Raw genomic sequence first — 67,450 nt, forward strand, 5'->3', positions numbered from 1 at the left:
ATTATTTTCAAGCTATACATTAAATTTCCTTGCTAGGTATCAACCTCAACACGATGCAAGGGATTCAGCAGTTCTTGGCCTTTGAACAGATCAACCCATCCTCCATTGTCACCTCCAACTGCATAATGAACGGAAATCCTGTAAATGTTTTTTTAATAATGTTACATTTTTTTGTACATCTTTTAAACGATTTTATTACCTTATTTTTATTATATTTTAAAATAATTACTAATAAATAAATACTAAAAATGTTGTATTACAGTGCTCTCCAAACGGTGGACAACCTTGCTGCCTTAGCCCAGTCTTCTCCTGCCAGAGCAATCCTCTGGCCAACGGTGCAGAACAGTGCCTCGTCGTACCAGGACACGTCCAGCACATCCCACAGATCAGGCAGATTATGCACACTTTTGGAGTAGTTACCCCTAATCCTGTAGCATAAGCTATTAGATGTCATATTTTTTTTTTAATTATCATATATTTTACTTTAAAGCACAAAATATCATTATTATTTACATGTATTAAAATAAAAATTAATTTATCTTGATCAAAATTTTATTTGATGTTCCTTACTATTCTTTAATGTCTAAATCTAAACTTTCTTGTCGTGTTGTGGTTCATAAATTATATAAATATCATTAATCAGAATTGACCATTTTTGGGAAAGCTACTGAAGTTTTTTAAGTCTTATTTTAAAGGGGGAATAAGATTTAAACGATTCATGTTTATCTTTTTTTTAAGTTAATGTGTCCTAAGATATTCATTCGTCAAATTATAATTATATTTAGGAGACATCCTTTTCCTATTTGTTATTTTATAATTATAATAATTTGTTTGTGTGTTTAGACACTACTATCATAAGTTCTCTATGTTATATCGATAACAATATAGTGATAATTAAGGATATAGTTAGGTTAAATAATAGTAATAAGTTATATCTTACATGTTGTAAACACCTATTTATTAGAAACCTCGCTATCACCCACGTCATGAGCACATAAGAACTGATGTGACCCAATTAATAAACACATAGTTGAGACACAACCCCATCGTTCAAGTTCTAAGTTAAAGTTATGAGGCCAGGACAATTATATACTCATGAGTTCAGTTCTCGCATATAACTCGAAAAAGCATAGTTTAGAGTAAAAAATTCATATAAAGGAAGGCAATGACCATTAACATGAAGTTGCTTTATGATTATTTAATTTAATTATTAACAATTAATATAGTGTGTCTACTATTAACATAACAGCAATATCACAGTATAACTGTATAAATAATTTTATTTAGAATCGTAACGTACATTTTGACTTTTATCATTATATTAACTAACACAAGATGACAAAGTGTTCAACTCATGCAGTAAAAATATTTAAACTGAATTTCAGATTTTGTCAGTTTATAAAAGCAAAAACTATTTTTAATATTATAAGTGCTCCATGTTATATCGATTTGACCTGAATCTTTCGCGAAAAAATAAAATTTTTTTCCTAATTTATGGTACTTATATTATGTAGCCAGATCTTCAGAGTACCTAAACCAGACACGGCGACCTAATATCACAAGAAAGACTGCAGAAGTTCTAGTTCTGACGGTTACGTTCCACGGCTCCAACGCGATCAATATTATATACCATTCTATAATACAGCATTTTATAGATTTAAATAATTTTTACACTCAAACCCCCTAGTTTCTAATCTTGGATCCTCTTTCATTCTTGACAATCCTCCGAGGCACCTGAAAAGAAGATGGGCACGAGACCAGCTAATGTAAAATGTCATTAGAGTGCTACCAATGTGTAGTTTCTCTACACGCCTGAAACACCTCAATTTAACTTAGATCAGATTTACTAAATGTATTATAATGTACAGTTGTAAATAGCAATGAATAAATATTTAAAAAAAAATATTTTTTACAGATTTATGCTTTCCCGCATATCTTATTATTTATTTCTATATAATAAGAAAGAGTAATTAATCTAGTTTTCATTTAAAAAATAGAAAGGAACTGTCAGCTCCTTTATAAATAATTTTTGGCAAATTGTTGTGAAGTAACAAAAATCATGTTACAAAACTCTATAACACAACATTTTAATTGTCGACTTTTATAAACAAATATCTTTTTGTAATGTTTTTATTTCTATTTAAGAGGAAATTTTGAAATTGAAATATGAAAAAAAAAACAGTAGCTGCAAAAAATATATGATTATTTTCAGTTCTTTTATGATTATTTTTTTGGAAATTATTGTCAAAAAAAATAGTAAGTTTTAATGTTTAATGTTCTGGAAAATTTGTAGTATTTTGTTTTAAGCCTTCTAGACATTTAAATTATTATATCCGACAATTTTTTAAAGACATTATTTGGAAATTATTAACCCTCAGTTTATTAGCGATTACCGAGAATGAACTTATTCCACCGCAATTTTTTAACTAACGATTTTTTTCCCTGTAGTTTCCTATTGAAATGTCAAGATACATGATAAACAAATTAACCGGATTTACGTCGAAAGAGAAAGTGCGAAGTGTATTCACGGCGGACTAAACACTTCTCTAATCCATTGAGTAATATGTAGAATTAGTGTAACAAGGGTGCACGAGTATGGTTTAATGATATTGGGAAACTTGATACGATAATAAAGAAATCCGAAAACTGAAAAAAGAAATTGACAAGAACTCAGACCGTATTGAATCGCCGAATAGTAAAGATCTTTGTAGTAGTTAAACAGTATTGTGATTTCATAATATACCATCAGTAATTTCCAAACCATTTCTTTCATTTTATGATCATTTTTTAATACAAAAAAATGGCCAAACGACCGACACCAGTGAGTATCGTGATGTAAGCACTAATGAAGATGAGTTTCAGATAGATATTACATCTTCATGTAAAACATGCACAAATCAACTTATTATGCGAATTGACCATTGCTTCAGAATTTTCATATTGTAGAAACCTATAAGAAATATATATATAAAAATATTTGTATAAACATATGTTCTTTAATGTTCAGAAAAAAATATATAAACCTAATTTCATTATGCTTTGTTCTAAAGTTGTAATGTATATCACGATTCTAGAGTGTAAGTTTTCGGGAAAAGGTGTTGTCGAGTTGCTGATAAGTGACGTGAAAAAGTGTCGAATTCAAAGGATTATGAATTGGCTTCAAGATATTTTGAATATCTCTGTTAATAAAGATCCCTTTTGTAGACCAATTTTGATGATCTTACGTTTATTATTAAAAATACTTTACTTTTGTCGATGATATTAGTCTAAAATGTTACATTTGCGAGCTTACATCTAAAAATATTAATATATTTCCAAATCAAAAGAAATAAGCTAAAAGACTCTTTGATTTGGTCTATACCATTAAATTTCTGAATCAAATTTTATATAATTGATTTTTAATATTTCCTTGGATAATGGTAATATTCAAAGAAATATTTAAAATAAATCATAAAATACAGGTAATTATATTCTTGAGCTTAAATCGGGTATAGAAGGGGGGAATAAAATATTCAGAATAGAGTTTAAAAAAGATTCGGTTTAATAGTTAATGGCCCAAAAAAAGGTTACTGGAAAACCAATGGCAAAAATACAAGGAGGAAAAATTTTGAAGTCGTTGATCGGTCAGAAGAAATAATTGGGATCAATATAGGATTGATTTAAAGTAATTATAAAGGTGAAGATAAAGGAAGCTTTGACAAAATGGCAATTATATTCTTCAGATGAGAAAATTCAGTTGTGAGAATTGATATTTTTTTTTTCTTAAAACATATTATGTTCTAATTCTGATTACATTGGTTTAATTATTATTAAGTGATTTGACTGCCATTAATGACTCGGGTAGAAAAGCCTACAATAAGTTTTTAAATAATTATATGTGAGGTGTAAATTTATACTTAATATTGCCCTTGAGGATGGTCGAATTGGCCGAAACGTTGGGCTGTTGAAGAAATAATAAAGAGTATTAAGACTTAACTTGAATACTAACTGATTTATTTAAATTATATCTAATATTTGTGAAATCTAAGTAAATTTTTTCATACACAAATGTAGAGGCTCAATGATTAATATAGCATACGTATATGGTATACGTTTTATGTTACAAATTTTCAGTCTTTTATTATTTTAAGCATTTAAGTTCTTCTAACTACGTTAAATAAGACTATAATTATCATAAATATTAGTAATATCAATTTCAGACATATAAAGAACGATAAATAGTTTTGGCAAGCTGTTCAGGTCAGGTATTATTGGGCAGCGGATGTCACTTGGTCACTTAATATAGTTGAGTGTCCTAACTGAACATCAAATGGATTTTTTCTTTGACTAAGCGACATTTGTCGTCATCCGGTCGTGCTATGTTCAGTTAAGGCATGGCCTAAGTGTCCTTAAATACTTTTCTTTAACCCGTCAATTATAGCTGATGTAATTAAATTACATTATATAAGAACATACAGCCGGTGATGGTAAATTTTTAAATAACGCATAGAAATTACTGTTCACAACATTTTCATCATGAATAATGAATAATTAATGGACTGAATTCTGATGAAGGTACTTTTTTTATTTCCAAAAATCTTCTAAAAATATAATTTTATAACCATGTTAATATGTAATTACACAAGATATATATATTTTTTATTTTCAAACGTCTTTATTTTTATATATGGTTACAGAATACATTATAATATAATGCAATACACAAGATATTATATTTTCATTTCAATTTCTAAATTAGAAGTACACAACTAAAAATGGCGAGAATAGTGACACCTTACGAAAACACAATTGAAAACTGAAATCAGTAACTGTTACGATTGACTAAGTCCTAATGGAGTTGCTGCCGCTATTCTAATTTTAACAACCGTTAAAACTACGTTTTCTCCTTATAGACAATGGTGAAACTCCTGGAATAAATGTTTTTTGTAAATTTAATTAATCTCCTGATAGAAGATGTTGGTAACTCACCGTTTATGTATTGAAAAAGCTTCTCACACATAATAACGTTGACTGAAATTTCCGATATAACTGAAAACCCAAAAGCGGCACAATTGTTAGCCATTAATTTTTTTAATGATGGAATATAATTAAAATTCAGATACCATTATTAAATATTGCAATCTATTATGACCTAGTAAGAATAATTCTCCCACACGTGGGCTTACAAGTTGCTACCTGCCTTATCAAAGGACATAGTTTTATGGTCCTACTCCTTAGGGTATATAATAGCAGCTGTAGTCTAGAGGAGCACATTGTACCATCACCAGCTGAGAAGCAACTGTAACATCATGAGGTTCTGTATCTTACTGTTAGCTGGAGTCGCAGCTGTTTCTGCCCAAAGTGTACCTGCAGGTATGGAGTAGTATAAACGTTTTTCTGAATTTCGGTTTCAATGTAAATTATTTATTTAACTTAATTTACATCAGTACAAAATAATAAATACAATAAGTAAATATGTGGAATGTTTCATTTACAATTGACAATCTTGGGAAGGAACAACCTATTTGTGGTACTTCAAGCATTAATTTAAATCAATTTTGTATCGATGAAAATTAAATGGTATTCATTATTGAAATAATCAGTAGTTTAATGAAGCAAACATTTATTTCGATAATTGTAAACTAAATAATTTTTAAACTTATGAGCACTCAAGCACAACAATCAGATAACTGGAGTAATAAACGTAATAAAAACAAAACTTTAGATAATTCTATGCTAGGTGCAGTATTAAATTATTAAATTAGTCAAGGATTATAAACACGTATGAAATTATTATATCAGTGATTATCAATTATATCATAAATCTTCAACCATAACACGGCTGATAAGTCTATTAATTTTATTTTATTTTTATTAGCCGTTAAATAACTTAATAGAATTGATTTTTATCGAATATTTTTATGGAAATTTAATAAAATTGCAATCCTATCAACAGTTTGTGATTTATTTAATAATATGTGCAAAATATGACTTGATACTAAAAAATAATGATGTGAAATTTGTGTTTAATATCTCACCAGGTATCAACCTGAACACACCACAAGGGATCCAACAGTTCTTGGCCTTCGAGCAAATCAGTCCTTCTTCCATCGTCACTTCTAATTGTATCATGAACGGCAATCCAGTGAGTATTTCAGCTGCCATTCAAATGCGAATGATGATATAATAAGTCATTACTAATTCTTCTACTTCTGTTTCAGTGTTCTCCAAGCGGTGGACAACCTTGCTGTCTCAGCCCAGTATTCTCCTGCCAGAGTAATCCACAAGCCAGTGGAGCCAATCAGTGCCTCGTCGTACCAGGACATGTCCAGCACATCCCACAGATCAAGCAAATCATGCATACTTTCGGAGTAGTCACTCCCAATCCAGTATTATAAATAAACGATTCTTCAATATCTCTATATGAATGTAATAAATTACAAATGTATTGATTATTTAGCGGTAAATATAGAACCAATGACTGATGTGTACTATAATCTATTTTGAAGTTTATTTTTCCATATGAAATCTTGAACCATCCTATCTTATTAATTTTTTGGTTTATTATTTTCAATAAGGAACCATTATGAACGATAAAGAGAGAAAAAAATTTTTAAAATTTAAATTTTTACGTTTTGTATTTTACGTTTTGTGGTACATAATAAAATCAAATACATAAATATTTGAAATTGATAGATTTATTTATTGATAGATATTACAATCTGTCACACAGTTGTGGGCAATAGGTAATATTGATAAATGATCTCAAAAAAAAAAAGTAAATAAAAAACTCTTAAAATATATACAAACAAAAGGATAGACAAATGAACATAATCAGACTATCTGTATGAAAAATAAATAATAAAATAATATATACAATATTTACAGAATCGACCTGAGGATCCCCGACCCCACTCTATCCCCCACGTGTGAGGGGTAGAGCAGAGCTCAAGAGATCCCAGCGCATCCCTCTCGCCGCATCACTGGTAACATAAATATTAAGAGGCCAATTTATTTTATGAATATACATATTTAGCACCAAAGTTTGAGACCAATTGGCATTCATCCTAAGTCACTTCATTACGATCCACTGTTTTCTTTAAAATGATTGTCCATTAGATGATTCCAACGACCGTATGAAGGTAGTGGTAAAATCCTGTGTTTAAAAATATTTTTAATTATATAATGAGACATAAAAGTATAATTATAATTTATTTCTGGTATGATTGAATAGACATAAAAAAAGAATTTAGTTATTTTCCTGATATTTTATAAAATAAAGTTACAAAATGTAGATTTTTCCATTGTCTAGGAAAACTTCAATTGTTCAAAGATTTTAATATTAATGGCCAAACCAATGTTAAGTATATCGGTTTGCGACGAATCAACTCATAATTATTTGTTTGTTGTTGTTTAAAGGCGTAAAACCCTTTGGTCATCAACACCTATGATATACTATGGATACAGCTACGAACACCACACGCACGCACACACGGACCCTCCCTCTCCCCCCCCTACACACACACACGTGTGATTCAAACAAATGTAAAAATAAAAGTAATGGATAGTTAAAATAAAAAAACAAAAACTAAAATCGAAGAGGAGTGATAATTTAGAAAGAAGGCGATGTGTTTTTAAAAATTTAAACCCTAATGTAACTTTTGCTTCCTCATCTGTGAGAGCTTCTGATAAATTTGGGGTCAGTCCTATCCTGTTTACTGTTGGCAAATAGTGAGTAAATTCTTCAAAAATAGGTTTAATCGTGATAATGGACTGACAATATTTGCACGTTAGTGGCAGTTTTCTGATCAGGTAAGAGTGCGTGAGGAGAGTAAGGCCAATTCTCAAGCGGGTTAGAGCAACTTCCTCCCTGCGGATGGATGTCGACCATGGTCTTACTGATCATTTGATTCCTTTTAATTTACTCGGATAACTTTCAACCCACTTGACCTTCCATATTTCCAATATTTGTAATTTAACGGGTCTACTGAGTTCTGATGGTGTAAGAACGGTGTCTCGGTCAGGAAGCGTGAGTGGCTCTCTGGCAGCTTTGTCTGCAACCTCGTTACCAACACTACCAACGTGGCTTGGAGCCCATATGAAAATTATGGACTTACCTTGTTGTGTTAGTTTTAGAAGAAAAGATTGTATTCTTATTATGAGTGGATGTCCGAGGTACATGTTTCTCAAACTTTTTAGAGAGCTCAACGAATCTGAGATTATTACAATTGTCTTCTGAGTTATTGAAAGGCAAAAATGGAGGGCTGACGCTATGGCGTGGAAGTCGGCGGTGTATATTGAGCATAACTTATGTAATTTAAATTTGTGGGTTGAGTCGCGAGTAACGAAAGATGAGGCGGTTGAGCTTTCGGATTTAGAACCTTCAGTGTATATTAAAAAATAATCCGGAATATTTTCTAAAAGATGCGACAACCCTTGTTTATACTTGACAGATGTGGTCTTATTTTTTTTGCGTAAGGGACTGATGTAGCATTGTTACAGACTGTTTTACAGTTCGAGGTGGGTTCTGAATTTCAGGCTTTATTATAGGAATTGTTTTAAGTGTAGAGATAGTTAGAGTGATTATTTCTGCCAGAGGAAGAAGACTACTCAAATAGTACGTGATATATACCAATTCAGGAACATTATATATATGGAACTTTTAATTAGCACTTTTGATTTGTAAACATGGTGAGAGCGAGCTCTATGATCCCGGTTACTATTGCCTATAAATACAAGACAATATATAATAAAACTATTGAATAAAACTTATTATATAACAGACAAATGATTTAGTCATGCTTAGCATAGAACCTGAAATGAACACTATACTACATGTCTGTTAAATAATTGTTAGGTAAATTATATCCATGACCAACATTTCAATATTGTTGGTCAGTGCCTATTTTCATCTACAGGTGACACGCATGCCAAATCCATTAAAATTTATTTATACATAAAATTAATATTTTTGTGTAAGGTTGGCTAAACATAGTAAGGAATGAAAATGAGATAAACAAATTTACTTAGGACCTTATAGGTATTAAAGTGTTAAGCGGGTAAAGTTCCTAGCCTGCCAGCAAAGAGTCCTCGACCACTTGGATGAATAGTATATTGATGCCTTACTGATTGAAAGATACTTCACCTAAATTAGAATTTTATGATACTCTAATATATTTTATAGTAAATATAACCTATAATCTCATTATTTGATGTCCCTGAAATAATGCTACGTTGTACATTAACTGGTACCTATTCAAAGTTTTCTGAGCTGTTGTACGAGTTAAGGTCTTTGCAATCTCGAATCTGCAGCGACGTAGTTCGAATTCGGCCTGAGGGAGTGAATTTTATTTCTGTGGTGGTCCCACGAAATTTAACTATTGGTAACAAGGGTGTCATCATGGGACATAAGGGTATCATAAAAACAAAAAAAACCTGAGGAAGCTGTAACTGGTACTGCAAGGCTAGCTCCAGTCGAGACCTGAAGGTCATGCAGTGAAAGTGGTGTCTTTTTCCACATAATTCTATTCATTGTAAAAAGAAATTTAGAAAACATACTGGGCATGATTTTCCCACTGTCTGATTATTGCATGAAGAAGCATTCCGCAGTGTATTACGATTGGCTAGACCTATCTAAGAGATTAGATTAGATTAGATTAGATTTTTATTTTTATTATAGATATTGGTGGATTATATCTGAGTATAAAGTTGAGTTTCTTTCAGAAATTTTATTATTTTGTCTATGGATTCTGCTGAGTCTTTAAGGGCCAATTCTCTTGTACGAGCAATTTTATTATTTTCGAAGGCTTGACGAAATGATGAGCATTCTTCAATTATATGCTTTATCGATAATGGGGACTGACAGGTTTGGCAATAGGTTTGTCCTCTTTTGTGATTAAGTGGAGGTGTGTTAATTTGGAATATTCTTACCCCTGCAACAACCACTTCTTCTCTTCTGTTTCCCCTTATGGCACTTGTCCACTTTTGTGTTTTTTTAAACATTTCTTAGTTTATTGGTGAGTGGTACGTCAGCCCTATCTAAGAGATGAAGACCATCTTCAGGAAGGCTCTTTGGTGGTATACGACTTTGTGAATTTTTAGCAATGTAACTTGTGACAAATGTATCCTTTTTTTAGTAATCTATGTCTGTGGTAAGATATTAATATTCATTTTATATATCTATTCACTTTGAGATGGAATAAAAACTGTTTAATACCTATATCATGGTTGTTAATTTATATTTAGTGACGTTTCTAGATTAATATTAGTAAAATTAAAGAACCAAAAATCAGTTATTAAAGTATATTGAAAAATAAAATATTAAACTATAGTAAAATATAATGTAAATTAAAAATAAATTAGAAAACAAAAATTAGAAACAATTCAGCGGTTTTTCTGTATGGGTATACACATGTCCCGGTTAGGTGATGGAAAAAAAATCGTCCAAGCAAATTGATCAAACATATTGTTATTACGTCATGATAAGGTAAATTTCAAATATTTAAATCAACGACGATAACTATTTCAAGCAAGATACTAATAAATTCATTCATCTAACGAAGTCTGAATGGTAGTATTCTATATTTACTAGTGGGCTACTGTAAACAAATTCACTCTGAATTTTTAACTTTTTTCCATTTCTTAAGCGAAAGTTTCTAAGCTTTCGTTATTACATCTAAAAATGCTTTTCTAATTTTTACATAAGGCCTTTTTTAGGTTTGGTAATAAAATATAAAATAATTCAAACCGAGGCCTATACATATTTACAAGGACAGTCGTTAACTGCCGACCTCAGATATGCAAATGTCTTTAAAAAACTTCCAATGTTAGAGCACATACAAATTGCGAATATAATCGTATTTCGCTATTTTACGCTCCTCTATGCTATAATTTTTAATGCATTCAGGTGCATGAAGAAACCCAACGTACACACGGTTCGATAAGAGAAACAGATAATTATTCAGAAAGCATAGTATTGGTAGCATAGGTTATTCGAACTTTTCTGACAATCAAAATCTTTTGACCTTGGTTGCTAAGACTTAATCAATTTAAGTGGCATTTTAATGGTTTTGAAAAAAAAGTTTTTAGAGTGTTTTAAAATATAATTAAATAATTTATGCTCTTTTTGCTCTATGCTGCGCTTGTTGCTGGTGCAGACAACCTGTGGTGCCTCTGATGCAGGCAACTAGTGACTGAACAAAACTTGAATTGAAAGATCAAATATAAATTCCCTGTCAAAAGGATCCCAACACTTTGAAATATTTGAATTTTACAACTGGACATAAACAAGTTTTATTAAAATAAACTATAATATTGCTTCCAATAAACAAAAAAGTTAGAAAACTAACTTTTTGAAAGTTTCGACTTTTACAATTCAACTTATAAATTACAATTTAAATTTTTAATTTAGATTTAATAAGGTATATTGCCCTCTCTGCCTTCAATAACTGCTTTCACTCGTCTTGGCATATTTGTAAAAAGAATTTGAAGAAAATCCTGGGGTATATTGTTCCACTCCATACAGTTGTCTTTAGCATTTCAAGGGTAGTAAGAGGTGAATCTCGTGACTAAACCTTTCTTTTGAGATAATCCCATACGTGCTAGATTGGGTTAAGGTCAGGACTTCTTGCGGGCCAATCAATGGTCTGGATAATTGTGATGTTCAGGTACTCAGAAATACATCTTGCCTTCTGAGGACGGGCATTATCATACATGAGCTACGATTCAGAGCCTATAAAGGCATAAAAGGCTCTACATGCTTTTGAAGAATCATTTCTACATAAGATATACCACCCCAGAACATGATAGAACCTTCCCCCCTCTCCTCCCCGCAAATGGCTCAGTTTCTAATCTATAACACTGACTATATCGTTCTCCAGGTCCTCTCCAAACTCGGCCATCTGGTCTGTTAATGGCCACTCTCGTCCCATCAGTGAATAAATCTTTTTTCCATTCCTCTATAGTCCAAGATTGGTGTTTCCTTCCAAGTCTCAATCTCTTTATTGAGTACTGCGTTGAGAAGAGGAACTTTCACTAGCCATCTTGAGCAGAGATTTGACTCTATAAGTCTTCTAATGACCGTTGATTCCGAGATTGATATCCCTCGAACACCAGCGACAAAGTTTTTAATGAAAGAAGCTGTAGAATAACGCTTCCGTAGTACATGAGTTTGAATGAAGCGGCCATCTATGGGATTAGTAATCCTGGGACCCCTGAAGCTGGTCGCCTCGAATGACTACTAGTCTCTCTGTACCTTATTATGGTCCTTGAAATGGAAGAATAATGAATCCCAAAGCGATTATTGATATAACGCAATGATTTGGTTTCTTCAGAGAGAGAGATTTTTCTGACCTAATCATCGAGGCTTCAACGATTCATTGTGAATCAAATTAATTGTTATAACTAGGCTAAAGAGAAAAGAGAGAACAGACTTGAGGCAAACGAAAGATAAACATGGACTGAAAGGAAATTTGAAATGAATAAAGCAAAATTTCCTTTGTTGGTAAACAGTGAATAAAAATAATGTTTCTAATCCTTAATGTTTCTCATTTAATAAATAATATTATTATAAATATAAACAAATTATGGATTAAGGTCAAAACCAATAAAATCACGAGAATTATGGGTCTTGCAATACTTTGGAGGGAGAGTGTATTATTCCTATCTAAACCATCAATGCCATAAGATCCAACGCAAGGTAAAAATAAGTTTAAGTTGGAACCATAGCCAATCTCCTTTTCTATAAAATGTGTTATTAAAATATTATACTGCATGGCGAAAATTCCCTGATGGTCGACAGAACTTAATTAATGTAAATGTGGAGTCTTTCCTTTTCTTATCTTGTTATATAAAAATGTTTAATTATGAGTACCAAAAATATGTATTTTTTATTCTATTAATTATTTGTAAATTCAATATTTATGTTGATGCTTACTAATCTTTGTGTAGGTGTACATTAATAGTTTTTAAAAATTTTGTATTTATGCATCATTTTCTATTGATTTCTTTAGCTCTGTTTTTTGTTTTGTGTTCTTCTATTTGTCGTATGAACAAAAAAAAAAAAAAGTAAATTTGAATATACCTAAATAAGTCCTGTTTCAGTCGAAACCAGCAAAGAGGGCAAAATTCGGTTTTGGTAATAAATAAATCTTGGTTGATAAATATTATATAAAATCAAACGAAATGGAAAATTTCTTGAGATAAACATGAAAATAAATAAAAAATGATTCTAATGTATTTCTACATCTTCCAATTACTAGTAATAGGTCAATTGAAAGTGATAAAAATAATTTTATCTCATAGATTGTCATTTTAATAAATGCTTGTAAACATTATGTCTACGTGTAAGGCGTGTTATGTGGAAGTATATATAAATTATTCTTCAATGAAATAGAGTAAAAATTTAATAGTAATAAAAAATAATGAAATCTTCGTATAAACAATATCGTAACATTAAACAAATTTATATTCAGATGTTTCCTTCCCATTCAGTTAACAAGGAGCAAATGCATCCCTTAGCTAAGACAACATGTACATAAATGCATATTCAGTCCCCATTGCACTGGCCATTAACTAACATAACATTGGGCCGAATATAATCCTCAAGAGTGGGGGAGGGGATAAGCTGCTAATGGCGATGTCTCCCTCTGATTGATGGCTATTATAATATTATTACGTTTGTTTGGGTTGCTTGTGAAAATTGTAGTTGTTTAAAATAAAAAGACTAAACAATGGTTGACAATAAATGTTTTCAATGGGAAAAACAATTTGACAGAAAAAGGAATTTAAAATATATAATGTTAATCAAAAGAGTTTTTCAAGTTAAAAAAAATATGTTTTAAGAAAATTGTGTTTAACGAATTAATTTAAAGTGGGTTTATGTTTTCTGTACTTTTTTAAACTGATTAATGGCAATTGCTATTTCGTAGACTATTCAATTTTGTTAATATATATATTTTAATTTTTGGAGCATTGCCCTGCCTAGTATTAAATAAAACATTTTAATATGCACTTTACTTTTATACTGAGAAATATATGATCAAAAAACAAAATATGACCATTATCACCAGTAGATCCTAGTAGAGCTTGAGATAAATGCTACCGAAATACATCGGATAATATATATATATATATATATATATATTCACAACACACGTACAATCCGTTACACAAATGCTACGTAAATTAAAATAAATTATCAAAAATAAAATAGCCACAGCAGTAGAACAATTAATTAGTAAAAACTATTATATAAATTTAAAAAGATAAAAGTAAATTAAAAACACAATAAATAGGCTAAAAAATAAAACAAAATGAATAAATAATATTAAATGTCCTCAGAGCTGATTCCCATGCAGGTGATAATGTATGACGCTCAAGAAGTCTAAAATAATATATTCCGCCAATATTCCTATACCACTAATGCTAACACCTAGGCATTCTGAAAAAACTCTTGTTTTTTTTTTTTCAAAACACAACTGAAAATCATCAGTTGGTAGCAGAACTTCATTCTTGAAACGTTGGTTTACAATAAATAGTTTTCTTTTACTATTTTTATATCTTTATTGACTGGCACCCGGACTTTCTTCAAAAATCATCTTTAGATTGAGTCTTAACATTTATCTGTATTACTGTTGGGACTTTCTAAGCTAGGCTGCAGTCGTCTGGTCAGATATCGACAGTTCCTAAAGAATGATTAGTTATCGCTTGCTGAAGCTTCCCAGTAGACAACGGCTATCCTTACCCAATGAAGTTCTGGGTCCTTAGAGAACACAATGGCGCGGTGGCCGAGAGCCAGTGTCGTAAATATCTAACATAGGGGAGAGCTGTAGACTGTACAATTACTTATATCTGTATTGTCTCTCTAGAGCCAGTCTCTGTATTAATATCCCGTATAAACAGTAAATGGCAGTCTTTTAGGGAAAAAATAGATAGATCTGTTCTCCAACCATGCCGCAGTCATTCGAGAACTAAGTTTCTCTTGAAAGCCGAAAAAGAAAAACGATCATTTGTAACGATAATAATTATAACTCAGACTCATGTACTAATTATTTTTAAAATATATATAAAATAATAAAATATACAACTCAATATTTAGTATGACTATCTTATATTAAAAATAATGTAATGAGCTATTTGCTTTTATAACACGAAACCTTTTTTTCATTTTATATATTAAATTTTTATGATTAAAAAATTTAAAACTATTTACAATTAGCAGTTTACAACTCCAGAGTTAAAAGTAATATTTCTAAGAAACGCTTCCAAAAATAAAAATAAATAAATTGCTTTATTATTATTATTATCACGACCAAATATATATATTCAATAAGAACCACTAGAATAGACAGCTAAATATATTTTTTCAAATACAAAAGTTAAACTTTCCCGGGTAAACAGAAGGGCTTGAATGTATTTGTATTTGGCTCTTGAAAAATTAAATGCAGGTATTATATATTTCTATATAAATAAAAATACTTGCAAAAAATAAAATAAAAATTAGTTCCTTTTTCACATTAAATCATATTCCTTTATTTGTAAGTGATTTCGTTTCACGATCTGTTTCATTTTTTTAAATTTTACCCAGATATTGGGTAGTAAACATCGTTAGCATTTATCCCTACTTCACCAAGGCCTTAGATTATTGTCAGGGATAAATTTAACTGTCCTACACAATAAGGAATTTTTTTTTTAGTGTGGTTCATTTTTTTTCAGTTATATTGATGTTTTTCAGTTCGCTACAAAAATATATATTAATATAAATCAATGTAAAAAGTGATAAAAAGAAACACTGTGCCTTTGGTTCGGGTTCCAAATTTTAAATTTTTCTAAAAGCCATCAATACTATATTTATACCAAGTAAAACACGTGTATAGTAAAGAATTTAATTGGATACATTTTTTTAAAGCTTTAAAACTTAAACTTGTTTATTAATAAGTATAACAATCTGGTACAATATTGAGCATTTAGTAATAGAAGGGTACGTGCACACAAATACCTATAAAAAGTAATAGAAAAAATATTAATTAAAATTACAGAATCAAAATGTGTACATCAATTAATAAAATTATAAAATAAATAAATGATGCAGTATTGTTTATTTATTTTACCATATCACTAAGTAAAATATTTAAAAGTATTACTAAATAATATTAAATCACGTAAATACTACATGACCCTTTGTTTGAGGAATTGAGCAGAGTTTTTGAGATCCCAGCACATCACTCTGACACCCCACAGAGTAGATGACTTGTGGAAAATGAAAAACATCGTTTCAACCAATAAAAAAAAAAAGAAAAAACCTTGGGTAGAACCTTTCCTAGTCATATAATATGTTGTATAAATGCAATTTTAATTCTAGTAATAATTTTCAAGATCGATAGTACGTAATGTTTAGCACAATATACTAGAAAAGATGACGTGAATAATCTACCATAACTCATCTGTCATTTTGAGCTTTTTCTCCAGGCCGATCATTTTTATGCCTCTTTTTTCCAGGCAAGCTGTATCTAAGGTTGTTTTAAATCTAAACATATGTAGCGTGCAGGGGCCTTTTCCTTCTAGCTTCTCAACTGACGTAAAAAATATATCGACTGGGCTTTCACTTATGTCTCCCCATCATGGAATTTATTTATAAGTAAGAGTAATATTATCTGGATATATTACTTTTGTATTTACATATTTCCGCCATACTGACGTACGCTTGTAGTATTGTTGGTGAGTATTCAAATATTTTTTTCTTTGTGGATCATTAGTACTGGAGATCACTTTAATAAATATATTCATTTAAAATTTTAATTTTTATACACATACGAAAAAAAACAATCTGAGTGACAGGTCGTCTGTAACCAGAATGAACAAATCATCCCAATCTATTGTCACAACTACTAATTCTTTTTTTCTTATTTCTGAAAAGTTTGACAATATGTCAGTTATAACCTTTTATAAGGAATTCAAATATTTTATGTGATGCACAATGTGAGATATAATATGTGTGTAAAGAAAAATGAAACAACAAAACATGATAAGTAAGTATACGATGTGAGAAAATGTTAATTTTTTTTTTTAATTGGACCGTTGAAATTTGACATGCTGGCTGATTATCGATATTTGGTTGACTGTTCTTCTTGATAGATATCAGTTTAGTACATTGGATCTTTTGGAGAGCAGCAATTTCAATTGTGCAACGATCTATTTTATCTCGGAGTTGTTTGATTGATACACATTTAAACAAAAATAAGCTTTCCAAGATCCTTCAATCTTAAATGTGAATTCAGATGAAGGATATTACGTTCCTAGTTTTCTGGTGGTCCGCTTAGTCGATACTGAGGTACTTGAATAAGATTTTCAAACGAGATGACGCCAAAATTTGTTGGAGTGCCTTTGTTTTTATCCTCCCCTCGTGATTTTATTTTTAATCTGGTTTGAATTTATGTTACTAATAATCCATTGCATATTAGCCCCTTTTTGTTAAATATCCTATTTCAGTAACTACATTCAATCATCAACCATGATTATTAAATAATCTTGGGTTTGTAAACATTGAAATATTACTTGAATTTAGACATAAGATGTTAAAGATATTGCAATGAAGTGGATGAGGTGATAAATAAGTTATGGAAATGAAAGGTTTTATCCGTTTATTTTTAATATATTAAATAAATATCTAGGAAAACGTTTTCTTATAATATTAATTAGTTAGTTGCAATGTATTGTCTGAATTATTATAGTAACCAAATATGGTTCATTTTATTACTCTTTTATGTTTCGGGTAACTTAGCTTATAATTTATAACACAGAATACTTCTTCAGCCAAGGAAGGGAGCCAGAGGATTGGTGCCGTTGCCGAGAAGTCCTGGTGGGAAGATGAAGCCGTAGGAGGCGGCCACCAAGGAGAAGAGGACTACCAACTGTTGGATCATATCTGCGGCTGACTGTACTCCTGTCGGTGTTCTACGCCAATATATACTATTTCTGCAGCGTCCTCTTTCAAGGTTTTGTTTATCTGATAAGTGATTTTGCAAATGTGAACAATATCTTAGGAGATTCGAGGGTCTGTTGATGATGAATTCTCAAGGAAAATATCTGATTTTTGAAATTTATATTTATAATATAGTTGATTGACTTAGAACTATACAGATGGTTACCTTAATTGGGTACACTACTAAAAATTCTGTACTAAAGCTGACTGTACTCTAGCAGTCATACTGCGGCAATATATACTATTTCTGCAATGCCATTATTCAAGGCCTCTTGTGAAGAGAGAAAATCTCACAGATGATCTCTTGAATTTTGATACAAAATAAATTATGCATAACAAGGTATTAGATATGTATGATTAGTAGATGTAAAAATTAGATTCCTAATGAGCCCCAAACAGTCATTAACAAAAATTTGTCTTTTCATGTTTTCAATTCGTTGCAGCGCCGTATGAATATTACTTTTTGTAAATTTCTGGGTTATATTCAGGCATCCTAAACCAAAAAACAATTTCCATCAGTGTAAAGACCGATATGTCCCAGTCATACGGGCGTTCACTTGCACAAAAGTGCACAAGAGATTTCTTCAGACTGAGCAATTTTTCTTAAGATTAGAGTTATGTTCTTTTAATATGATATATCCTTATTTTGATTCTTTTTTATGACATTGTCTGTCTAAAATATTATCTTATATTTATTCCTATTTTATAATTATGTTGGTGTTTAATTTTTTTAAAACTAGTTTGCTCTTGTATCAAAATAAACCTTACGCATAAATAAACCTAATTTAAATCCAAATTTTATATTTTAAAAAATACGTTCAAGTACGATCTAAATAAGGATTATCTCTCTAGGAAGTCTGGTGAGTCAATACTTTTAAAATTTTTTGAGGTTAAATCACTTCCATCATTTGAAATAAATTATTATTTATTTTTCATAACAATTGTACAACGTTTCGGGACCACTGTCCCATATTCATGCACCATAAAACCTCATGATTTCATATGTTTCATATGTTGCCCCAACAACTCCCTCCTTATAACACGCCGGCACCACAGGGTCAAAGAAGAATTGATGAAGTTCCTTGAAAGAAAAGACTTCACCTGCTTCGAGGAGGTCTATTGTATTGACACCGACGGATCCGTAAGATATGCCGATATTGTCGCGTTTTCAAAAGTCGGAGACACGGCTCTTGTTTTGGATCCGACGGTGAGATTTGAAAGTAATGACCTCGAACAGGAAGGTGGAGTGGAAAGGGAAAAAAAGAAAATATATGAAAAATGCGTCCCTTTCCTTAAGGAAAAATTCCGCGAGACCTTCGGAGAGAGAGAGTTCACCGTGAGAGGCCTCTGGTTTGGATCTCGCGGAACAATACCAGATAGAACAAGGAGCTTCTTAGAAGGCCTAGGTGTTAGCATTGGGGATATTGCGATCTTGGCGGAAAATATTATTTTGGACTCCCTGGGGATCATACACCATCACCTGCATGGGAATTAGCTCGGAGATTGTTATTTGTTTTATTTATTCATTTTAATATGTTGACCTCTCTATGTGTGTGTTTTAACGTATTTATTCATTAAATCATTTTATTTTATTAATACTATGGTTTTTTTTTTTGTGTTGTTTTTTTAAAAACGTATTTATCCATTCAAGTATTTCCTGTAACCGTTTTTTTTTCTTTAATTATATTTTCCTCGTAATCTATATGTTATTCTTGTTCTTGTAAAATATATCTAGTTGTTTGCTCTTGATAGACTGATCTACTGCTGTGACTATGAATGATGGTCTGATCTCACATTACCGTATTATATTGAATTTTTTTAGCGGGTCACTGAAGAGGATCTAGGAGGGTGAATTCCGGAGACCGAATTTGTTGATAGTATGAATAATTGAGCAGAAATGAGAGGGAAAAATGAGTGAGTGAAACATTTGTAATGGTTGTACGGACCGAAATGGATTGTAAAAGGAAACTGTAGTGGTGAAAAAAAAAAAATTGTTTATTATATTCTATTATTGTATATCTTTTTTTTATGATTATACCATGAATATGTAATGTAAATATGTCCGATTACGGATTGATAAGTACGCTGTGTCAGATAGCAACCTAATGTATTTAGGCAGCATATATGAATAAAGTATTTCTCTCTTGGCAGAAAGCTATACGTTATTTGAAACCCTAAAATAGGAATTTTCATAGCAATAGAAAAATACAAATTAATTGTATGTTATATTCAACTTCCAGAGAAGTAAGTGAATATTATTTTTTTCACCAAACGAATGGACTAATTAATTTTTGTTGATAAGTTATATCCAACACTTTACAAAGGTTTATACGAAATGTTTCATAAATATTAAATTGCTGAATAGAATTATGATAAATTATTATATAGAATTAATTAAAACATTTAATTAATTTTATTTATGTCAACAAAAGTCCTTGTTTTGGAGGTTTATCATCTTTTTTCATGCATGAATGCTTTTTATTCCAACAGATAAGGAAACCTTGAAAATATACACTGCAGTAATGGTATATAACTGAATAAAGAGCTGTTTTGGTGCAGTCAGTTGCAAATATGATCTAACAGTTGCTAGTCCTTTTCTCCTTGGTGGCCGCTTCCTACGGCTTCGTCTTTCCACCTGGACTCCTGGGCAATGGTTCTCTACCTAACCTCTTCGGTGGTGCGGGTGGCAACCCACTTTCTTCCTTCTTAGGCTGAGGACGGGCTCTCTGAACCATTATTTTGTTATAATGGTGGAGGTATTCAAACTATACAGTACGACTCCGATGTTTGACAGAAAATTTTGTTTCTGATTATTAATAATAGAACAAAAGAATAAAACATTGTCATGATTCATTTAATCCTACACATAACTTAACTTCCTTTGATCATGTTAATGCTGTCTTCTATGGCTTACGTTGTATATAGTTAGGGGTGGGGTGTCTTTTGTACGAGACTATATCTCCCATAATCAATTGTTAAAAAAAATAAATAAAATGTAGCGGTTATGTAAGGCCCACCAGGCCGATCTGGTATTAAATAAATAAGTAAAAATATGGCTTAGAATGTGTTCAATGACGTTCTATTCGAAGATCGTAAAACTTGAAATTGGTTTTTAATATCTGCCTGTATAATAAATTAGAAATGTCGTTTTTCCATGAAACTTTAGGACACTCTTGGTAGCCATTTTTTATGGCTCCTCTGATTTTTACGACAAATTAGATGATTATTATACATACTAGAGTATTACAATAAAATGTTATAATGGTGGGAAGATAGTTGACTATTGATAATATATATGAGGAGAAGATGGATGGGGGGGGGCGGTCAGTAAATAACCCAAATAAGTTGAAAAAATGAAAAAAAAGTTGATAGAGCCAACGTTTCGGCCAGAGTTTTTAGCCTTCATCAGCGCTACTTGCAGAAAAACGAAATCTGAGTGCCACTTAGATCTTCTAGAAACTTTGGCCGAAACGTTGGCACTATTAAATAAGTTCTTTCAACTTATTTGTGTTATGTACTGACAGCACTCCAACCATCTTCTCCTCATATTCATAAAAGTTTATGGATTAATACACGTAATATAATTTCATATTGCGTTGTATTGTTATAATGTAGTAAAACAAACTTAAAAATAGTTTGAAACTCGTAGAGCTATGAGCTATTTATATAGTAAAATAATATCCATGGCTTAAATTCAACACCCCCTCTGGCTGAGGTCCTTGGGCATTTGCCACTTCACCCAAAGCAAATAACGTCTCCGTTTTCGTTACTTCCTTAACCATTCGTTATACAATCATTCACGATCAAGTATTACATCAATGTGTGGCTATATATCCACCGTTTTCAATAACGGTTATAATCGATGCTTAAGAAATAGATCTTTACTATTTTACTAATTAAGAGAAAATTTTTATTCTGAATTTTAAACAATAAATGCAAGCGATTTATATACGATTATTTTATTGACTAGTTTTCCTATAAAATCGATCTCAGAAGCAAATTAAGAAGATCATAAAAAAGTTGTTGAAGATGTTGTTATTTCAGGATTTGAAAATGGAATTTTATTGACGGAAATTTCTCTTAAATAAACCAAATATCACTTCTTGTGTTCTTAATCCCATAGATTGTATAATAACAGTGAGTAAGGTGAATAAGTGGAATCGATTTCTTTTAATGCATTTTAAAAGGGAACTGGAAAGTTATATGTAAACAAATATTGATTGTAAAACGGAATTGGGTCTGCTATATCATGACGGGGCTCACTAGTTTTCTTGATGACAGTAGTAATTTAGCAGCCCTCAGTCGAGTCTGAGACTGTTATTGTGTATTGCTGTTGGCGTCCTGTTGTTAATGAATGGGATGGTGGGTTAGTGCTGGAGGCTATCAAAGTAATTTGATGAATTCTGTCACTGTCGGCATCCCAAGTGTTGTATGAATGAAGTCCGTTTTTGCTCTTTGTAATGAAGTATGCTTGACAATATGTCTCTTGTTTTTTCGCTGATATGCTAGCCATCATAAGTGCTCCGTAGAAATGGACTGATCTGAGTATACTTTCTCATCAAATTACTCATCGATTGATATTTCATTAATTAGGAACGAGAAGAGTTTCGCTTTTCTTTTGAATCAAGAGAATTCGTATGATTAAAACAAAATTGCCTGTATTATAAACTTCGAAAAATCTAAGTAGTCCATTAGTGTTAAATTTCGGTTTAAAAAAAAAGTTGTTATCAAGATCAAGAGCAGTGTAAATAAAAAGTATTAGTGCGTTTGTGCGGTCAACCTAGCTCAAAAACAAAAAGTCTTGCAAAATTAGAAACTTATATTTAAGACAGGTATATGCCTGGGATGTGACAGTAATTTTTTTTATTAAATCCTTCAGCCAGAAATGTCAAATGTCAAAAATTTCAATTTTTCACATTTTTTCTATTTTCTCTAAAATGGCTCAAAAGATTTTTACTAAACTTGGTATGTCAATGAACAATTTAATGGCTTTTAATATCACCTAGGTCTGATTTTCATTGAAACAGTCTGAGAGGGCTTAAATGACGAATTTTTCGAAAAATGTTCCTCAAAAGTGCCTTCAATTTGGTTTATTGAAAAATAAACAGTTCTAATTATGAAAAATAATAAATAATGGATAAATACAAAATATTAAGGAATTTTATTAATAACTAAAGGAGAAAGATGTAAAAATAGAACCGATTCGAACGGGAAAAATCTGTTCGATGTTTCCCGATTTCATTACGACTTTCTTATGTTTTGTTAACTTGTGGTATTCATTGAAAGAACAAAATTATTTCCGTTATTCAAATCTTGAGAAACCTTAAAATTCTAATTTTTATATAAACAGAAAAATATTAATTTTTAACCTTCTCTTATATTTCAATCTTTTTTTATTTTAAAAACACTTTAACGTGAGCCTACCCATCGAGGAAATTTATGCGATTTATTTAGTAAGCGAAAATTATGGGATCTGATGATTTTGTTTGTACAGAAAATTATTAATTTTAAATTATAGAAACTTAAGAGTTAAGATATAAATATTATTTGACTATATATAAATGATTGGCCGTATGTGTATTTATAAAGCTGAATTAAAGTAAAATAGTTTCCAACCAATTATTTATTGCCGAAGTTTTGACCCACAATGAAGGTCTTTGTTAGAGCTGTTGTGATGGTTGGAGATGTAAGCGATGGAACAAACGTGCTTTTGGAAAACTATTTTTTTCTTTTTTACTGCTACCCTGACCTTCTTGTTCTTATATTATTTTAATATATTGACATAAATAAAATTATACCATAGCAGGGATAGGATTAAAATAAAGCAATGTGCGCATAAAATGAAAGCTGTATATTTAATCTGATATTGCACAAGAGTACATAAAAGTATAATATATTATAATCTTTATAAAGTAAATGTTTTTATAATATATTAATACATTCTAAACCGTTCTGGCTGGTTTCTTTGTACTTATATCTCTATAGCTATCGTCCACAATCCTAGCTCTGGACTATCAATGGACACTTCCTCAGCCTAGAAAGGGAGCAAAAGGGTTGGTGCCGTTGCCGAGAAGTCCTGGTGGGAAGATGAAGCCGTAGGAGGCGGCCACCAAGGAGAAGAGGACTACCAACTGTTGGATCATATCTGCAGCTGACTGTACTCAATCTTCGTTCTACGCCAATATATACTATTTTTGCAGTGTTATAATTCAAGGTTCTTTCTATCTGTTAGGAATAATTGCAAAAATAATTTATTTTATCATATGTATTTCTTAAGGAATAGAACTTAAGGGTACACCTTAATAGAAATGGCATGTTATGGATCAGAATGAACACATTAATAGGACCAATATCTTCAACATATTATTTAAAAACTTGTATTATTATTTTGTCTCTTTCTAGAGCAATTAGATCTTCTTGAATTACATTTAAAATCTGAGCAGTTTACCCATTAGTTCATTGTTTTATAAACATAAAAATAATACACAATCAACAGGGTTTTTTTTTTTTAAATAATTTATTTATTACATAATCTATTTACAACTGTATACACACATATACAACAAGTAAATTTGCTGTAGGTGGTGACATAGTGACATGATACAAAAAATGTGGAGAATCTATTCACTGATAGAACTCCAATAACATTTCTAGAGGAGATGATCTCGAGGCCATCTTCTTTTCAGACGCCTAGGAGGATTATTAGGTAATGAAGGAGAAACCAGGTTAGAAACAAGTGGATTTGGGTGTTTGAGAAGTTTTTCATGGAAGGAACGGTATCTGGTTCTGGCGAAATCGGCAACATATGGAACACTGAGGTCCTGATGGATCACTTGATTTGTGACAAAGTAAGGAGCATTAAGGATTTTACGAAGGATTTTGGACTTTAAGGATTGGATTCGGGAGGAATTCGATGGTTTAGTAGAGCCCCAAAGTTCATGTAGATCAGTCTTTTGTAATGGATTGGCCATTCAGACCGTTTATCTAGTAAATGTTGTAATAGCCGGAATCGATGAGCAGTTTCTTGTCATTTTAGTCTTGTAAGAGGATTCCATGTCAGACGGTTGTCGAGATGTAGTCCTAAGTAACGGATTTGTTCGACAGGAATAAGTGGGGTATTATTAAAGTATTACTGTAGGGCAAGAGGTCATGGGTTTACGGCGAAGGTTAAAAGTGATTTGGTGGGACTTATTGGAATTAATTTTAATCCTCCAGTTTTGCCACCATTCTTCATGGGTGGTGATGTGGGATTGGAGTGTTTGGGATACAATGTAAGGATTATTGTTCACTGACAATACATGTGTCATCGGCATATGCGGTGAGGATAGTGTTAGGATGGGTTGGAATGTCAGCCAATCACCAGTTAAAATAAATTATAGATGTAATAAAAGAGCTAATTCCTTCCGATAAATAAATAATACATATTACAAACAAATCCTTTTGTATTAAGAAGTAAAACATTATGATTTAAAACTAAGTGTTTTAAAATTTATTTTGACCGTTTTAAACTCGTAACCCCGTATTACAAAACATTAATGAGTAAAATTATGATTAGATAGTTTTAGTGAAGTAAGAAAAAAATTGCTTGAGTAAATACGGCCAGTAAATACCATTTTGCATAATCTCACGTTTACTAAAGATTTAGTTACGAAGATAGAAAATATTTGCTTAATTTCGAATACTCTGAAAAATTCAGGCAGTTAAAGATTCCATAATTGAAGCTTCATAACTGAAATTTCATTTTTATTAAGCTTATTAGAATTTTGTCCATATTATTCATTTTTATCCTCTATTTATTCCTTGATATAAACATCAAATAACTTTTACTTATGCTAATGATATAGGTAAGTAAGGTAAGCCCTGCCATTAGTCCATATTCAATGCACAGGAAAAATAATATAGAATAAGAAAAAATTGCAGAATAAAATTTAATCCTAAAGATTTAAAAAAATATAATTTTGCCTATAAAAAAATTATTAATAATAAAGTATACTAAACAGTTGAGGTTGATTTCTTAGTTCATACACCTCTATAGCTATCTTCCACGGACGCTTTAGCTCTGGCGTACAATTGGTATTCTGGAGGGAGCCAGAGGGTTGAAAAAGGGTTGGTTGCCTCTTCTTATCAATAAGAGTAATAAAAAAAAGTTTTGTGTGATAATAGTATTAAGTTAATCTGTTACTAAAAGTTTTAAAATTTAATGGAAAAGTGACAAAATTAATGATCTGGATAGAATAGCCTGCAAAATGTTTATAAATTACTGGATGTGAGGTGTAAATTTATATTTAATATTGTTCCTGAAGATGGCCGAATTAATTGAAACTTTGGACTTTTAAAGAAATAATAAAGAGATTTTTGGGACTTAGCTTGGATGCAAATAACATTATTTGGTTAAATAACAACAAGTTCAGTTAATGGTAAGAAATCGTAGAAAAAAAGATTTCAATTTTAATATATGACAACAATTATATTCTTTAAGCATAAAAGGGAATTAGGATTGTACAATAGTAAAACATTTTCAGAGTATAATGTAGATATTATGTAAACTGTTGTAAAATTCTTCATAAAATTATTGAATTTATATAGTATTATATTCTTCAAAACGGTATACTTCGAAAATGGATTCAGTTTAAGTTAAGATGTGGGAAAAAAATAATATAATATATAAAAAGAACGTAAGTTTAATCTACGTACCTAACTTAGAAAGAAGATTAATGTAAGAATAAATATTTAAATTGGAATATTTAAGGAAGTAAACTTTTAGGGTGTATCTTATCTCATTGAATTTTTAGTAGTGTACCCAATTAAGGTAACCATCTGTATAGTTCTAAGTCAATCAACTATATTATAAATATAAATTTCAAAAATCAGATATTTTCCTTGAGAATTCATCATCAACAGACCCTCGAATCTCCTAAGATATTGTTCACATTTGCAAAATCACTTATCAGATAAACAAAACCTTGAAAGAGGACGCTGCAGAAATAGTATATATTGGCGTAGAACACCGACAGGAGTACAGTCAGCCGCAGATATGATCCAACAGTTGGTAGTCCTCTTCTCCTTGGTGGCCGCCTCCTACGGCTTCATCTTCCCACCAGGACTTCTCGGCAACGGCACCAACCCTCTGGCTCCCTTCTTAGGTTGAAAATATATCCGTTGTTACATGCTCGACATTTATCTCCAAATAAATGCGCAAAAGTACAAAATAAAAAATTTAAACGGGTTAAAAGATTAACTAATAGAATAGTACACTGATTAGTGACTCGATTTAATATTAATTTTACTGGTGTATCATTTTTACCAAACATAAGCACAATAAATTTATTTAAAACTCCAATTTTCTTTACTTTATTGTAATCCTATCACTCTAATACTTGCATATAATAAATATCACACGATGGCATGCGGTAAGTTATCGCACATTATGACCTTCCTGGAAACTAATGGCTGTGTTTAAGCACTATGGTAAAATATCATACGTTTAAATTTATATTTAGATACTAAATGACCACTCGGAATATTTTATAAAACACAACAATTTAACAATCAGGTGTATTATTATGTTGGAACATGATCAGGAATAGGACTGCTTATGAACTGATGCGATATTGAAGTTATGAGACTGCTACATACATAGGTTATCCAGTTTTCTTCAAGCTCTTGTTGTTTTATCATTTATTCACAATTATTTTTGTGAGAATATAGTTCGTGAGGCGGTCAATAAAGGTAAAAAGTAGTAAAAAACAAGTTATTTATTGGTAACCCACACCCCCCCCCCACTTTGGAGGTCTTTATCAGGGCAAAACGAGAACAAGATTCAAACATTGTAAGTTACGACAAAATAAAAAGAATATAAATAATATTATATAAAAAATGAAGCACCAAATTAAGTTAAGGAAATATAAATATAGATGTTCAGAAAATTAATTAATATTATGTACAGTAATAATGAGTGATGAAATAGTAAATATTGAACTAGAGTAATGAATAGTAAAACAATACTTATTAGAATTAATATATATGGTAAAATTAAAAACATAGATTATTAAAATAAATGAGGCATAATTAAAGTGCGATAAGAGACAACAATGGTTGGTGAACGAATAAGTAAAGAAATAGAAAGAAATACTAAAAGAAAAAATATAATAATGGGTTTCATCCATAGCCTGAAGACGTAAAGTTGAGGAGGGCGAAGGAGGACAGAGTGGGAGACATGATTCCCCACCACAGAAAGCTCCCAACGGACACTGGGCATTCCGACAAAATTAAATGTCTAATTATATAATAGGTAAATGTAAAAGTGAATGTATACAATAATATGTACTATATATAGTATTTTTATTAATAAATTTAGTTTTTCTAATGATTACTCACGTCCTATATTAACAATTATATTACTTGTTACTGTATTATTATTAGTTATTTTTCTGTTCATCTATATTTATATTATATAAACTTAGTTTGGTTCTTCATTCTTTATGTAACTTTATATATATATATATATATATATACTAATTATTTTTTCATATCTTACAGTGCTTGTATCTTGTTCTTTTTTAGCCCCGATAAAGCCCTATAAATTGTGGCTAACTGTTAGTTACCAATAAAGATTGTTTTTTTTTTACTATTTTGTACCTTTATCGACCGCCAGATATTCCTACAATCTACTATAATGTCAACTGTGTATTAATCTTCCAATATTATTATTTCGTACGAAACATGGTAGACACCTCATTTGAATCGGAATCTGTCATAATTGATATCGCTGTTACAAGGATTATCTATATCTAAGGATTAGCGTGAGAGGAAACGAACTGATAGAGAAATAAATGTCAAATATGATTACAGATAGGGTTAGAGAGTAACAGTCTACCAATGAACCACCTCTGGCTAATAAAAGACTTCAATTATATCTTGATGTCATCAATGAGCACAAGTTAGTAATAATTCTTCAGAATCCAAGTAAAGATTAGTAAATATAAAGTTGCCCCTTACCGCCTGCGCATAATATTAAGTTGAGTCCGTGATACACATCAGGTAGGTAATAGCACTTTCTTTCGAATAGCAAAACTTTAATAATCATATAGTAAAAGTATTAATACTAGTAGTAATATGACTCATCTGTAAATAGCCACAATAAACTCAATTTTACCTCGCCCTGAACTGATGGTTTAAATACTCTCCAAGTCACCTGATTACCATAGCTCAATAAATAGGTGAACACAATACATGGAAATGATATTCAATGATTGAGTAAACACAATTATATTTAGCATAGCAATTATACCATAGCAAAAGTGGTATTTAACTTTTAGTTTAGAGATATATGCATGATATTTATGAGGAATTCATATAAATATAAATAATCACGAATTTATATGACTTAACGATCATTTGTCATAAAATGCGGTTTTGGTAACCCCAGCCAATACAGCGATAGAACCGCGGGTAGCCAGAAGCATATTTTTATTTATTTATTTTTTTTGCAACACAGCTTTGACTTAACATCGTACAAAGGTTCCCAATTTTTTTATAAAGTGGTGGGCTCTCGTTATTATTACTTTTGTGGAATTCGAAAAAAAAAAATCAAAACACCAGGAAAAGTAAAAATTATGAACAACAATTTACATTTTATATTTGACAATATACATATATTTATTGAAATTTACAACTGACTTGTAAATGAAGTGAATCAGGTGTGTAGTTAACTACCCATTGGTAGCACTCTAATGACGTTTTTACACTAGCAGATCTCGTGGTCAACCTCCTTTTAGGCACCTCGGAGAATTGTCAGGAATGGAAGAGGATGCAAGGTTAGAAACTAGTGGGTTTGGGAATTTATTATGGAAGGAATGATATCTGGTTCGGGCTACATCAGTTGCATATGAAACTTTAAGGTCTTTGTCTATGATTTTATTTGTGACAAAGTAAAGAACATTGAGGATTTTACGGAGGGATTTGGATAGTAAGAATTAGATACGAGAGGAATCCAAAGGTTTAGGTTTAGTGGAGCCCCAAAGCTCAACGCCGTACGTCCAAATTAACTTTATTACAGCCATTTTGATCTGTCTTTTGTACTGAGTTGGAATTTTAGACCGTTTGTCTTGTAAGTGCTGTAATAGTCGAAATCGAAGTGTAGTTTTCTGTCTTTCCAGTCGTGTGTGAGGATTCCAGGTTATTCGTTTGTCCAGATGTAATCCAAGGTAGCGGATCTGTCCGAAAGGGGTAAGATCAACATTATTAAAGGATACTGTAGGGCAGTCGGTAGGTTTACGACGAAAGGCAAAGATAATTTGATGCGATTTGTTGAGATTTACTTCAAACCTCCAACTACGACACCATTCTTTAAAGGCTGTGATATGGGATCGGAGAGTATAGGATTAAAGGGTTATTAAAGCAGCGAGCACACATATGTCATCAGCATACATTGTGAGGATAGTGTTAGGATTGGTTGGGATGTCATCTGACTGAGAATAGAGCGATGAGTAGGAACCATTGTGGTTTACTTGGAAATAAATATTTGTACATTAGGATTTCTCGAGGTGGGGATAACGAATATAAATTTTGTTCCTACCAAGAAAAACAGTTTAACAAAAGGAGTGATATCTGGTCCGGGCTAGATCGGTTCCATAGGGAACATTAAGGTCTTTGTGTATGATTTTATTTGTGACAAAGTAAGGTGCATTGAGGATTTTACGAAGGATTTTGTATTGTATGTAAGGATTGAATACGAGAGGAATTCGAAGATTTAGTGGAGCCCCAAAGCTCAACTCCATATGTCTAGATTGGTCTTATTACAGTCATGTGGATCAGTCTATTGTAAGTTTAGACCGTTTGTGATCAAAATTGGTATAGCCATTTTGGAGAAAATCGGAAAGATGCCAATAATTCTATAAAGTGGCGTTCCGGTCAGTCGATTCTATTTTAAGAAGCTACTGTAAAGCTCTGGGCATTTACTCACTTTGTACGTGTTATTTCAGTTTCGTGCGATTTTTCGTTTTTGAGATATGATGACCACACATACTTCACATATACAGACCATTTTATAAGACACCATTGTTTGTTTGTTTCTTTGTGTTGAAACGGCGTTCAACTGTCAGGTCATCAACGCCCGTTGATTGGTGGTTTAAAATATGTATATATATGGACGATATTGAAACGTAATGACGTTTCAAAGGAATGCATAAATAAATGCTGGCAAGCAATGTGGAATGAAAGTCCGCTCAATAAATTAAAATCTATAAAGAAAGGTGTGTGAAGAAAGTCCTGGATTCTATCTACCCAAAGTAGACGCCGCGAAGAAGTAGCTATCACCCGACTTAGAAAAAGACATACCCGAATGACACACACCAAACTCATAACAGAGGAGGTCCTTCCAAAATGTACAAAATGTCGTGGTAATCTGACTGTACAACACATCTATGAAGAATCCAATCATTACAAAATAACACTGAACCAGCTAGAAATACCAACAAATGTTCCAATGGCGCTGAGAAACGACGAATCCGTAAAAGAAAGAATAACTGAATTCATCCCTCAGAAACTTCATAAAGATGAGAGCCCATTTTATACATGTATACCCCCCATTTTCGTATAGTGAGTATTAAGAAACCTACCTCATGACCAGAGACAACATTTCGTTTTCTGAACGATGCAAGGAAGCTATTCGAAACCGTAAGATAGCATACCAGACGTTTCAAAGGAATAGCACACTAACAAATTTCATAGAGTATAAGAAACAAAGAACCGTATGCAGACGGACAATAAACAATAGCAAATGTGAGCAAATAAATAAGTGCGAATTGATATGAAGTGAGTACTCTTAGTATCTTACAATAATTTTAACTATTTTACTTTTTAATAAACTATTGTTAATTAGTATTAATAAACTATTTTATTATTAATACAGTTTATTTTTAATAACTATTAAAAGTGTAGAATTGAGTATCATATTAATTCTAAAAATTGAGAGTTTTAGGTGATACCATTGTTATTTCGATTCTGGGAACCTCAAAACTTATATTTCTCTCAAAATTTATAACATAAATTTTTGCAATTGGTGCTTACAGATTAGAAGAACCTTGTATAAGGACACTGCAAAAGTGGTATATATTGGCACAGAACGCTGATAGAGTACAGTCAGCCGCAAATATGATCCAACAGTTGGTAGTCCTCTTCTCCTTGGTGGCCGCCTCCTACGGCTTCATCTTCCCACCAGGACTTCTCGGCAACGGCACCAACCCCCTGGCTCCCTTCCTTGGTTGAGAAAGTACGCTTTAGTTATATTTGTGGACGATAGATGTGAATATAGAACTTCAAATACACCACCTTGAACCATTCACTATGTAGTAATATGCTAGAATACTATTTACTTTAAAACGATTAAAATCTATTATGGCTTCAATGTACACTTTATTTACTCTTATATTGTATCAAATCATTTTCTTTCTAGATCATTATTTGTAAATATATGCACAAAGTCTTATTTAATATCTATTTCATTATTCTGATCCTATCCATATTATGATAAAAGTTGCAATTTTATTCATAGTATTGTCTTAAAATATAATAATTATAATGAAAAACATATGAATTTGACTTCAGTATATTCATAAAAAATAATTAGAAACCAAAAAAAAGATAATGCACAGGGTTCCTAGAAAAACGGCAGGAGTAGTGCACTCGCTCTACTGCTCCCGACACCACCTTTTTTCCCCTTTCTTATAAAGAGCAAACAATGTTCAGAAAAACTTGATTAGTCTTGACTATTATTTTGAGAAAGATGACTTTATTTTCTAAAATCCACTATAACAATAATAAATAATTAGCTTTAAAATATCTAATCAATAATTTTATATGGGCAATTATTATAACAATTAACTACTTAGAGAGTCATTAGTTGTTTTATCTTATTTATTTTTTGAAGTATAATGAGCTGATCATGTTGTAACGAAATCATGTTCAAAAACTAACATTTTAGAAAACAATCGACTTCTGGACGCGATTTATGCCTAATGTACCTTATTCAGTTTGTATTACCTCTTTTTTTAGGTACCATAAAAGAACGATATTTTAAATCAAAACTGCGATATATTTGGAATTATGTACATTTTTTTTATTATTTATTTTATACCCAATCTGGTATAAAATAAATAATAAGGCCTTACATTATACTTTTTTTTTAACAGTTGATTATGGTGGGGGTATAGTCGCGTACAAAAGACACCCCTAACTCTATACAATGCTATAATTAAAAGAAAAAAAAAGATAAAATAAATAGTTAGGAATAATGCTTCTTTATGAAAGAGAAAAGTAAAATTAAAACAAAAAATAGTGTATAAAAATATGTATCAAAATAATTAACTAAGATTCTTCTATTCTTAATAATAATAAGAAATGATCAGGTTCTTATATAAAAAAAAATAATGATATTTGTAGACTTAACAAAACAAACAATAGCCCTCTAATGGTAAAAAGAAACAAGTTAATTTGAAAAAGGGACCAGAGAAGTAAAAATTATAAATAATAATAATAAGTAAAATAGAGGTAGTGTGATAATGAATTAATAATGTTAATAATGATTGTTCTGCAGCAGCCTGGGCTTCAGTCTTTGGGTTGAGATTGGGTTTCCCAGATTTATGTTCATTAATAGGCCTTTAGTTAAAGGAGATGATATTACAAAACTTCTACGGTTCATATCACAGGATATTTGCTATTCCTTTCCAGGAAACAGAGAAAGGGTCTAGGCCTAAAAATAATAATTAGAAGAAGATAGTTGATCGTATGAAGTAGATTGTAGAATGATAGTCAGGGTTCCTGTCAATAAAGGTATCAAAATAATAAAAGAAAACTATTTACTGTTAACCAACGTTTCATCCCACTTTGCAGGGCTTTGTCAGGGCTGTCAGATTGAAATTTGAGATCTTTATTTCAATCTCACAGCCCTTACGAACCCCTGCAATGTGGGACTAAACTGATTAAAAATAAATAGTTCTCTTTTTACTGTTTTGATACCTTAATTTACCGCCACCCGGACAATCCTCCTACAATAAAATTTAATAAAATTAATAATAATAAAAATCAGTTGCAGCAGTTTCCTAAACGTGGCAAATTCATTTAATTTCTTTTTATTTATATATTCTTATTTACAACTGTACATTATAATACAATTTTAAAAATTAAACATCTAAAAATGAGCCAACTGTTGCGTAATGAGTAACATGGAAACATTGGAATTCATTGATTCAGGTGCCTCTTCAAATGTTCTTTTCAAGCATATCTGTAAGATTTTGATCAATATGAGGTATAAATGTAAAAAAAATATTCCCAAAGCTATGTTACTAGCAGTGTAACAAAAGCCGAATGAAATCTCCCCAAAGGCCTTCCAAGTTGAATGATTTCTTGAATACTTTAACAAAAACTTTGAGCATGTTAAAATTTTCCATTGATTGGATGATCAGTAAGATATGGTGCCATTTCTTAATATGAATCTCTATTTCATTTCTGTCTTGCAGAGGAGGTGAGGATGTTGTACAACACAGTTATTTTTTAGAACTCGTAACTACCACCGCTGCTTATTTCCACTCTTATTTTATAGTGAACTGCCGTTTTTCTTTCCAAATAAGCTTTATTCTAGAGTACTAAACGTTGTTCACCAAGATTTAATAAGCTGTACTTGGCTCTTTTTCTTGTTTTAGACATATAATAATGCTTAATCCAGTTCTTATCTTGCGTACCTACCCTCAAGCATACATAATCAATCTTTTTGCACAATCATGCTTCAGCGTTAGTATGGTAATTTTTGCTTAATCGCGTTTCTTTATACCTATGGTCCAGCAAGGTTTTGCAAAAAGATTGATTAGGCGGATGTAACACAATGGTTCTTAATCCACAGGATTAAACGGATCATTATGCCAAAAATCTTATCTTGAGCAGCCTAATTTTAAGGGCAAGACTTTTGTAAATTAATTTGCTTATAAGTGCATTTTCATTTACTTTTTTGTGCATTCTCTTGTAAGCATCTTTTAGCTAACACAAAAACATCAGGAAAAATATTTCCAACAATAAAGTGTCAAAAAAATTTGTGTTGGCGGATACTACCGCGGTCCACGGTATGTGGAAAAAATAGGTCCTCTTCATGGTCTGTGGACACCCAGGTTATAAACCACTGCTCTAACTAAAACTAACTGGGATTGGATATTGATGAAATGCAACTAAATAAGATGCATTTATATGTTTGTTTTCATTGTAATCAATTAGATGTAGTATTAAAGGAAATAATATTAAAACCAAGTTATTTTTTCTTTCCTTATAATATTCTACCCCTAAAGTTATTACCCATAGGGATAGATCCAGAATGAGAACTCAAAGTACTTCCTTAGGAAGAGAGCCAAATGTTATATAATATATGTAAAATCCTGAAATAATCAATTAAATATAGTTCAAATATATAATGTAAATAAAAGATAAACGCAGGTTATAATTAATTTGAATAGTTAAGGAAATTGTACTCCAACATATTAATACATTACCCACAGCTCAGGTGGTTTCTTAGTACTTCTCTTCTAATTTTGTCATTGTTATTGTGCTGAAGAAGGTCAGCTTTACAACAATTGACTCTTCCTACGGTATCTGAGACATAATTATTCAAATGATTATAATTGAGCCGATCTAGTGGCTTGGTGGGCCTAACATGGTTGATATGACAGTTACATTTTTTCTTTTGTTTAACAATTGATTATGGGTGAGTTTAGTCTCGTGAAAAAGACACCCGTAACTACTTAAAATAGTATAAATATTGTATCATTTTGAATAATAACGATGAACTAAAAAAATATATGAATAAATCAAAATAAATAGATGCAAATAAAAATTCTTAAGAAGAGGAAAACACATATTTTTTTGACACGTTGGTTAAAAATAAATTGATTTCTTTTACTATTTTGATATCTTTATTGACAGGCATCTTTCTACAATCTACTTCATACGATCAACTATCTTCATCTAATTATTATTTTTATGAAGGAGGTGAGATCCTTTCTCTGATTTCTGAACAGGAAAGGCAAATATCCTGTGATATGAATCGAAGAAGTTTTGTAATATCGTCTCATTTAACTAAAGGCCTATTAATGTACATAAGCCCAAATATATCGTAGTTTTTATGTAAAATGTCGGTCTTTTATGGAACCTAAAAAAAAGAGGTAATACAAAATGAATAAGGTACAATCAATAGCGCAATCGCGTCCAGAAGTCGCTTGTTTTCTAAAATGTTAGCTTTCAAACATAATTTTGTTCTCAAAATAATGATTAAGACTAATTTAGTTTCTCAGGACAGTGTTTGTTTGCTCTGAATAAGAAAAAAAATGGGGTCTCAAAAGCAGTAGAGGGAGTTAGCCGTTTTTCTAGTTACCCTGTGCATTATCTTTTTTTTTATGTTTTCTAATTGTTTTTTATGAATAATCGGAAGTTAAATGTTTAAGCTTTTCATTATAATGATTGTATTTTAAGGCACTGCTACGAATAAAATTGCAACATCATAATATGGATAGGATCAGAATAACGAAATAGATATTAAATATGAGATTGTGCATATATTTACAGATAATGGTCTAGAAAAAAATGATTTGATGTAATACAAGAGTAAGTAAAGTATAAACTGAAGCCTTAATTGATTTTAATCGTTTTAAAGTAAATAATATTCTAGAATATTAGTACATAGTAAATAGTTCAAGATGGTGTATTTGAAGTTCTATATTCACATCTATCGTCCACATAGATAGCTAAAGCGTACTTTCTCAGCCTAGGAAGGGAGCCAGAGGGTTGGTGCCGTTGCCGAGAAGTCCTGGTGGGAAGATGAAGCCGTAGGAGGCTGCCACCAAGGAGAAGAGGACTACCAACTGTTGGATCATATCTGCGGCTGACTGTACTCTATCAGCCTTCTGTGTCAATATATACTATTTTTACAGCGCTCTTGTTCAAGGTTCTTCTCATCTGATAAGTGAATTTGCAAATATGAACAATATCTTGGAAGATTCGAGGATCTTTTGATTGATGATGAATACTCAAAGAAAATCATCTGATTTATGAAATTAGCTGTCTGCTCTATCTAGTCTCTTTGAAATATATGCTACTTAAGAACATTCCATTCAAGAACACACATGTCTGGTAGCGAAATTTCATAGACAGATATGTGTTAGGTGGTTCGAGAGTCTTTTGATGGCGAACTTAATTTTTTAAAAATATGACGTAATTTGGGAAGTAATATTATAACAACTGCTAGATAGACAATAAAAAATTGTTTGTATGAAAATAGCAATTAATAATATGGAACATAATGTAACAATAAGCAAAAAAGCAATTGAAATTTATATCAAACATTAGCATATACACTTCTAGAAATTTATTGTATTGTATTATGGGAGCTTGTGATGTGGATAAGAGACATTTTAGTTGAAAACATTGATTAGTTACTCCTATTTGACAGTGTAAATTTAAATTATGGAATAAACTTTATGATTTTTTATTGTCTTAATCTTCTGGAAAAATCTTTATTTTCGAGAAGTTGTTAAGTTAACTTTTGATAAAAAAAAACAAACATGAACTCAATAATTATTTCCACTTAAAAGCTATTTCATATCAAAACAAACTTTATTTTCAGTTATTGTCAGTAGATAATTTTGCAATTATGCTTATGATGTGGTAAACGAACCCAATGAAATGTTATTTTTTTTGTTACCATTCTTTTAAAAAATGCTTCACATCAATACGATTTATAGTGCGGATACTGTTTCCGAGTAGCATTTGAATTAAATTTATATTTTTATGAAGTTCACTTCATGATATTTTATAAAAATATATTTATATTCAAATAGATTAATATTAGATTTTTTAAATTGTTATTAAAATAAAATGTTTTGGGGATTAATTGATAACATTCGACTTTTTTTTCTAATTTTACTTTAGGTTCTAGAAAAAAATATATATGAATCCGTATCTGTAGAAAATCTGTTTTTAGAATTCGAGCATTTAACACCGTTACATATTGCTTCATAATATATTATATTCATAATAACATAAAATAATAATTTATTGCAGAATAAGGTAGAATTACATGTAGAAATATATGTGTATACTACATTATCAAAGGTTTTGATAATATGATTTCAATATTCTGCATCTGATAGTCCATTCAAAGTTTTTGGGTAATATGTAGATTTGGGTGTCGAGTCAATCAATCAAGAATATTATTTCTAGAAATTAATGTAAGGCATTGTATTTTTGCAAATGTTTTCACCGATAAGAAAGGCCTTGTCTGAAAAAAGTCACTGCAGAAATAGTATATATTGGCGTAGAACGCTGATAGAGTACAGTCAGCTGCAGATATGATCCAACAGTTGATAGTGCTCTTCTCTTTGGTGGCCGCCTCCTACGGCTTCATCTTCCCACCAGGACTTCTCGGCAACGGCACCAACCCTTTTGCTCCCTTTCTAGGCTGAGGATGTACTCTGAGCAGAAAATGAAAAATCATTAAATTATAATCCAGGAAAATCATTTATAAATTAATTTAGTATATTATTTAAGGGAGAACGGTGGATCTTAATAATTATATGCTGAATATATTATAAATAAATATATCATATAGCTCTCAATTATTCTTACATTCTTATAATCCCATTCATGTTTATTATAATTGTTTTGGTATTTTTATATTACTAATACATTTGATTTAGAATCAAAAATCATTTCAATTCCAATTTTTAAATATTTAAATCCCGAGGAGAAATAACTGATCAATCAACGGTTTTCCAACTTTATACTAATTATATGTTTAATTAAACTCCGTTTTATATAAACCTGTAGCTTAAATCGAATTTCTGACTATTTTGATCTGATAACCATATTCAATATTGTACAAAGTGATGTATAAGGAGTTAAAAATGATTCTTGATTAATTATTAATAGATAACATTATTTAGGAATAAAAATTATAAATACATTTATGTATTAAGCGGGTTTTGGGGCTGCTGATTTCGAAAAAAGTGTTTAAAAAATCGATCAGGTTTGCAGATAAAATATTAATTTTATAAATATGGACATACAAATTAAAAATTTACTTTTATGCATGGGGAAGTGAAAGTAGCGGATAAATTTCCTAAAATTTACTTCAAATCATGCTTCAACTATTCCCCCACTTTACAACATTGGACCATTATCAGATGAGCTGTTTTAAAAATATTAGTGCTACAAGGAATGCTGATTTTAGCGCGTGCCTTAGTAAATGTTGTAGATGGAATTAGTTAAAATTATTATTGGACCCGATTTACACTAATCTTCAACTTTCCTTTCATTTTTGACCAAATCAGATCAGCCATATTCAAAATATAGAGCTTTCTAGGAAAATACATTTGCGTATGTGTAAGCGAAAGTAGAGGATAGGATCTTATAAAATTGGTACCGGATCATTTTGGACTAATTTTCAACTTTCTTCCAAATTACGTTAAAATCGGACCTGCACTTTTCAAAACATAGATCCGCCAAAAGAAATACGTTAGTTTTCATTATGATAGTTGATAGAATTTGAAATTTATGTGGATCCCTCTAAATTCCGAATTTCATCTAGACCAAATTACACATTATTTATAGTGCTCCATCCTTGATTTGACTATAAGCGATTAAATAACACTGTTCCATTATTTTTCTTCTTTTTTTTCATATAAGGAAATGAGAAAAAGACATACAAATTGAAATAATTTTTAAGTTATCATTATTATAATACGTTATTATTCTTATTATAATACAGTACGTTTTCGTAATGTATTATCTTTGTGAATTGATTAATCATAAAAAAAAAAAAAAAATAATAAATATCATAAAATGAATATAATTTAAGTAAATGTATTTCATAGTAATGTAATAAATACGGATTACTCATTCTATATCACAAACGATTTACTTAGTGTTAGAAATTAGTTTCTAAAACAAACTGAGGACTATATTCAAAATTTATTAATTAAATTAGTGTTCATTTTCCTCCCTCGGTATTTTTATAGGAAACGCAGGACGCAACCAAATGGGTAGCAGATTAATTCCAAAGATTAGCAGGTCAATTAAAGTTTCTCTGTATTTGGCATAATTTACATTAGCGTGTAATGTAAACTATGTCTCTAGTATAGGGTCTCTAATATGTGTTAGAGACCCAGTAAATGAGTAAGAATTAAAAAAAAAATTGAACTTTTAATTAAATCAAAGAATTATAATTTAATTATTGATAGGATATAATAATTTTTACCTTTATTTTCATTTTTAAAATCTAAGGCTAACAGTGAGATTTTTTAAATCTAACGACACTTTAAAGGCTTTGCATTTGGTGGCGTCTGGCGTAATCTAAAAAAAAAAAAAATAAAATAAGAAAGAAATGAACGCTAATGTAGTTATTATTTTTGAAATAGCCCTTTATTTGTTTTATGGCAGTTGAAATGGTTCAGTCACGTCATTAGAATGGAGGAAATAGGGACCCACTAAATACGATGGAGTATATACAAGATGACAGAAGGCCTCGTGGAGGAGCAAGGAGTATGTCGAAAGCCTTTACAGAGCAAGAGGGAAGGATCATCGTCAAACCAGGAAGATAGCTGCTGATAGCGAATGTTAGAACCTGTGGCTGAACACTTCTCTAAGCTGAGTAAGCACCATAATAATAATAATAATAATCTTTATTTATTCTAGGATTGTTCCCTTTAGAATAATATACAGGCGTTAGAATTAGGCTTTAGAGCCTTAGAGTAAAGTACAAAATAAAAATGAAATTATAAAACGTCATAAAATATAATAAAATAGTGATTTCTAAAAGATAAAAATGGGCCACAATAATTAACAAAGCATATAAAATAAAAATAGAACAAATAAAATAAAACTATATGTCATATCATAAAACATGAGATGATTAACTTCTGATAATAAATAAAAGGAGAAAAAATGATAAAAAATCCAATGCAATTAAACTAAAAGTAATAAATGAACAATGAACAAAAGATACATTTTCAGCTAATATACATATTTACAAGTATACAACGAAAAAGTGAAGCATTAAATGCAGAAAAAATATAAACCTTGTCAATTGTTATTCTTCCGGAATTGGGTGGACAGAACGTGCTCGAAGATCAGGGATTTGAAGTTTAGAAGGGACTACGAATGATGGAGGGAATAGAATTCCATAGGGAAGAGGAAAGATCTACCAAAGGCTGCGGTTTGATGGGCAGTTACATATAAGTCTGAAGGTCGTGAGCGGGTATTACAGAAATGCACTGAGGATTTAAATTGAAGGATATCAGAGATGTCAGAGGGACCCCAAAGATGAATCGTACAAAGCAATTAATTAACTGTTTAAATTTTGCTTCGAGATCCCCAGAGACATACCCGTAAGCCACACAGCAATAATCAAAGCAGGGAAAATTAAGGAAGTAACCACGAGCCTACGGGTTTCAAAAGGAAGTAGGTGACGGTGATAGGGTGGAGAAGGTACGACGGGAATTATGGAAACGTGGTTTTTCCAGGAGAGAATTTGGTCTATAATGACACCAAGATTTTTAACAAACGGATAGAATTGTATCGGATTGTTGTTTAGGAGTAAGATTGAAATATGAGGAATAGTTTTGAGGAGGTGATTGGATCCTATTACGATTGCCTTGTTTTACGATTGTCTATTACGATTGTCTTCTTTGCATTCAGCTTAAGCTTGTTTTCTTGTGCCCAGTGACTAATTCGATTCAAATTCTCTTGAAGCTTCTCCGTGCCAACCAATAGGTCAGATGGTGGGAGGAAAGGTAAATTCGGAGATCATCAACGTGCAAATGGTATTGAGAATGTTAGATAAGGAGGGGAGGGTCATTGATGTAGATGGCAAAAAGGGTAGGGGAAAGCGATGAACCTTGAGGACACCACAGGTAAGGGAGGGAGTCATTGATGGTGGTTTTATCTGGAACCAATACGTACTGGGAGCAATCGGAAAGAAAGGATTGAAACCAGCGCAAAGCACAGTTGGATAAAGGAAGATTTCGTAGTTTGTTAAGAAGGATGTTATGGTTTACCGTGTCAAATGCTTTGGAGAAATCAAGGAGGATTAGGATAGTTAGGTTTTAGTGATCCTTGGCAGTTTGGAGATCGTGGGTTATTTTAAGGAGAGCGGATTGTGTTGAATAGTCAGGTCCAAAGCCGGATTGATGAGGAAACATACTTCTAGGAAGTTAGAGAGTTGGTTTTGAACAAGGCGTTCTAGCGGTTTTGAAAGGTTAGAGAGGAGAGAAATAGGGTGGAAGTCATTAGGTGAAGAAGGATTTGGGATTTCATTTAATGGTCGAACTAAAGCGCTTTTCTAATGAGAAGGAAATGTGAGGAAGCAAGACTAGGGAGAAGCAAAAGAAGAAGAAGATCTCCTTCCTAAATCAAGAAAAATGTTTGTAATCTTAAATGAACAATCAATGTTGCCTTCGTTATTTGATAAGCAGTTATTTAAATTGATATTTTTTCATTGAGGTTAACGAGTATGTTATTGTTAACTTTTTTTTTTTTTTTAGGGCTAGGTACATATTATTTTGAACTTTACACTCCTAAATAATAATAACTAAAAATGCTGTCGCATGTGACCGGTTCGGTTTCCATGATTTATTAAAATAATTTTATTGCTTGTCAACGTTTACAAACGATTTCGTATTTGTAGTTTTGTCTGCCATTAGGATTCGTAAGTTGAAATAAGATAATGAATGGGAATAAATCTCTCTCTCTCTCTCTTTTGAATTTAAAATTATTTATTTACACAAATAATACATTAGGTTAAATAAGAATCTAACTTCAATTACAGCCTTAATCCTTAGTAATAAAACAGGACCCTTCACCGCACATTCATGCCACACTGCTGAGATACTCTTCTTCACTTCAAAGGAAAGGGCAAGGACATGTTCATGCCTGGCATCATCCCAAGGAGAGGCAGGAAGAAGCCGTGGGAAGCGACGACCAGGCAGGCGAAGACGAAGATGGTTTGGATCATGGTTGGAGATGACTGTGCCACAGCTGAGGAGGAATAACAATTTATAGCAACTTCTTATCCGAGGTCTCCCTTATCTTATCATGCGTGTTCGCACATTCGCAAAATGGAATAATAACGATGGGACTCTATACATTCATACTTCTCGAGCGTATAAATACACGCAAAGTAATCCCTCAGCATTTACGGCCTTTCATGGGTTTTGATTATATGCTAATACAAAAATGTGGACGATTTCAACATTTGCGAATCTGACTATCTAGACTATTGTCTGATAAATCTAAGTACAGCATCTGCTCAATGATTATAAATATTTATTTATTAGTAATGAGGTGTAGATAGTTGACCGTAGATTAATGCTTGAAGAAGTTTCTCGGGGGGTGCGGTCAGCAAAGAACAATATAAATAAACAAAACCATATTTATTTATTTTATGCCGACGTTTCGACCTGAGTTTCTGGTCTTCATCAGGGGTTGTGGCTTGTAAAGGGGACGTTACCAAGTTACCATCTTCCCCTTTACAAGCCACAAGCCCTGATGAAGACCTGAAACTCAGGTCGAAACGTCGGCATAAAATAAATAAATATGGTTTTGTTTATTTATGTTGTTCTTTACTGACCGCACCCCCCGACAAACTTCTTCAAGCATTTATTTATTAGGCTTGTTTTTACTCGTTAAATGTACGGAACAAAAATGAACAATTTTTTTGTTTGTTTTTTGTTAATAAAACAGATATTTTCCATCAGTCAGAATAAAATTAAATTAATTAAAATATGAATGAAGTTTACAAAGCTAAAATATCGAACTTTTCATTATTGATTATGCCGTAATACGGAAATGTTTTAGAAACGTCATTCAACAACGTTCAACCTTATTCTAATAATTACATACAATTGCGATGAATACATTTTCCCAATATAATTAGTATACAGGAAACATATATTGACTTAACTTTTGCTCAATGTGAACACATTCATTCTGAATTACTACTTTTATAAATTATTGTTATGCACTTAATTATGAATAAAATTATTTTAATTTAATTTATATTACAACGGGATTTAAAAAAAAAACACACAAAAAACATGTACTTTTATACTATCTACGAGAAAAAATGATTTTAAATTTTCAAATACTCACATTTTTACATAAATTACGTAGGTATATATTAGTGTTATAAAAAAAATTAGGAAACATTTGTTTAAAACAAATATATGTTTCTGGTCACCATATTCATATTGTTGCTCCTCTAATTCCGCTAATTACACAGCATTCGCGAATTCGAGATTCGTGTTACTTTTCTTGAATCGTTAATTACCTCTGATGCTAATATATTATTAATATTAATGATAAATACAATGATACTTTAACATCATTCCAAACAAACTAAAAATAACAAATAAACTGTTCCTCTAGATGAAAAAATATTTATAAAAATATTTTTGTATTTATGTAGTGATATACGTATGTTTTATTAATCTCGAAATCGGATGATAAGATTCCAGATATTCGGATAGTAATAAAAGTCTTTAAATCACGAAATTCATCTATTAAATTTCGGGGATGGGCGGATTGGTGGGTTGTACATAATACTATTTTTGGTGTTAGCTCTCGTTGAGATGACGTATTGTACTTTCACTATTCATCGTAAAAAGTGAGTATTTAAAGGTAAGTAAGGCTACTGCGGAAGATGGGAGTGGTCAGTTATAAGCAAAGTCGCAGTTTTTGCCACTTTTCAATGTTACTTGATAAGTTTTTTTTTTTTTTTTTCCAAAGACTGCTTTACACGTTATTTGCAGGTGTTTCAAGGTCAGGACAATAATTTATCTTAATTCTGGAATTTCGGTGGCGGTGCGGGTTTAGAAGGATCCTCTTCCATTATGTTTGGTGTTGTGAACTATCGTACATCGACCAATACTCGTTATAAGTAAGTTTTTCTTGTGCTAGGTGATTACAGGTAACATGCGTAAAATCATCCCCCCCCCCAAAGGGGTTTGAGGTGGTTAAATTTAATACTGTAAAACTTGTTTTTTGTAACCTTTCGCTAAATACTCGTCGACCCCCATTGCCAAGGATTAGAACCAGAATAATCTTACCTTTCAAATATTTATTAATGACGAATAAGGTAGTCTTTCAACAAAAGTAATTTGAGCAACATGGGAAAAGAGAAATATGAAATTGGCGTAAAACCTACCGCTCCCACACTCCATCGTACGAGACTAAAAATCTCTTGGAAAAAAAGTCTAGGAAGCTAGAAAAGGCCTGAGGCAGGGATGGACTTTCGCCTACTGTTCAACTAAGCTATTGAAAAGTTACTAAGGAGAACACAACGTGAAAATGGTGATATATGTCGGAATAAAATAAAAAAACCCTAGTCTTGACCAACTGTATTGTGGTCATAGAAAGTAACTAACAGTAACCAAGACTCAAATAGAAGGCGAAGACAATAAGAGAAGTAGAGCTTTCGTGCCGAAATTTCTTCTACTTCGAATGAGATTTGGAATACACGAAGAGAAAACAAAATATATGATAGTAGGCCGAAAAATCCACTGCAATAACAGTCTGAGTGAATGACTTTCGGAAGTAGACGATTTCCATTATCATGCCTTGACAATAATGCCAGTAAATTATCAACTGACTGCTATTGACAAGTATATAACAAGTATCAACAGATCATTCTTCTCTCGGATAATGTAGACCCAAAATATCTGGGATTGGAGCGGGATGGATACGGGAGGCAGGTAAGTGATTACCGATTTCATGTGGTCACCCATCAAAGTACTGACCCCTCTTGACGTGGCCTAAATTACAATACCTATACCCTCAACCCTATTTTATTTGCGTTTAAATATTGCACTTATAATAGCAATCGAAATTACGTGTATTAAGTAAATGAGAATGCAAATTTTGTCTACAATGAATTCCGATACAAATGAAAAACATCAAATTTGAGCCAATCTTGTCATGTAAGCATACTTTCAAACTAGGTTATATGTAACTAATTATTATATTTAATTTATGGTGTTAGGCACGACAGTGAGCAACTCCACCACGAAGAACAGCAATTGGTGAGTAGCGGATTGTGGTAGCCACATACAGCCAGTAAGGCGGACAGTCTCAATGAAAATATAGGTACCTGAAGAGATAAATAACTTTAGTTGAGATCATTTTGGTAATAAATTGTAGACAATTGACAATTTATTTGAGAATTTATATGGAAATTAATAAAAACACTGAGACATGTAAAGAAGAAAGTATTAATTTTTTTAAATTACATTTAATGCAAAAGGTGTATGTATCACACTAAATAAATCACTACATGCAATTTTTAAAAATTATTATTGCAAATTTTCTGATAAACGAGACCTTGAATGAGTAGACTGCAGGCATCGCATAAATATCAGCAGAAATTCTGAGAGAGTACAGTCTGTTGCAGATATGATCCAGCACTTAGTAGTGCTTTGCTCCTTCGTGGCCGTCTCCTACGGATTTTTCTTTCCCCTAGGACTTCTCGGCAATGGATCCTTTCCCAATCTCTTTGGCAGTGGAGGAGGTATCGACCCTTATGCTCCATTCCTGTCCAATCTCTTTGGTGGCGGAGGAGATAGCAACCCTCTTGCTTCATTCTTGCCCAACCCCTTGGGTGGGGGAGGAAATGGCAACCCTCTTGCTCTATTCTTAAGATGAATATATTTGTGATCTACTGTTAGTCGGTGGTAGTTAAAAGAATGGAAATTCTGGAAAATTTAAAATAATGAATAGATCCTATTTATGGATTACATTATATTGCTATAGTTAGTAAAGTTTAACTAACTCAGAACTTAATTTAATGTAATATGTTTAACAAAATAAATAGATACTTATTTATTTTTTTGTAGATTGTATTTTTCCTGTTTTGTTTTTTTTTAATTTGATTATTTACTTGAGCCCGAAATCCACTAGTTATCCTAAAGTAGCTTATTGTTGATGATGCTTTTATTTCAGCAACATATTCTTAATGGTCATTTCACTAAGAGTATTTATGATTTTAAGGGGATAGGGTGACTTCTGTTACCTACATGTATACAAGACATTCCCAATGCAAGTGTTGCTTTCTCTTTAAACGACCAGCGAGTGTAGTTGCTTTGAAGAGGAGGGCCGGTCTGAATATTTTGTAAATAAATAATTTGTGACAGGTAGAGCGATTAGGATATGTTAGAAGGTGATTAAGCCTGTAAGCCTTGGTCTTAACTAGCTAAGAAGTCTTAAGGCAGTGATCTAGCAGCTGGTAGTTCTGTAGAGTACCTGGACTGACGGTCTGTTCTCTACTCTATTGACTTCAAGAAGAGAGCCATATACAGCCAGTATTCTAGGAATTTTTTACTTAACTACATAATGTACAATGTATCAAGATTTGAGAACTAATTTAGTTTTTTGTTTAAGAAGGAGCTGTGTTCGAAACGTGTATGTCAAGAAAAATACTTTTGCGTATCGATGAGTGGAGAAATATAATGAATGACATTGGTACTAGACCCATTTCACATAAATCCTCAAATTTCCTCCTTACTTGGGCCAAATAGGACCAACTATTTTCGGAATTTAGGTGTGCAGAGAAAAAACAAGTTGACGCATCTGTAAGCGAAATCAGTGGACGGATTCTGATAAAATCAATCAGGAATAGGGTAATAACCCGCATAATCAATGAAAATTTTAGTCTTCATTATTATAGTAATTTTAAATTTTAAATATATTAATATAACCATCCAAAAAGTCTTTTAGGTACTTCAAAATAGAAAAAGATTTTTTATGAGACATACATGATTCACATATCTCTAACTGATGTCAGCCCAGAATCAACAGGCCATTTATTAATTCACACTAAGTTTTGACATCTCGATCTCGTTTGTTATGGTTCTTATATCAAATTTATTTGTTTTTTTTTATTTCACCTTTCCTATGTATGTAAAATTAATAGTCAAACATCACATTTAAATATTTAGATGCTAGAAAAATGAAATATTTTGAAAGAACTAAAAGAAAAGACATCCTTTTAAGTCGTGAAATGAAAAAATAACTTTATTCTGGGACATATGTCCCCTAAGAATAATTACAAGATTCATATATCTGGCGAGCGTTTACAAATTTTCAGATAGTAGAATGAAATTACATTGGTATATTGGCTTTACTACTGTTTATAATGTTAATCAATAACTGCCTATTTATTTGAATACAAAGATGTTTGGTTATTCAATAAATGAAGGAATAGGTGTTGTTTAAAGGAGAGAATGGATGAGGACTGGCGAATGGAGATGGGAAGAGAATTCCAGAGGGAGGTTGCACGTATGACGAAGGATTTGCTAAAGAAGAAGGTTCTAGAGCTTCTATAGATATATAAATCATTCGGATGGGATCTGGTGTTTAATGAGTGGATGGATGAACGAAGAGAGAGGAGATCTATGATCTCGTGCTGTAAAATTAAATTTTTTTTTGTAAAATGTCAAAATAAACACAAAGTTAAACCATTTTACAAACTCACAAATCCATCAGTTAACCTATGATATAATATATGAACTAACAATCGGTACTTTCGAAAAAGATCAAGTGAACATTGAGCAGAGTACAAACGTTAAAATTTCCGTTTAAAGTATTTCACTTCCACCTTCTAAAACGAAATATGTTTCATACCAAGAAAATATTAATCTAAACTTTAAAATTTTTACTTAGCTCAGAAACCTCATAAGTCCAAAATAGTAATATGATTTTTCTATTTAAATTAAAAATAAATCAATTCATTATTCTGGACAACTGTCTTATCAACTATCGTTTTGTAGATTACTTGTATAATAGTTTTTGACGTTTAAAATTTTTTTTCTTAGACCTTTAAGGCATATCAGCTTAAGGGTGATATACTTCTTTCTTTGTTTCATACAACATTAATCGAACAATGAAATTATTTAATGATCATTTTATTTAACGATTTTATTTTCATTTTGAGAAGAAATTAAAAATTCTGAAAAACCCATTCGAAAAACAAATGTAAATGAAGAATGTGAAACCAAGAATTAATTATAATTATAAAATTTTGATTAATCTATTGGTTATTTTGCAATATAACAAACAAACGAAGTGACATTTATAATTTACTTCTAACCTAATTTTTGTAAAAATTTGCAGCCTCTGAGATAAGATAAGGGAGACCTCGAATAAAAGTGTCGCTATAAATGGCTACTCAACCTCAGCTGTGGCACAGTCATCTCCAACCATGATCCAAAGCATCTTCGTCTTCGCCTGCCTGGTCGTCGCTTCCCACGGCTTCTTCCTGCCTCTTCTTGGGATGATGCCTGGGATGAACATGTCCTTGCCCTTTCCTTTGAAGTGAAGATTAAATTAAAAAGGCCGAGACGCAATGCTTTTGCCACTAATGATTGTGTTGTATTTTAATAAATCTGTACTGGTTTCTTAAATGCTGACTTCATTTATCATTTATTTATATATTTCAATCCATCTTAATAACTTTGTTCCACTCCTTACTCTGTACAATTTTTGGAACGAATATCCTTAGTACTGAACTGGAAAAGAACTGTACAGTTTGAAATAAGATAATTTATATCAGCAACAATAGATCTATTAGTGCAATGGTACGATTAAATACTATGTGGTACACCCTCAAATTTTAAAATACTGTAAAATAAGTCGATTAAATTAAATTATAACTGATTAATTATCAACAAATTGGCCTCTACGGATAAATTGGTCAGTCACTAAATAGCAATGTAATGGGAAATGCGTAAATACAAGTACAGTGTAATCTTGGTAACATGGCAATAACATTTTTATTTTCAAATAAAATTGCACGTATGTAAAGGCCATTTGTAACTTCCAGATATGTAGGCAAGTTATTTTAATCACTGTTACAATGTCTGGGAGAAGAATTTTCTGCAGAAGAACTTAATTTTTTTTAAACGTCTAACCATCAAATTTCCAATGAAATATGTAAAAAATATAAAAAAAATAGTTATATGCATTCATATTTTTGAATTTATTTTACCATTTTTCCTTATACTTTCTGTGATCCAAACTTTTCAGTTACTAGAACACTCCATGCAGAAATTATTTCGCATTACCGGGATAATTAACAACGAAATGTATCGTACCAGGAAAAGTAATAACAAATATCTGTTTCATTGTAAAAAGATTTTAATTATGTGTACAACATGATGTTTTTGAGATACTATTGCATTTTTCTCAATTTTTTATATACTATGATTTAACTTAGTTCAATAATGTATAAAATAATAAAGATAACTAATAAAGTAAATCAGACGCTTCATTAAGTGGGCACCCTTAGTTGGGTAAAAATCTTGAGGTCGAGCATGATTCTGACCAAATCACCTCCTCACACAATCGATGGTCTAGTAACAGTACTTCCTTACAAAGTACTTCACCCCTGACCCTTCATGGGTTGTATTGGTACTCTTTCTAGAAGGTAATCTAATTCTAGAGATGACTAGAGGGACGTATATGTCCTCAGTAGAGGAATTGAGCCATACGAATACAAAATTAAAAAAAATGACAAAGATATATTCAGAGAGGGCAATAAAATTATTCAAGTCAGAAGAACATGATAATGAATCGATGGAAGAACAGCAAGTAGATATGATCGCTGTAAACAAAAACTTCTATACTCCATATTTTTCCATACTATGTGAAAACTACAAAATTAAAAGATCTTTCAGGATCATGGTATACGCGGGATTAATAAGCTTAAGAAGGTTAAGTAAAGCGTTTATGTAAAGTTTGAATACGAGTTTTTAACTAAATTACACGTTTTGATGTCTCCTGATTCTCTCAAAATGTTTGTATGCGAACGGCCTAGCTCCAAAAAGAAAAATCGTATGAAACTGAAATAACACATTTAAGGGGATTGTATGCCTGGAATACTTCAACATTTTTGTTAATATGGATGGACCGGAAGTGCCACTCAATAAAATCGATATTCTCAAAAACGGCTCTAAAAAGTTTGATTAAATTCAGTATATCAAGGTAAAACATGTAAACTCTAATATAAGCAAGTATTTTCCTTATTGGAATAGTATGCAAGGGCTTAACTGGTGAATTTTCAAAAAACCTTCCTCGAAAGTACTTTTAATTTTGTTTATATTAAATAATCATCCTCTCTTATCGGCAATCGTAACATAAAATGTATGAATTTAATTATCATCTATAGGGCCCAACAGTTTTCAGGTATCCGCCTAAAACACTGAGAAATCGGAAATAACTGAAAGTGCGATTGCATTTTACACGGCTTAATTAAACTGTTCGTTTAACGATTAAGGCATAAACTAACAACTCAAGGCAAAATAATATAGGCAGGGAAGTTCATAATTTTTTTTCACACCCTAAGAAACCGCTAAGTACAAATTTTCATAGCAAAACAAAAAAAAAATTATAATTTTAAAGTATCTTTAATTTTGTTTATTATAAAAGATTATACATCTCTCATTTTTCATAGTTATAAACAACGGATGAATATGAAATATGAAAGAATTTTTTCATAGTAGGTATTACGATATCAAATTTTACTTACATTTATCTATATATAATATACAGTAAGGGGATTATCATGAAAAATAACAAATTAAGAGCTATTTTGAAGGACACCTACACAAGGACTATTTTCAGTATAAGAGCCGGAAAGAAAAACAGGCAGATTTCTCCAACCCAATTAACCCTAGGCCAGGTAAAAAGGCAGTTAATCCCAATTTTTTATTACTTTAACGTAGACTATGTATAATTACTAGTCAAAACTGATGAGTCTGCCAAGTATAGGTAGGGAGAATGAAAAATAGCGGCTGTTTTAAAACCTTAAAGAAATATTAATTTTTCATTCGGAGCTCTATATCTTAAAAACTACCTACAACACTAGAAAATCTATAACATTATTTAAAGAAGAGTAAATTTTCTGAAATGTTAGCCCTAATAGAGCTATATACATTTTCCTTTTTTTTTAATTACAGCCTTTTAAAAAGTAACATTTCATAAAAATGTACTGAAATAACAGTAGTTAGTTAATTTATTTTGAGAAATCAATATCTCCGGACCTATGTGAAGTACATGTCTATTAGGTATCAAATTAAAGCTAGTCTAATGTGCTATAAAGTAAGTAGTCTATGAAGTTTACCTTCGTAGAAATAGTAGATATTTGCCTAAAATAAATTGATTTATAGTTGTTCGGACAATAAGTTTAATTTATGAAAAACTTTATTTCAGAAACCATTGGATGTACAGATGTCTTTCTGCACTTAAATTAAAGCTAGTTTAATTTACTATAAAATAGTTGATGTTTATCATTGTAGAAGTAGTAGTTTTAGGATATTTGACGAAATAAACTCACAAAATGTTAATTTCTAGTTGTTCGTATAAAATGTTTGATTTTTGAAAAAATATATCTCTAGATAACCCATAAGACGCACATATGTCTGCCAACACTCAAAATAAAGGAAATTTAACTTACTATAAAATAGTTTATGACACTTATCTTCGTAGATTTAGTAGTTTTTATGATATTTGTATATGAATATAAATTTGGAAAATGAAAATTTGCCTGAACAACTATAAATCAATTTATTTTCAATTAACTTTCACGAAAAATACTATTCCCACGAAAATAAACGTCATACTTTACAGCTCATTAAACTAGCTTTGATTTGAGTACTAATAGACATATGTACGTCACATAGTTCCTGAGATATAGATTTTCAAAGTAAATTAACTCACTGCTGATATTTTATTACGTTCAGTACAACATTTTTATGAAATGTTCTTTTTCAAAAAGCTATATCTCAAGTACTATTGAACGTAAATAGCTCTATCAGGGCTTACATTTTAGCAAATTTACTCTACTTTAAATGATGATCTCTTTCATTTTCTAATATTGTTGGTAGTTGTAAAGATATCCGATATTGTATTAGATGTAAAGATATTGTAAAATAATTGTTTTTAACATTTTGAAATAGCCGCCATTTTTTATTCCCCCTACCTATACTTGGCAGACTCATCAACTTTGACTAATAATTATACCTAGTTTTCAATTAAGTAATCAAAAATTGAAATACTACCTTCTTTCTCCTCTTAGGCTCTTGTACTATTTCATCTCCCATTCTGACACCTCAAGAAATAAGTCTCCCGATGAAAAATGAAATATTAGCTGGTTGGCAAGCCATGTGGAATGAAAGCCCACCAAGCAAATTAAAAACTATTAAAAAAACGATTAAACCGTGGACCGCATCAAACCGTTCCAATCGCAGGGAGGAGGTAGCTATAGCCAGATTGAGAATAGGTCATACGAATTTAACTCATGTATACCTGATCAATAAGCAACCACCGCCAAAATGTCAATACTGCAACAGTGTACTTACAGTCAGTCACATATTTGAGGAATGTCATTTCTATTGCATGAACTTACGTAGATTGGGAGTGGGACCGAGTGTTTCAGATGCCCTAAATGATGACCAGAAGAACATAGAAATGGTTTTAATTTTCTTAAAAAAGTATAATATTTTGAATAAGATCTAAACCCAAAAGTTTGTCATATGTATTAAAAAATCTAAAATGATTAATTATTCATACTTAATTAGCAATTAAATTATTTCAAATCTTGAAATAGAATTATAAAGTGAGAAGCGTGGGCGTTGATGACCTTAAGGTTTTACGCCCAAAAGTCCCAAACAACAACAACAATTATTTCATCTCAAGGTGATGTGTGAAAATTGTGTGATACACGCACTGGATTTTATTTATTATTCTGCTGTTCATGGAAGAAGTATTAAGTACATTTTTTCATAATTAAAAAAGAAAGTAAGGATTTGATATAGAATTTAAATGAGTACTAGGTATCGGTAAATATACATAATTTAAGTATTAGCCAAGAAAAAAATGACAGCGAGCACAATGTCACCCAAAAATATCATTATTTCAGAGGATAGATTTTTTTTTTTATTTGGAAATAATAATACGTTTGAAATAAATAAACTATGATTTATGATACTATTTGTGAATTTTCATTATCTACATCAATATATTACCCAAATGCAGAGTTTATCGCATAGTAATGAAAAGATATGGATGACCTTTGCCAATAAGGACATTGCAGAAATAGTATATATTGGCGTAGAACGCTGATAGAGTACAGTCAGCCGCAGATATGATCCAACAGTTGGTAGTCCTCTTCTCCTTGGTAGCCGCCTCCTACGGCTTCATCTTCCCACCAGGACTTCTCGGCAACGGCACCAACCCTCTGGCTCCCTTTTTAGGTTGATAATATGTTATCTGAACTATTTAACCAGGTTATACATCTAATTGTGGATTTGGTCCTTCTTCATAAAATAGTTTGTTTGTGTATAAGAATACATTTATTATATTTAACTATTTAATAGAACGATGAAATCAAAATATACGTGTTTTTGTTAACTTTGTGTAATTTAATTATACCTCTTGCGGTGGTGTGTTAATCACTTTTTTGGCCAATATTTTTCTTCTCATTTTTATTCCCGTAAAACCAATCCAGCTCTTTTCGTTCTGTTTTCAGAGATGGTAGTGATTAGGACAAGGAACCACATCATAGGAATTCGAGACAAAATCAGGTATTTTTCAAGGTTGTTGCTTGAGCCCGCTGCTCATAGTAGTCCTCGATAAAGAAAGCTAAACTGAGAATGAGACTGTTTTAGTTAGGACACAGGAACTTTCAACCTATAAACATTTCTGTGTTGCCTTTTGGAGATGACCTGGTTTTTCTGGATGCCGACGATCGAGACCTCCAATACAACATAAGTGTTCTGCAAGAAAAAATGGCCTCGATAAACATGAAAATTAACCCGGAAAAGACCAAATGTTTCTCTAAATGGATAAAGACTAGAGCTGGTCCAGAATTCCAAATATCTTGGTGCTCATCTCAATTAAAGCGGCTACATTGATAAGGAAGTTTCTTAAAGAATCTTAGAAGAATATTTAGTTTACTTCGAAGGGGTGACAGGGCAAAAGAGAGGTGACGAGAAAAACTAAAATAATGATCTACAAATCGACGTTCCTCCCTATTCTTTCCTACTCTTCCGAATCGTGGACCCTCACTTCGAAACACAAGAGCCGGATCCAATCCATGGAGATGCGGTACCTTCGTAAGGTGGAAGAAAGGACATGGCGAGATAAAGTACGGAACAGTACCATTCGAACTAACATCGGATTCAAACCGGCTAAGAGCATCCTAGAGGAGTACAAGCTAAGATGGTTCGAGCTCCTCCTTCGGATGGACCAGGAAAGAACTGCCAAATAGATATGTGAGACTCGGGTGGAAGGAAGAAGGCCAACAGGAAGACCACGCATTTCCTAGGAGAAGAATGTTAAGGAGGAGTTCAGGAGGTGGGTTATGGCCTGGAGTAGGATAAGGGAGATAGTCCAAGAGACTCTGCAAATTGCAACCGCACACTGCGCAAGGGGTAGAGGGGATAAAATGATTATGATAATTTTTTTTTAATGCTGAAAAGATAAAACGATACCTTTTCAGGTAAATAGACTTGCAACTATTAAGAAATCAGATATCCAAACCACACATAGTGAATAAATAGTGGAAGATGGTTTCAATAACTGGCAAATTTGACTTATAACTATAGAATAATAATTTTAAGCCAGAATAAACAAGCAAATTTCTTGAGTTATTTTTTTCTGTCTTAATAAAACCTTATTAAAACAGAAATAAACTAAAACTACAGTAATTGAAATCATAAAATACCTTAATTGATAGTATAGATTTAAAGATCAAAACTCAGTTATTACATTTTTTCTATTGTACCAATAAATACCAATATCCCATTTAACCTGAGATGATATACACAAGAAATTGATAAAATTACATTTTAAAAAAATACAGGTAATTAAATAAATATGCAAATTAAAGAAAAAATCTGCTTAAGTGCGTATATTTTGAATTTTCGCTTTCGATTGAAGGCGATAATTATAAATAATAAATTTTAATTTATTAAAAATTTGTTATAAAAATTTTTAAACGAAAGCAGAAAACGATGTTGTCACAAGCCAGGAATAACTTGCCTATATATATATATAATGTACATCAGTTTCGTATGAATTTTGGTTTTTGTGTAAGACTGTTCACAGACATACCTTTAGACCATTTTATGAGACAAGTTTTTTTGGACTCAGGGAACTCAAAACATGTAATTCCGTCGAAAACTTGAATCCGAAATTTTTCACGACCACAAAACCCTTATTCATCAGAGAATATCAAGGAAATTATGTAGGAAAGGTGCTGAAAGTAGGAGGTATAAGTAAATATTTTCTACCACGTGAGAAACACTTAATGTTTCTGCTCCTAGTTCTAACTTATACTTCGTTTGCCACTCATTCTAAATACTTAATAACTACAAAGGATAATGGATAACAGTAATATGATTAAATGATGTTAAGAACAATCATTTAATAGTTTAATCATCATGCTTTGATTATAATTTATTATTACATATCTTACCCTTAATTTCAAAATCGTCTAACTTCATTCTTTATCTATCGTCGAGTTTTCAGGAATATTGAAGTTTAATACGTTTATTATCTTTTTTGGTAGTTTTGAAAAATGTGAGATGACTATTGATTGACTTGACTTTATTAAACCAATGATTTTGTTCTGAAAACTACCTCCAGAAAATAAATGCATTAATTTTAACATTTGATAAAAAATGAAGTTAGAATTTTTTTTAAATTATGGTGATGATGTATTTTATTTTATATTTTTTATTGCTTATATCCCCATCATTTACATTTTCTTTGTTATTACTCATATTATTTTTGATTTATTTATTTTTCTTTCATCAATTACTCCTCTCGATCCCCCTCAGAATTTTTCTTTATTTTAGATTTAATGTCAGTTCTTACAAAGGTTCATTCATAATTTCGACTCATCGCTACAACGTGGATGAATGAATTACAAACGCCTGACTCAAATTTCAAAGGTTTCCTATCTTTCGTTTTACCTTTTTCACAGAAAAAAGGGAGAAAAAACCGAGAGTGAATAGTACATGTAGTTCAACTATAGCTAGGATGAAATCAGAAAAGGTTAACAAGAACATATATACTTAGATTTCATTGTTCTATTAAATAATTAATTATAATAAATGTATTTTATCACAAAAACAAGCTACTTGATGAAGAAGAACCAGTCCCATAGTTAGATGCATAACGTGGTTAAATGGTCCAGATAGCATATTCTCAACCTAAGAAGGGAGCAAAAGGGTTGGTGCCATTGCCGAGAAGCCCTGGTGGGAAGATGAAGCCGTAGGAGGCGGCCACCAAGGAGAAGAGGACTACCAACTGTTGGATCATATCTGCAGCTGACTGTACTCCATCTGCGTTCTGTGCCAATATATACTATTTCTGCAATGTCCTTATTGGCAAAGGCCATCCATATCTTTTCATGGCTATACGATAAACTCTGCACTTGGGTAATGTCACATTGATGTAGATAATGAAAATTCAGAAATAGTATCACAAATCGTAGTATACTCATTTCAAAAGTATGCATTATTTCCAAATTAAAAAAAAAAAGTCTTTCCTTTAAGATGATATTGTTGGGTTACATTTATTTTAAGTCTATTATCTCTTGGCCAATGTCAATTATTCACTCAAATTCTATATCAAATCTTTACTTTCTTTTGTTGATTTTAAGAAAACGTGGTTATTAAATATCTACTTCTTTCAACAAACTTCTTGATTATGCTTTCTTTAATTTTTGGTTCATTGAGATTCCGGATATTCTTAGACACGGTCCATCTTATTCTCTATGATTCTCTAATGTCCATTATTACTCACAAAATATAGTATTTTCCGCATATTTAAGTTCTGTCAGGATTATTCAGGACAAGAAATTTATTGATCTCTATCAGTGTAGGTCTCAGTATCTTATTTTCTTAAGAAAAAATAAATACTATTTTAAGTATTCATGGACTAGTAAGATTCATCAAACTGTTCTAACCACTATTGGTCACCCTAAACGTATGCTTGTGTACCAATGCAGTATTAGCAAAAAAGAACCAGAGAGGTAGGAGTGACCTTTGCCAATAAAATAGATAACAGTAACAGTATATATTGGCTGATATTCATGGTAGGATACAGTCAGTCCCAGATATGATACAACCATTGGTAGTATTTTTTTCCTTCGTGGCGGGCTCCTATGGCTTCATCTTCCCGCCAGGACTATTAGGCAACAGCTCATTGCCTAATCTCTTCGGTGGTGGTGCTGCTGGAAATTCCCTACCACCCTTTTTAGGATGAGGACGTCGAAGATTTCGTTATAGAGCTTTGATTATTTTTTTTTAAAATAACTATTAAGTATGAAACATGCAATAGTAAACTTAAGCCAATATAGATACTTAGATAATCGCATTTTTTTTCCTCCTTTTATTTATTGGAACCATTTCTCTGCAAAATAATAGTCCTTCTTCCAATGTTATATCATTATACATAATTATTTATTTGAAACATTATGAATTTATTATAAAGAAATACATTATTACGACTTACTTTATACTTTTTGGTTACATCATTCATTTAATTGGAATAATTGTTCAATTTACCCTTTTTTTTATCCTTCTCTTTCCATAAATTTTATAAATTAGACAGTTGGCAGGATGTAAACAAACAATGCAAGCAACTGACGCATTTCTTCTACATTATGTTGCTTTAGATTAATATAAATAAGTATTACAAAGAAATATATGATCACCCAACACTACGGTTTTTGTTTGGTGGTGCAGTGAAAGCCCTAATGCTTGTTATAACAAACTAGTTGTTATATCTCTATGAATATATATATTTTATTGTTATTACAGGATACATCCTCTGTTGTGTATAAATATTTCAGGCTGAAATTTTTTCAAAACAATCAAAGGATCTCATGGAATAATATGAGCTATCAAACTTGAAAATCGGTTGAACTGTTTACACCTACAATTGAAAAAGTTATGGGACCTTCTTTGACACTGCCGCGCAGTGTTTCGAGTGTATGGAGTTGGTGGACAAAAATATGTAGTTTATAAATTCTTGCAAGAAATTTCTTTAAGATTACCAACATACCCAAATAGATGAAGGGTACGACGGGACGTACAGATAGTTTCTATAAATAAATACAATTATTTTTTCTGTAAATAAAATAAATTATACCTAATGAATTATGCTAATTATGGCAAAAGATTTAGAAATAATATAAGGGTTTAAAATATTTAGATATTGGGGTTAAAAAACAGAGCTGCGAAATAAAAACAATAATAATTATATTAATACAATATAACAACAAAATACCAGAGTGCGAATCTCACGCATCTAATTCTAAATTTGTAATAAAATCCAAAAACTTTCATCCGAAGGGCTAGAGACATTAAAAAAACCTTCAATATCTTTATCAACTTTTTTATGTTTTCTTGTTATACTTCTCTGTGAAGCAATGAAGGGATCAGACATGATAAGGGTGTTCCTCATTAGATCCCCACAAGTATTTGTCCTAATCGATTTGTGAGTGTGCAGTCTGTTTTTTCAAAATACCTTGTTCATGGCTTCTAACGCCTATAGGCACGTCGAAAAACTTAATTACTTCAATACCATGAGCTAATAAGGAAATAATAATGTTAATGTCTTTCCTTGACGATATCACTCTGAGAATGATGGACAAATTGTTCGTTTATTGCAGTTATTACAAAAGCTCGAAAAACGTTTTGATAAGGGTATGAAGCTAGTCAGAGCTATTTTCTAAGTTGAAATATTCTATTGAAAATTTCATGATTACTTCTTTCTTCCAATCGGTAGGGGTGGAACGCCAAATGTTGAAAATATCGGCGTTTGTTTTCGAATTTTCTGGAAAAAAAAATTGCAAGTATATGCAAGCACTTTTTTTTTTTATTTGGTTCAAGACAGTCCAATTAATAATTCTACTCCTAAATCTCAACAAATGTTTTAGCTTTTCTGAGAAAAGTCATTTTAAAAATAAGGAAAAATTTACATTTTGTAATATTTGATTGAATTAAGATTTTATTTATTAAAATTTCCTCATTTTTACAGTATTAAATGTATTTAATATAACTTGGCTCTTACATTCCAAGACTATAGATGGTTTTTTCCATGAAGAAGGGACGCACATGGGAAGTGAAACACTGATAATGTGGTTACCTCAAAAGGAATTAATTCCTAGAGTTTAACCTTTATATGGCCTCACAGAAAAATATAAAGAGTTTAATATATGAATACATTAATAGTCTAAGGATTAGTTTAAAAATTCTAACAGTAAATAACTCGTAAAAAAATATTTTTATTTTTGTCCATTGAACGATGCACTGAGCGCCGTAGTCATGTAAAAGTATTTTGAAAAAATAAAAAATTTTTAGACAAATAAAGTCTAAAAACTGGTCAGTGTTTAATGTTTTTATAACTGACTTTTAATTTCCATTTCTACTAATTGATATACCATTGATGCATTATTTAAAAAATTAAATTAATTTTCCTAGAATGGACTTTAAAGTGTAAAGTGGTCTATAGTTCCAGTATCTACGAGAATACCTCAGCTTTTAGATTTTGTGTGTTTATTCCTTCAGATTTTTAAAATCCCTTTCATTCCACCATTAAATCAATTTATAAATGAAGGTAAATAATACTAAGGACGCATAATGTGCTGATCACTATAGATATGGAAGAACCACTAGATGTGGTGTTGTCTTACATCTTGTTAGTTTTTCCCTGTATTTTTATTTAAAAATTTCGTGATTCGCTATTAGTTAAAGATAAGAATACAACTAATATTATTATTTTAATAAATAAGTAAAACCAAAGGATATAATTTATCAAATAGAATTCTAGTAACCAACGAGATCAAAAACCAACGAAGTGAATCATACACATTTTTAATACACTGTAATATTTTCATCATATATTTTGTATTTAAGAAATCATATACTATATATAGTTTTTCACATATTATACCCACAATGGCTGATGAAATCACATGATTTTATTTCAAGCAAGCTTTTTTTTTTTTTGTTTCAAACAAGAGAGGAACACTTTTTTATAAAGTGCTTACCAACTGCATTGTGTTGCTAAATGCAGAATATAGTTATAACTAGTACAATTGTATAATGAAACTTACAATATATAGGTTTATATATTTTTATTTTTCCTTATTTAAATTATTTATTATAATTCATTTTTCTCATTCATTTATATCACTAAATATATTTTATCTTTGAACAGAATACATTTTTTTCTTTAACAAATATAAGATACAATTTATCTACAATATAATCCAAAAACAAAAAAGAACATTATTTATAATCAACGGAAAATCTGCGAAGAACCTTCGCATCTTTATTACCCAAAGATAAGAGAGACCTCGGATAAAAAGTCGTAACAAGTTGACACACACGTATACGATATACATATGTGTAAGCATATATAAACATTCTCTTTGCTTCTGTACAGTCAGCTCCGATCATGTTCCCAAGCCTCTTCGTCTTCATCTGCCTGGTAGTGGCTTCCTACGGTTTCTTCTTGCCTCCTGCACTTCTTGGAGGGATGATGCCCGGGATGAACATGTCCATGCCGAACCCCTTTGGTGGTGGAGCGGGAGGCAATCCCTTCGCAGCCTTTCTAGGATAGACCACTCTTTCAGTTTATCAAAATAAAAACAATTGATGATTCATCCATATTCTGTCCAAACTTCATCATCTAAAAATTTATCATCCTGATGTCACAGAAAAAGAAATAAATAAAACAAGAGCATGACATGACCTTGTTGATTGTTATTAACTTCCTTACTTCCAAATAAATCAAATTTCAAATCAAGCACTATATGTAAATACTGTACATATATATAACATATTTTTTTTTTGTTTTAATTTTCTTCTTTAATATACTGATTTATAATTTGTTATACTAGTATTATGAGTGGGATAGCCACTCAACTGTACTCAGGATAGAGTTCGGTTGCAGGAGAAAATTTCTTTTATAATATATCTCCCCTGGATCTTTTCAAGTGTAGGGAGAGGCTCATGTGATCCAACACAATTATTTACAGTGGTAGAAGGGGATGCATTATCCTTCCTTGGTCTGTTAAAAACATAGCAATTGACTGCGGATGCTGACCATGTTACTTCCTACTTTATGGATTGTAATATTACACTTTTTTTTTATAATTATTAGTCCACAATGATGATAAAAATATATACAATAATCTATATCAATACATAATAATAGTTTGATTTATTACTCTTAAATAAGGCATATTGCATTATTTACAAGTGAAGATATACATAACCACCATGGAGGAGTGCCAAATACATAAACTTCATACTGACTTACACAGATAGAGTTAATAATTTAGTAAAAATTACTAACTATTTAATACTAAAATTTGTGAACATATTGAAGAAATGGCTATGTTTGTTATGCTTAATAAACAAAAGAAGTTACTGAGGAATTAAATGTAATATGCCCAACTATGATTAATCAAGCACTGAAAAATGTACTATGAGATATTATTGCTTTTGGTGTCTGTCTTTATTTCCAATTTATTTAGCAGAACTAGTTGTATGGAGTAGCTTGGTATTTTTATCAATAACTAACAAAAGAATAAGTTTTAATTATTAAATGTATATAATTTTAAACGGATGTTAAATAAAAATGAAAAGTTACAATTATTTTCTAGTGAACTAATGAGTGAAAGAGTCTGTAATAATAAAATCTCTCTATGTATACAAACCGAAAGATAAATAAAATGAGCATAATCAAACTATGTATATGAAGAAATGAGGAAAATATATAATTGAATAAATAAAATAATAAGTAAACTTTAACAATACAATAAAATAAAGAATTTTTCAATAGCTCTCAAATACTAATGTAATAACAGTTGCTATTAAATTTAAAAAAATAAATAAAAAACTATTAATTATGCTAAAAACATTATTATAACTTTCTGATGGTTTTATTTAAAAAGACAACTGTCAATTATGCGTTTTAAAGGAAAACATTCTTATATTACCAGGGAATCGATTAAATGTGGTGTTTATCGTAATAGTAAATTAAATATTATTTACCTCAATATTTAGCACCCAAATGTTAGATATCTTAAAATTTGTACAATACCTTAATCATAACAATATACTTTATGTTAATATTTAATAATGGTTAATATGTATGGTTAATACGTCCCTAATGCCCAATTTGTTTCAAAGCTATGACTAAGAGCGGCTATAAGATTGTTACAAATCAACACAGGTCTTTGAAACCAACTGTCACTGACTACATAACGTCAACAAAAAGCTCACCTTACACATTTCAGTATTATTGCTACAATGTAGTACTACAACAGTCGATATATTGACGATATTCACCGTGTAGGAGGCCCTCCAGCAAAAACGTGAAAATATATTAATGTTCAATATAGTTGATTCTCACGACTGCTATTGGCAGCTTGTCATTTAAAGAAGTTACAAAAAATAATAAGATATTTTTAAAGTACTTATAATATAAAAATGGAAATGAATTTCAGTAAAAATTTAATAATGTTTCAGATTTTTAATGTTTTTTTTGCACAAGACACCACGTGTCTTTTGATACAAAACTCTTCAAATATGCAATCCTTCCCCGTCGGACCCGCCCCGCTAATACCCCCGGGGAGTGACGGTCCTTTACCACTTTTGAAATATTAGGTTAAAACGGGAAGAGGAAAGTTTAAGTTAGTTAAATGGAGCAATATTTAAAAAGCGCCTGAAATTGAAAAACTGCATGAAATTAATTTTTTAACAATATTAAATTGTCCTAAAGCACTCACGAGAATTTGAAACATCATTGAATTCGAAAATCGATTTTGTATCCTACTCAAAACATCGCTCATACGATGAGCAGGTTATGTGACACCAAAGTAAAAAATATATTGAACGGTTTATTTTAATAATTATTGCCAGGTTCTATAATATTAAACAACAACTAATCCTAGTAAAAAAGTACCAAATATGCAGGATATTAACTATTAGGTCAATATTTAATCCAAATAATCGGGCAAAATTTTCACTAATGCTATTAAGTTTAGCAAATAATTCAGATTGAATTCAGTGAGGCGTTGAATCTGTTTCCGACCTATAGCTATAAATATTCATATTGGAGCAAATTGATCTTGACAAGGACTATAAATTCACCAATCGGCTCTCTCTATCGCAAATAAGGACACTAATGGGTTTGGCCAATTTTCGAAACAAATGGGCTGAGGATTGTAGCTGTTGCCAAAATACCAACCTCGGTAACTTGTGGTAGGAGTATTTAGTATTGTGTGGTTTGGAATTATTATAATTTGAGAATTATTGTGTAACTGTCTCTCAAATTCCATCTAAAAAATCTCTTAGTTTATTCAATGAACTAGTAAAATAATATAAACGATTTAAAGTAATAAATTGAATATCCATTGGACATAAATTCATATTGATACATCCCCATTGTGCAATGACCTGTACATGGAGACCAAATGCAGGAATTGGCATACAAATTTGATATATCTAATTTGAAACCCTATAAGAATCTAATAAAACATGGATGAGGAATATTATAAACTTTAGAGTCGGTGGTAGCCGAGTGTGCAAAGCCGTCACTGCAGCAAACTGGAGTCTGCAGCGGCGCCACAGCAATTCGAACCGGAGGACCTCACAATGGGCTATAAGACAGATCTATTTAGATGCAATTATTTTATAACCACTTTCCAAGTTAATGAGGCTTCTGATTAAGAAAAAAATCTTTTTTAAATTCTAGGGCCACTAATTTTTAATATATAGTATTAATTTTTCAAGTATTTGCTAATTCCATCAATTTTTTTTGCAATAAACTGTGCAATGGTGTTATTTCGTATTAATTCACCGATCTTTACGTTACTAGCGTAATCTTGACGTTAATACCCTGAATCGACGAAGATTGCTCCATAAATTTATAACAAGATAAACATATGTTATTGAAAAAAAATATATTAATTTTATTGTTGAGAACCAAAATTAAATCAAAGCAACCAGTATCAAACATTATAGTTACTAGATAACTTTAAGATTTTTTAAATATATGTAATATAAATATATCACTCATATTATGTCAAAAAATCAGTTAACAAAATAAAGATTCCGGTTTGACTAAAGAAAGTAAAAATTAAAAATCATTACACAAATGAATTAAAAAAAATAGATGGGTGTTACTCTGCTCCCTGTCGTTTGTCATAGTTTCATATTCTATTTCATCTCTTACCTTGAAGTACATATCATTGTTATAAGAGATCTGCACTTACTATTGAGGATTGGCCGATAGCAAAGGATGTCTCGAGGCTGAACATTTTGTAGTGCTATTACATCGGAAAGGACAATTCTTTTCTTTTGCCAAGTTGAATTCGATCCGTCACTATTAATAACATAATTATATGTAATTAAAAGCATACGGAATAAATCTGTATACATTACTTTTAGATGTTCCAACCTCACAATATCAGTTCCATGGACTTCTGTTTGAGCAGAGTGATAGAGAGCGGTACCATAAAGGGAGTCTTAGATAATGTGTTTTAATTTCAGCTGTATACTTTTTCATGGCCTTAACATTTATTTCTTAACAAGAAGACAATTCATTGTATCATGAAAATACAATAAGAATGTTAAATAATCACATTCTTATTGTATTTTCATGATACAATGAATTGTCTTCTTGTTAAGAAATAAATGTTAAGGCCATGAAAAAGTATATTTATATTATAAAAATATAATTCTTAAAAGATCAATCTTAGAATTACTAGTGTTGGTGAGTAGAATTATATGATGACAAGAATGAATTCTGAGAACTTTGGCTAGTTGATTTAGGTATAGTTTTAATTTATTCCGGAGGGAATACAAAAATGGAAATTGGCTTCCCACCCAGGATTTTTAATTGTCTTGAGCTAAATCGATTATTTTAAAAATAAAATATGATATTTTAATTACATACCAATTGCTACTATTATTGAATTCACATTCGAGCATTCTTTAGCATGTTCTCAGTTTATTCTATCCAACTGTAATTTAAATAAACAATCTATGAATAAAAATGGTCTAATGACGTGTGAACATTCAAATACCGTTTCATAATTTACATATCGGAATACTCAGAAGAATATGTTTTTAGGTTGGAATAGTTTAGCCTTATCGACTCTAAGATATAAAGAGTAGTTAGTTGAGGCGAAGACCAGTCACCTCAGCGATATGCGTTGCCTTGTGCTAATGTTGCTTATATTAGCGAAAACCCGAGGACAGAACTCCACACCCTCGGCTGTGTCATCGACAGAGGCTTACCCGATGACCACTGGACCTCCTGTAACGACTACTGAATTATCATCCACTCCAACACCTTCAACAACAACGAGCACTACAACGTCTGGGACCACGATAAGGGTTACGAATTCTCCATCAACGACCATCAGTACTACATCTTCTTCGATGACATTAACCCCTGTGACCTCTGTTCCAACAACGAATCCTACCACCCCACTGATCAACACACTACTACAAGATTTTCAGACCCAAGAGCAATCCTTTCAAAACTTAGGTCAAAAACTAGGCCAAGACGTCAAATCCGAAGACCAGCAACTCATGAACGTTGGTCAAGAAATAGCGCAACAGGTTCAATCTGCGGACCAGGCATATCTCAATGTCGGGGAACAGGTAGCACAGCAGGTTAAGGGGGAGGAGCAACAGATCCAGAACGTCGATAACCAACTGGTCCAGGACGCCAAGGCGCAAGAACAGACCCTCCAGAATGTTAGCGAAGAGGTATCGCAAGAAGTCCAATCACAGGAGCAAGCCTACCAGAAGGAAGAGGATAAACTTCAAAAGATGGCCCCGTTGATACCCAGCAGCCAGTTCCCCAGTAGTTACCAACCACCTACGGTATTCGGAGTACCAGTCACCGCTTTGGGTGGACTCAGTCTCCTCGGATCCAATCCTCAGGTCCAATCTCTCTGGCAACTGGCTGCGTCTCGAGGAATACCGGTACTTAGTGGGCTCAGTCTAGGGCTTTGATGATCATAAACACACATTTCCTAATCGGATTCCAAATTCTGGAGAGTTTTATATCGGTACAAGACAAATGTATGATCTTAAAACTGAACTGAAAACCTATCCTCAATTTATATGAGGCTTGACATCATTTTTACTATGTAAGAAAAAAAATACAAACAAAAATCGCTCACATTGGATTATCACTAGCTGCGGCGCTATTGCTGTGCAGACAAATGTATGTTATTGTCTCGAGAAAAAATATTAAATTTGTATATAGTTTTTTATGATACATTGTATATTAAAAATAAATAATTTATAAATTATTTATTAGCATTATTTTACCTGGCCTAACACAATATATTCTAAATTTTATATA

General features: G+C 31.4%; 3 protein-coding genes and 1 long non-coding RNA gene across 4 annotated transcripts in view; all 4 read left to right on the forward strand.

Moving 5' to 3' along the window:
• LOC106691263 (uncharacterized) overlaps positions 1 to 550 on the forward strand; it is a 1,502-nt gene extending 952 nt beyond the window's left edge. The window contains exons 2-3 of the mRNA XM_014436976.3: positions 37 to 140; positions 263 to 550. Coding sequence (XP_014292462.1) covers positions 37 to 140; positions 263 to 439 — 281 coding nt within the window. The 3' untranslated portion in view covers positions 440 to 550. The remainder of the gene's footprint in view (positions 1 to 36; positions 141 to 262) is intronic.
• Positions 551 to 5,245: 4,695 nt separating this feature from the next.
• Positions 5,246 to 6,476, forward strand: LOC106691260 (uncharacterized). Its single transcript, XM_014436972.2, has 3 exons — positions 5,246 to 5,352; positions 6,021 to 6,124; positions 6,201 to 6,476. Exons 1-3 carry the CDS (start codon positions 5,289 to 5,291, stop codon positions 6,375 to 6,377), a joined length of 345 nt encoding a protein of 114 aa, XP_014292458.1. The 5' UTR covers positions 5,246 to 5,288; the 3' UTR covers positions 6,378 to 6,476.
• Positions 6,477 to 46,373: 39,897 nt separating this feature from the next.
• On the forward strand, positions 46,374 to 49,443 carry LOC106691258 (uncharacterized). Its single transcript, XR_001344754.2, has 2 exons — positions 46,374 to 47,661; positions 49,154 to 49,443. It is a non-coding gene; the product is annotated as an uncharacterized lncRNA (long non-coding RNA).
• Positions 49,444 to 66,279: 16,836 nt separating this feature from the next.
• LOC136796486 (myotubularin-related protein DDB_G0290005-like) lies at positions 66,280 to 67,095 on the forward strand. Its single transcript, XM_067050310.1, has one exon. The coding sequence runs from the start codon at positions 66,280 to 66,282 to the stop codon at positions 67,093 to 67,095; it is 816 nt and encodes a 271-aa protein (XP_066906411.1).
• Positions 67,096 to 67,450: the final 355 nt, after the last annotated feature.

The sequence above is a fragment of the Halyomorpha halys genome, unplaced genomic scaffold (genome assembly GCF_000696795.3).
Source record: "Halyomorpha halys isolate HHAL.00 unplaced genomic scaffold, Hhal_1.1 Scaffold2195.1, whole genome shotgun sequence".
Lineage (NCBI taxonomy): Eukaryota > Metazoa > Arthropoda > Insecta > Hemiptera > Pentatomidae > Halyomorpha > Halyomorpha halys.

Excerpts from the sequence above, each read along its gene's own strand:
- LOC136796486 (XM_067050310.1), top strand. The coding sequence starts at position 66,280 with ATGCGTTGCCTTGTGCTAATGTTGCTTATATTAGCGAAAACCCGAGGA.
- LOC106691260 (XM_014436972.2), top strand. The coding sequence starts at position 5,289 with ATGAGGTTCTGTATCTTACTGTTAGCTGGAGTCGCAGCTGTTTCTGCC. Across the intron at positions 5,353-6,020 it reads TGCCCAAAGTGTACCTGCAG|GTATCAACCTGAACACACCA; the intron begins GTATGGAGTAGT and ends ATATCTCACCAG. Across the intron at positions 6,125-6,200 it reads GTATCATGAACGGCAATCCA|TGTTCTCCAAGCGGTGGACA; the intron begins GTGAGTATTTCA and ends CTTCTGTTTCAG.